Source organism: Capra hircus, chromosome 23 (assembly GCF_001704415.2).
Source record: "Capra hircus breed San Clemente chromosome 23, ASM170441v1, whole genome shotgun sequence".
Classification (NCBI taxonomy): domain Eukaryota; kingdom Metazoa; phylum Chordata; class Mammalia; order Artiodactyla; family Bovidae; genus Capra; species Capra hircus.
This window is the reverse complement of record NC_030830.1, coordinates 19,040,778-19,112,866: the sequence shown is the minus strand read 5'-3', so window position 1 is coordinate 19,112,866 and position 72,089 is coordinate 19,040,778. Positions and strand designations below refer to the sequence as shown.

The 72,089-nt window shown below is 37.7% G+C and overlaps 3 protein-coding genes across 3 annotated transcripts; all 3 read left to right on the top strand.

Annotated features, from left to right (window-relative positions):
- On the top strand, window positions 13,089-14,045 carry LOC102178028 (putative olfactory receptor 2W6). The gene has a single exon (XM_013974045.2). It carries the CDS (start codon window positions 13,089-13,091, stop codon window positions 14,043-14,045), a length of 957 nt encoding a protein of 318 aa, XP_013829499.2.
- On the top strand, window positions 26,381-27,322 carry LOC102173983 (olfactory receptor 2B6). The gene has a single exon (XM_005696713.2). The coding sequence runs from the start codon at window positions 26,381-26,383 to the stop codon at window positions 27,320-27,322; it is 942 nt and encodes a 313-aa protein (XP_005696770.1).
- LOC102181945 (putative olfactory receptor 2W6) lies at window positions 50,128-51,057 on the top strand. The gene has a single exon (XM_018038537.1). The coding sequence runs from the start codon at window positions 50,128-50,130 to the stop codon at window positions 51,055-51,057; it is 930 nt and encodes a 309-aa protein (XP_017894026.1).

The window sequence follows — 72,089 nt, the reverse complement described above, 5'->3', positions numbered from 1 at the left end:
ATACTATCTCCCTTGAGAAGGAACTAAAAGTCTTTGACTATGCTTAATGACTAAACCAAAATCATGACAGATGGTGATTGCAGCCATGAAATTTAAAGACACTTACTCCTTGGAAGGAAAGTTATGACCAACCTAGATAGCGTATTAAAAAGCAGAGATATTACTTTGTCAACAAAGGTCCGTCTAGTCAAGGCTATGGTTTTTCCAGTGGTGATGTATGGATGTGAGAATTGGACTGTGAAGAAAGCTGAGGGCTGAAGAATTGATGCTTTCGAACTGTGGTGTTGGAGAAGACTCTTGAGAGTCTCTTGGACTGCAAGGAGATACAACTAGTCCATCCTAAAAGAGATCAGTTCTGGGTATTCCTTGGAAGGACTGATGCTGAAGCTGAAACTCCAGTACTTTGGCCACCTCATTCGAAGAGCTGACTCATTGGAAAAGACCCTGATGCTCAGAGCGATTGGGGGCAGGAGGAGAAGGGGAAGACAGGATGAGATGGCTGGATGACATCACCAACTCGATGGACATGGGTTTGAGTGAACTCCGGGAGTTGGTGATGGACAGGGAGGCCTCTTGTGCTGTGATTCATGGGGTCACAAAGAGTCGGACATGACTGAGTGACTGAACTGAACTGAAATGAATGACTAAACCATTATTTGGTTTCCTTTGTTTTTCTTATTTCCTGTGTGTTCTCACTTCTCTGATTTAATTTATTCTTCGGCTAAAGCTTTTCCACAGACAAAAGTTAGACAGAGGATATGATAGACCAAGAGCATAGAGTCCTGCTCCGTTTTGTTACCACCAAGACTCATTTTTAAGAAATCGATTTAATTAGTGTAGCTCTCTTCCTTTGCTTGGAAAGAACCTCTAGAAGAAGCTCATTTGCTATGTTACTCTTTGACTATGTGACTTTTTAATATTGCATATTGGAACAACGGTGAGGTAGGCAGGGATTAAAAGTCTGCAGTAGCACGGTAAGCAAACCAGTTGTGTTTTCTGTAAAAGAAATGTTACAAAAGGCTGGAGATAATGGCTTATCTAGGAGGAAATGGGGGTAGAGATATATTCAAACTCTACTAAAGTTTAAAATATACTTTTAGGGACTTCGCTGGTGGTTCAGTGGTTAAAACTCTGTGCTTCCAATGCAAAGGGCAAAACTGTGATCCCTGGTCAGGGAACTAAGATCCCACATGCCACATGGCACGGCTAAAAGATAAATGAATAAAGTGAAATTTTAGCATTAGCGTCCCAAGAGAGTGGTCGTATTCCAAGAAATAAAAGGGAATGCTAAAGCTTGCCCCAAGGACAGACATCATAATGATTTCCTTGCCTAACTGCACTCTGCCGAAAGAATCACATATTTAGAATCACATCTTCTTTATCCATTCATTTGTTGATAAACACTTAGATTGGTTTCATTTCTTGGCTATTGTAAATAATGCTGCCATAAACACTGGAGTTCATGTATCTTTTCCAGTTAGTGTTTTGATTTTTTTCAGATATTAATATATATATATATACACACACATATATATAAAAGAATAAAATTCAACATAAAAAAGAATGAAATTCTGCTATTCACAACAATGTCAACAGACTTAGACAGTATTATGCTTCTGGATTAATCATAAACTCTAAACTTTAACTTCTCAGTATCAATTGACCTCTCAATCTTTTGAGAGATTTTGCCATAGTTTTAAATTTTCCCTCCTTATTTAAATGCTTGTCAAATACCTCTAGGGGAAAATTGCCTTGTAGTTCAGGCTTTCAATTCATTTTTGTCACTTTGCTTTACACGAAGGACAAATATCTGAGTTTCCCCCCCTTCTATTCTTTTCAAATAGTCCTTTACCAGCTAAAGGAATCAGCTTCTTATTTGCATACAGAATCAGTAAGTTTAGGGAAAAAGCAACATCAACTCACTTTTTCACAAGTTCTTCACTATGGAGCATTAATTGAATCTTAATATTTTTATCTTTGTTGTTCTCATGGCTCCCGGATATTTTAATAAGAATGATTTTATTTTTATGCCTCTTCTACTTCTTGAGGACTTCTGAAAGCAATTATATCTTTCCTGGAAAGAGAAGTCTTGTAGCAGATTTGAGCTAAGTCTGCAGTTAACAGCACAGATTTTGCTGATGTGGGTGGCTTCATGGGCAATGTCAGAGATGGATTTACCATGAAACTGATTGAGCTTAATCTTCAGACTATCATTTCCATGGGCCCTTTCCAAGAATCTGGGAAGGCAGGATTCTAGCAATGTGTTCACATAATCCCATGTATTCACAAAATTTGTAAAGACAAAAAACCAACCAAGGCAAAAAACTAATCCATAGTTAGTTAAAACCACTAACTCCAACTTTCTCCTGTCATATTCCCATGTAAACTGGTAATGAAGTAGTTGCAAGAATATTTGTCAACTACTAAGAGAAAGTTGTTTTAGAGATATTGTTATAAAGTTCACAGTCATTTTCTACATGTAGGTTAGTAGCTGTTAGCCCTTCTGGTATAGGAATGCTCTGATTCTAATGGCTTTTAGGAATGCTCTGATTTCTGACTCTGCTGACTTACCAGCACCATGATGTAAGGTACAGGGCCAGGATGTGGAGATGTCTGATGGTGCCAGTCACCTGAAGTATGTGGACTGATGCTACTGCTGCTGCTAAGTCGCTTCAGCCGTGTCCAACTCTGTGCGACCCCATAGATGGCAACCCACCAGGCTCCCCAGTCCCTGAGATTCTCCAGGCAAGAACACTGGAGTGGATTGCCATTTCCCTTTCCAATGCATGAAAGTGAAGTCGCTCAGTCGTGTCCGGCTCTTAGCGACCCCATGGACTGCAGCCTACCAGGCTCCTCTGTCCATGGGATTTTCCAGGCGAGAGTACTGGAGTGGGGTGCCATTGCCTTCTCCGAAGTATGTGGACTGTGGATAGTTATTATACAGCTGTTCAAGTCTTAAAATGCATATATAATTACTGGAAGGATTCTGACTAATGAAGGAATCTATTTTCAGGGAATTACAAGAGAATCCAGAACACAAATGAATACAAGCAACTTTTTCAAAAAGTTGACAATGCTCATGTGAAATTTGAAAGATTTTTGCAATGTTCAAATAAAATGAGTGACCTGGTGCACAAGTACAGTGCAATCTCTGGAGAGAGTGGCAGCCTAGAACTCAGGCCTACCTGCCATCCTTACTCAACCCCTCACCCTCACCACCCCCACCCCCACCCCTCAAGCCATGCACAGCCCTCCCTGTACCATCTTTGGAAAGGAATGACCAACTGAGGAAAACAGAAAACAGAACACCTTAAGTTAGTGCTTTAAAGGGTAACTAATATAAGTTGGGAAATGAGTACATCAAGGCTGTATATTGTCAGCTTGCTTATTGAACTTAAATGCAGGGTACATCAGGCAAAATGCCAGGCTCGATGAATCACAGCTGGAATCAGGATTGCCAGGAGAAACATCAACAACCTCAGATATGCAGACGGTACCACTTTAACAGCAGAAAATGAACACAAACTAAAGCGCCTCTTGATGAAGGTGAAAGAGGAGAATTAAAAAGCTGGCTTAAAACTCTACATTCAAAAAACTATGTTGGCATCTGGTCCTATCACTTCATGAAAAATAGATGGGGAAAATATGGCAACAGTGTCAGATTTCATTTTGTTGGGCTCCAAAATCACTGCAACAGTGACCGCAGCCACAAAATTAAAAGATTCTTTAGCTGCTTGGAAGAGTAGCTATGACAAAGTTAGATAGTGTATTAAATAGTAGAGACATCATTCACTGACAAAGATCCATATAGTCAAAGCTATGGTTTCTCCAGTAATCACATATGCATGTGACAACTACCATAAAGAAGGCTGAGTGCTGAAGAATTGATTCTTTTGAACTGTGGTGCTGGAGAAGACTCTTGAGAGTACCTTGGACAGCAAGAATATCTATTGAGTCAATCCTAAAGGAAACCACCTCTGAATATTCATTGGAAAGACTGGTGCTGAAGCCGAAGCTCCAATACTTTGGCCACCTGATACAAAGAGCTGATTCATTGGAAAAAAAACCCTGATGCTGGGAAAGACTGAAGGCAGGAGGAGAAGGAGGCGACAGAGGATGAGATAGCTGGATGGCATCACTGACTTAATGGACATGTGTTTGAGCAAGCTCCTTGAGATAGTGAAGGACAGGGAAGCCTGGTGTGGTGCAGTTCATGGGGTCACAAAGAGTTGGACACAACGTACTGACTGAAAAGCAACAAAAATAATACTAAAATAATAAAGGCTGAGTTTAAATATTCTTCCTGGAAAATTCTCTTATTCCTCATTGTTATATTTGGCTAACCTTCTGAAAGCTTACAGTGAACAATATCAGATTCATGATCTACGAAGCAGATTCAGCTTCGGGACCAAGGACCAGGCTTGATCACTCAAGAGCTTTTGTGTAGCAGAGTTTTATTAAAGTGAAAAAGGGACAGAGAAAGGTTCTGACATAGACATCATAATTAGTGCCCCACTCATTAGTCTTGTCAAGGCCTTATATACTTTTACCAGACTGATTCCCACAATATAAATCTTAAATTAACAAGATTAGAACTAACAACAGAAATGTCTCACCAGACCCACTTCCACAACATACATTTTAAGATGATAGGATTAGTCAGAAGGTTCTCAAGAAGGAGAACCATGTCTTCAAGCAGGATACATTGTTGTAACATAATCATTGGTACAGAGTTTAAGGGAAAGCATATCCTTGAGCAAGATGAGTTGTTTTGTTGCGCAATCATCAGCTCCGGGCTTAAAGAAAAAAAAATTGTCCTTTTCTCCTCCTTGAGAACTCCAGACACCTCTCTCTTCCTCCCAGACCCCGGATTTTTATCAACCTGCCTAGGAATTGGCCCTCTCACTTCCATTTGGGTTCCTGTGTATCTTGATTGTGGAGGTATGTATGGAACTACACACACAGACAAATGAGTACATGTGACACCAGTGAAATCTGAAAAAAAAAAAAAAATCTGTGAATTGTAGCAATGTCAATTTTCTTTTTTGACATGGTACTATATTTATGTTAAATGTTCCAGTGGCCCATTTGGTACACAGGACCTCTCTGTATTAATATTGCTGCAAATTCCTGCAAATAAATAATTTTTTTCAAAATAAAGATAATTTAAAGTAAGATAAAGATCTGTATGAACTATTGACTATTACAGGTTATATTGTTAACTAAAAAGCAAAATACAAAGACTATGTATTATATGTTACCTTTCATTTAAGAAAGAAGGGGATAAGAAAGGAGTGACCCTTTTCTGAATACAATGTTTTATATAATTCTTAACCTTATAACCATGATAATGTTTCACATATTCAAAATTTAAATAAATAATTGAAGTCAACTTGAACTTGAGGTACCCAAAAGTGATACAAATGGTAATAAATGAACCCACCAGTGTTACAGATAAACAGCATAACCATGCTAAAGAAAGTAAAGAAGAAAAGAATTAGCCTAAATTAACTTTCTGAAAGAGCATTTGATTCCCACCCCCAGTATAGACGACCCTAAGGTAAAAAAAAAAGAAAAAAAGAACTGTGCACAAGTCGTGTTCTCTAGTTAGTGAAGTTGTTATTGGCAGGAGTAGGGGTTAGAACTTCTGAAATTGCTTGTATATTAAAACTGACAAAATAAGTAAATAAATTACAGATCATGAGAGCCAACTTTCCACAGTCAAAGAAAAAGTTATAAATAAGGAAACGATGGAGGCTAGAACAAGCTCTGTGATATTTTACTGGAATTGGAGGCATCAGTATGAACTTGTGGTTGTACACACATGCAAACATACAAACATGAATAAATATAAAGAAATATAAATACATGTGTGAATGTATATGTGAGTATACATAGATATTTCTAAGTTCTGTTAGCTGAGAGAGCCTAGAAGGAATAATAAAACAGCAATGAGCATACTTAGCACCCAGATTTTGATTTCTGAATACATTCTCTAATACAGTAAAAGGAACCTGGGGTCCTTGGTAAAACAGTTGGCTTTAGGGCTTGGACTGCAAAAGCACAAGATGATCTTGGAATATCTGATGATGCCACAGAACTGAGAAGTGTTCAGCAACGTTGTTGTTCAGTCCCTAAGTCAGATCCTACTCTTTGCGATCCCATGGACTGCAGCATGCCCGGTTCCTTTGTCCTCCACTATCTCCCAGAGTTTGCTAAGATTCATGTCCATTGAGTCAGTAACGCTATCCAACTATCTTATCCTCTGTTGTCCCCTTCTCCTGCCTTCAATCTTTGCCAGAATCTGGGTCTTTTCCAATGAGTCAGCTCTTTGCATCAGGTGGCCAAAGTATTGGAACTTCAGCTTCAGTACCAGTCCGTCCAATGAATACTCAGGGTTAATTTCCTTTAGGAATGACTGATTAGATCTTCTTGCTGTCCAGGGACTCTCAAGAGTCTTCTTCAGTACCACAGTTCAAAAGCATCAATTCTTCGGTGCTCAGCCTTCTTTATGGTTCAATTCTTATGTCAGTTCATGACTACTGGAAAAAGCATTATTTTGGCAAAGTGACACGTCTGCTTTTTAATATGATGTCTAGGTTTGTGCATGGGCCGCAGTCACTGTCTGCAGTCATTTTGGAGCCCAGGAAGGTAAAATCTATCACCATTTCTACTTTTCCCTCTTCTTGTTGCCATGAAGTGATGGAACAAGAGGCCAGTAATGTTAAGGGCATATTAAAAGAACATGGGTATCAACTTGAAGGAGCTCCCAAAGGCCAAAGTTGGGACAATTTGAGCAGAAGTATAAATAGTGATATTAATTATAACAATAGGATAAACCACAGAGTAAACGGGGTATATCTTATAGTCCCAAGGAAATGCTCATGAAGTAACATAGCATGTTGAAAGGATGAGTCACCCTGAAGGAGCTTTAAAGCCAAATATAAGACAATTTCCACTGCAAAATAATGGTAGTATTGGACTATAACCTGTACAATAAAGTAAATATTCACAAGTCTGTACTGAAGGAAATGGCAACCCACTCCAGTATTCCTGCCTAGAGAATCCCATGGAGGGAGGAGCTTGGTGGGCTACAGTCCACGGGTCGCAAAGAATCAGACACGACTGAGTGACTTCACTTTCACTATGCTGATTAAATAATGACTTAATGAAAGATTAAACAGAAGAAGTAATAGCTCTTCTTTACAATAGAATTTCAATTATTAAGTGGAGAAAGAGTGATAGAAATAGAAAATAGATACAATAAAAATATTTGTTGCAGAGAACAATCACTGGTGAATGCCAAGATAAATGTAAAAACATGATCAGCTATAAATGTTTGCATAATTTCAACACATTCTTCCACAAGATAATCCTTAGTTACAAAAGGAAAATGGTAACTTCATGATGGAGAAACCTGGTAGAAATTACTTTAACCAAATGATCAAAGTTAACATCATGGTCACTTTATTACTCTTCATAAGTGTCCAGGTCATGAGAGACAAAGAAAGGACAAGCAACTGCCCCAAGTTAGAGGAGACTTAAGGAGATACGACAACTCCTTAATGCAATGTGGTTTCCTGGATTGGATCCTAGAGCAATAAAAGATTATTAGTGGGACAATTTGAAAAATTCTAATACTCTTTTATCAATGTTAATTTCACATTTTTGGGGAAATGATTATGCAAGATTCAACATTAGGGGAAGATAAGAGACTTCTCTGGTGGTCCCATGGTTAAGAATCTGCTTTCTAATACAGGGGAGGCAGGTTTGATCCCTCCTTAGGAAGCAAAGATTCCCACATGCTACAGGGCAACAGAGCCCACATGCCACAACTAGAGAAGACTTTGCACCACAAAGAAGACCCAGTGCACTGGGGGTGGGGGTGGGGGAACATTAAGGGAAGATAGTTGAAGGGTGTACAGAAACTGCCTGAACTATTTTTGCAGTTTTGTTGTAAGTCTAAGATTATTTCAAAATAAAAAGCTAAAAAAATCAAGAACATATTATCAGTTGTGTGTGCGTGTGCGTGTGTGTGTTAATGCAAAGGGGGCTTCCCTGGTGGCTCGGACAGTAAAGAATCTGCTTGCAATGCAGGAAACCCAGGTTTGATCTCAGGGTCAGGAAGATACCCTGGAGGAGGGCACAGCAACCCACTCCAGTGTTCTTGCCTAGATAATCCCATGAACAAAAGAGCCCGGCAGGTCCCCAGTCCATGGGGTCGAAAAGTGTTGGATGTGACTGAGCAACTAACACTTTAATTCACAGAAAAGACATGTGTTTATCTATTTACATGTATACTTAATCTGTATTTCTTGAGAAAATTAAGAGTGTAAAAATTTATATTCGTTGTTCGGTCATTAAGTGCGGGAAGGTGCTCCGCAGAAAGAAAGAGGCAGTGGAACTCCCCTTAGCAAAGCCGAGAGGTCCCGAGAAGAGGTGAGCCTGCTGTCCGCCAACCCAACCCCTCCCCGAGCGAGAGACAATCCGACGCAACAGGGGCTCCATATAAGCAGTTCCGCTTTGTTGCCACAAACTCTTGGTTTATATAGGCAAGCAAGGGGGTTTGCGAGGGTTGGACCAATCACATTAAAGGTCAAATTGTAATATGCCATAGTTGCACCAATCACGTTAAAGGTCAAATCTTAATATACCATAGTTGCACCAATCACTTTAAAGGTCAAGTCGTCAAGCGCTTCATTGTAACAGGAGTCTATGGTGATCACGCGCTGTCCACGTGCACGGAAATCAAGAGAGCCAATCAAAAGTTTTAACAAACAACTTAAACCACGCCCTCATCTCTTCCGCCAGGCACCATCTTAGCTCTAAACCGCAAAGCTAGCCCTTCTTTTTTCAAGGTTTCCCATTTAGGGCCCCACAGCTAAGTTCTGTCCAATTCTTTGCAACCTCATGAGCTGCAGCACACCAGGCTTCCCTGTCTTTCACTGTCTCCCAGAGTTTGCTCAAACTCATGTCCATTGCACCAGAGATGCCATCCAACCAAGTCATCCTCTGTCGTCCCCTTCTCCTCTTGCCCTCAAACTTTCCCAGCATCAGGATCTTTTCTGAGTCAGCTCTTTGCATCAGATGGCCAAAGCATTGGAGCTTCAGCCTAAGTATCGGTCCTTCCAGTGAATATTCGGGGTTGATTTCCTTTAGGATTGACTAGTTTGATCTCCTTGCTGTCCAAGAGACTCTCAAGAGTCTTCTCCAACACCACAGTTCTAAAGCATAAATTAATTAATCATTTGGAACCAGTCTGTCCTTCCATGTCCAGTTTCTAACTGTTGCTTCTTGTCCTGCATACAGGTTTCTCAGGAGGCAGGTAAGGTTGTCTGATACTGCCATCTCTTTAAGAATTTTCCAGTTTGTTGTGGTCTACACAGCCAAAGGCTTTAGCATAGTCCATGAAGCAGAAATAGATGTTTTTTGGAATTCCCTTTCTTTTTCTATGAGTATTATTTTTTTATAGAACAAACATCCTCATCAAAGAGAATGTGATAAGACATATAGTTAGAAAAAATCACAACTATTAAAGATCTACTATGTATTGTCAGGGACAGTGTTCAATATTTAATATTTCTTTAACTTTCACAAACATTCTTCAAAGTAATTTTTCTCCCCAGTGATAGTAAATGAAGCCTACTAGTTTTTAAGCCTGCACTGTTTTCTGATCTGGAGTTTGAGCCATTCTGTCTCTCAAGGTTATTGTCCTTCCCATTTATTCAAAATTATTTTCCATATATCATTCAATTTTTTATTGTTTAGGGGAATGTTGACTAGTTCAAAATATTTGGAATATAAAATAAACAGAATCCCTTTTAAAAAGAGCTGGAAATGTAAATTTGTCCAGAAGTAACATCAATATTAAGAAATAAGTGTTTATTTCTCTAGACAATGAGTCACTTTAGGACTTGAAGTACTGGCAGTATAACATTTATATTTTAGAAAGATTCCTTTTTTAGCAAAGAGAAATACAATAAGTCCCCTACATAAACAAGTTCCATTCCAAGAGCATGTTTGTGAGCCCAACAAAGTAATCCTAGGCACCCAGCTAACACAATCAGCTATGTAGTACTGTACTGTTTATAATACCTTTCACAAAATACATAAAAACAAACCAACTCAAAAAATAAAACATTTTTATTCTTACAGTATAGGACCTTGAAATGTACAGTGCAGTACAACAGCTGGCATATAGGGGCTGGCATCAGTGAACAGGCAAGAAAAGTTACTGACTGCAGGAAGGAGAAGAGGTGGGAGATAGTAGAGCTGAAGGATCATCAGCGATAGGAGATGGAGGGCAAGCTGGAATTTCACTCAAGCCTGACACTGATAGCACCAGCTCTGATTCTTGTGGTCATGTGCTTCAAAAACTAACAGTGCCTCCTCGAGTAAAGAAAATCCCTTTGCCATTTCCTGCATCATGAATCTCTTTGGTTCTTCAGTTACAGTACTTCTTCCTCGTTCTCTTCATGCTTTCTGTGGGCCTCCTATTCTATCTTTTCACCCTTTTTTTCTGATAACATTCTATGATGTCATATCACAACTGGGAAACATCTCTTGTAATCACTGTAATGCTTGGATTGTATTATTTTATTTCACAGAAAACAACTTTCTGTAACCATATTATTTCCATCGGTTACAAGTTTAAATGTATTTGTAATCGGTTAGGGTTAGGGATGGGCCAGGTGTGGCTAAAATGGAGAAGAATGAGGTGGCAAAAAAATTTAAAGACTGCTTCAAAATTTCCTTCTATGGCTAACAATTCTACATCCTTCATTAAGTGCTCCATGAGAATCTCATCTTCATTTCTCAGAAGGACTTATTATCTTGGAAAGGAAATTCTTGACAGCATCAAATTCTCTAGGTATTTCTCCCTACTTTTCATGAGAAAACATTAGGTTGAGATGGTATACAAGCTAACAACTTAGTGTAAGTAAAAGAAGCAATTCTCAGGGAAATAGGTCACCCCACTGTGTCAAGAAATTTGCTGGAATACAGAATAATTTTGATTCGCTTTGATTGCTCATCTATGTATTTCAGTGTTTTCTGACAGAAAACAATCATTGCATGCCATTTGTTTATAAATTAAAGGAGGTGATAATACTATCACTGTTTCTAGCTAGTATATTCCATCTCTACCAATATAACTAGTGGTATTAAGATTATACTCTATGTCATTAATATTTGTATGTTTAAAACATAGTATTTGACCTGATAATGATCAGATGTGTTCTGTTTTTACTTGAGAAAAATCTATGGAAATGGCTACTGAAGTTAGTCGGCCGTAGGATATTAATAATACTGGTTATCAAAATTTAACAATATTTTCAATGTATAAAGCACATTTATACATAGTATCTCATGTATACCAGCTGAAATCTCTGGCTGTCGAGGTGAAACATGATATTCATCTCCCTTAGAAGTCTTTGAAAGCTAAATATAGAAAATACTTTTAAGATGCAATAGTTTCCATATTATTCACCTTATGATTTTAACAGATAGTTTGTACCTTAATTTTGAATGTCTTTTTCAAGTTAAGCTTTATTATTATGGACCTTAAATTTGCATAGAAAATTAATCAACAAAATTTTAAAGGGCTATGAATAGTACTATTCTGCATTACATGCTCTAAAAATGCAATATAGATCCTTATGCATCTTTTCATTGATTCTAGGTTCTATTTTGAATTATGAGGTGACCAAGTTCCATGCCTTAATGCTTATCAGTAACTGCTGGTCTTGACGAAACCAGGAGGGAAGATTTGGTGCTCTCTCTCCATCTCTCTCTAGGATGAATCTGTAATGTGTGTGTGTGTGTGTGTGTGTGTGTGTGTGTGTGTGTGTGTTAGTAAAAGTGATATTTCCTCTGAGACCATATACTCTCCCATCGCTTGTTAGAGATAATTAGTTCAGGGAATTTTGAAAGGAAAGTTTTACTCCATAGGGTGAGGCAGAAAAGGAAGAATCGAATCTGATATCAACTCTGAAGCCAATATAAATTCTTCCTTTTCAAATGTGAATCCTCCAATCTTCAAGTGTTTCCTGTACAGAGCGTACATCAGAGTTACCCCCAGCCTGCTCCTTCTCTGACTCCTTATCTGAGTGGGAGGGGGCATGTGGATATTTGGGGGCTTCAGGTGGTATAACTATTATGTACTTATCAATATTCTCTCTTCATTCTGATTCACCTCTGCTGGGTACTGTTGCCTTCTTACCGTCTTTCCCTCTCATAGATTTCCTAAATGTCATCTTTCTTTTCTCTTTGTTTTCACTCTGGTCATATCACTTGGACTTCCAAGTGAAGTCCCAAGAAACAGAAGCAACTGTAGACATGGGATTTCTGAGGTTGCAATCAAATTTACTAAGTTAGTGATTCTGTGTAGGAAGAAATATAACCTAGGCCTCCTTCTTATCATTTATGGTTTTTTGCTTTGGGTTGGTTTTTTGTTTTGGTTTGGTTTTTATTTTGTTTGGGGCTGATATTTTTTTGAACTTTAGATCATAACTGTATTATGGGCAATTTGGTTTATTATGCCAATACTTCACAGCCTAAATGCTTATGTACTTTATTTACATAAGCTTGATCAAATCCTCATTCTATGAGGAAGCTGCAGAGAGATTTTGAACTTATCCATGGAGTTCTATTCATTAAACATACAGAATGAAATTTCACTTAATAGCAAAACTGGTTCTCTGATTCAAAGACATAATCCACTATTCCCATCTATACGTTTCATGCGACTAGAAGAATTCAACGCTTCCCTTTAAAATTTTTTAAAGGTGGATAATTTTGTGTTCATTCCCTTGTAAAATAATCAGCATTTGAAAGTAGCTTTTTACATCCTGCAGAACTAAAAAGAGTGATGCAAAATATTGGTAAAAAATTCACAGCCCAGAGCCTGAAAATTCGCAAATAGTATGCTTTCAGATCCAGTAATTACTTAACTAACACCTATTGAAATTCTGGGTCAAGCATTCAGCATTTCCAAAGAAGTTTCTGTTCTACCATTTTACCGGTCAGTCCATTTTGAGGGAGCGTATCTATGCCCTTCAGAGATACTCTTCTTTCTCCTACCAGGTAACATGTGGTCACAGGTGATGGAAAATGACAGCACAAGTGCTTTTGAAGGCTTCATCCTGGTGGGCTTCTCCGATCGTCCCCACCTAGAGCTGATCCTCTTTGTGGTTGTCCTGACTTTTTATCTGCTGACTCTTCTTGGCAACATGACCATCATCTTGCTTTCAGTTGTGGATTCCCGGCTGCACACACCCATGTATTTCTTTCTGGCCAACCTCTCATTCCTAGATGTGTGCTTCACCACAGGTTCCATCCCTCAGATGCTCTACAACCTTCAGGGTGCAGATAAGACTATCAGTTATCTGGGCTGTGCCATCCAGCTCTACTTCGTCCTGGCTCTGGGCGGGGTGGAGTGTGTGCTCCTGGCTGTCATGGCGTATGACCGCTACGCTGCAGTCTGCAGACCCCTGCACTACATGGTTATCATGCACCCTCGTCTCTGTGGGCAGCTGGCTTCAGTGGCATGGTTGGGTGGCTTTGGCAATTCTCTCATAATGGCACCCCAGACGTTGATGCTACCTCGCTGTGGGCACCGGCGAGTGGACCACTTTCTTTGTGAGATGCCAGCGCTAATTGGCATGGCCTGTGTAGATACCATGACCCTTGAGGCACTGGCATTTGCCTTGGCAATCTTTATCATCCTGGCACCACTCATCCTCATCCTCGTCTCTTATGGTTATATTGCACGAGCCGTGCTAAGAATCAAGTCAGCTACTGGACGAAAGAAAGCCTTTAACACCTGTAGCTCCCACCTCATTGTCGTTTCTCTCTTCTATGGTACGATCATATACATGTACCTCCAGCCAGCAAATACTTATTCCCAGGACCAGGGCAAGTTCCTTACTCTTTTCTACACAATAGTCACTCCCAGTGTTAACCCCCTAATCTACACACTGAGAAACAAAGATGTTAAAAAGGCCATGAAGAAGGCACTAGGGAAAGGGGAGGCAGAAATAGAGTAAAAAGTCATCAAATCTGGGAACTGTCTTTTGATCCACCTTCTATATATACTGTTGCTGCTAAGTCACTTCAGTTGTGCCTGACTCTGTGCGACCCCAGAGACAAGAGCCCACCAGGCTACCCCGTCCCTGGGATTCTCCAGGCAAGAACACTGGAGTGGGTTGCCATTTCCTTCTCCAATATATACTGTTAGACCTATCAGATAAAGGAGTGTTCTGACATTACAGACTGAGAAGGGACTTAATGAGACGCAGGAATTCAATGGTTTAGCTAGGTTGAGAAAGTGCAAATTCCTGGGCTGACCATCACTTGTATTCCTCTCAAGTCCTTCTAAGTCAAGGATTCATCACTAGGAGGTCTCCAATACAGGATCAGACAGTGACCTATGTTTGCAAAATACTATCCATGAATTTAGACACAAGGCATTTTTGTACCTATACCAGCTTCCGACACAGTGATCTGTACTGTTTAGGTCCTCAGTATGGGATTCCTTTGTGGCTCAGATGGTAAAGAGTCTGCCTGCAGTGTGGGAGACCTGAGTTTGATCTCTGGGTTGGAAAGATCCCCTGTAGAAGAAAATGGCAACCCACTCCAGTATTCTTGCCTCTTCCAAGAGGAGCCTGGCAGGCTACAGTCCATAGGGTCTTAAAGAGTCAAACAAGACTGAGTGACTTTATTTTCACTTTCAGGTCCTCAATATATGTGAAAAGAATGAACTTAGAATTAGTGAAGAAAAATTCCTAGAAAGTTCAAATGTGCTTTTATAGTGCCAAATGCCACATTAAGACGAACTGTGGGGAACTGTTGGGATATTTATGGTTGAGTGTTTTCTGTATGTTGAATGTTTCACAGTTACGTTAATAATTGCAGTATCTCACCAGTTGTAACGAAAATATACTTGACCCTTAAAGGCAAGCATGTTTCTTCAGACTTGAGATGTTGTCAATCAGATAAATCCCATTTCATAACTTAGGAAACCATATATGACGTTAAAGTTTCATGACAAGTGAAGGGTTCCAAAATTTGGGAGCCTGGCCAGTATTATCATTAGGAACTGAATAAAGCATGGGTTTAGCAAGTTCTCATTTAAACCTACTTAAAAATATTTAAGAAACCTTAGACTGATCTAGAGGCCCTAGAAAAAATACCAAATATCTAATAAATTTTTTTCAAAACATATTGTTTTTAGACATGAAGCGAAAAATTTCCTATTTTGAGCACTAAGTCTTGTACTTTGTCCAAATAGATTAGTTTTTATTTTAGATTAATTAGGGCTTATAAGAATGAGTTTTAGGTTTAGTTTTTATTATTCCCACAGAAGGTAGAAAATATGGAATATAATTGATTCTTCCTAATTTATAAACTAAGTGAAAGGGGATGCTAAGCCGTGATGTTTACCAAGGACATTATTAATGCTGCCCATGTACTGAATATAAATATTCCTGGTTTAGCACTTCTCATGTCTTTCACTAAAAACAACTTATAGTATGTGTCCTACTGCCATAAAAATATACTATATGTTGCGTGCATGCTATGTCGCTTCAGTCATGTCCAACTCTGTGCAACCCAATGTACTGCAGCCTGCCAGGCTCCTCTGTCCATGGGATTCTCCAGGCAAGATTACAAGAGTGGGTTGCCATTCCCTTCTCCAGGAGATCTTCATGACTCAGGGATATAGATGAAATGCCCTTTTAGAATCATTCCCTATTGAACAATGATAAAAATTAACTTTTACATCATCTCTACACTATCTAGATATGCATTACTCCAGAGTCAATAATATCTTGAAGTGGAGGCAAGAAATCAAGACACAGAGTATAAATCTCTATGAATATATCAATTTTGGAAGCTCCCTATGGAATTCTCACCTAATACTTTTCAAATTTTCCCTTTTTTCCCCTACAAGAAACAATTTTTATAGCACTCTTCTCAGGAAAATTTAGAGTCACTGTTATAGATTGTAACTATTGTGTCATATCTCAAAGGGAAAAGGTCACTGTGTCCTTAATTATATCACAATGGTCCAGAATCACCTTTTATTTAATTTATAATGTAATTTTAAAAGTTTATTTAGTTTACTTATTTACATATGAAATAGGAATAATCAGCTGTATTCTAACTGTTCTGCCATCTCCTACAAATAACAGACTATTCTCTGTAATAAAAATAGAAATGTTTCATTTTCATTCTCTATAGATTCTTCCTTTCACTAAACTGTGCTTCATCTTCATAGACTGATCTCTTACATAGAGCAAGTAGAAATAAACATCAGATTTCACTCACTGTGCACAATTGTTTATCTCTTAGCTACGGTGCTTAAAATTCCTCCAAGAGAAATAAATATTTACATATGCTTGTGTATGTGTGTGTATATATATGTGTATGTTTATTTTCACTGTGATTTTAAATTAAAAGCCATGAGAAGACAGCTCAATAAATGCTTATTAATCAGATTATCAGACCATTTTTCGTCTTGCTATTTTTGTATGCCCTGGGATTTTGTGGTTATTTCTTACACAGTTATTCTGAAAATAGATAACTGATACAATTTTATGACTCATTTTATAAGGTCACCATAATTTGAATAACAATGTATGTGACAAGGACATTACAAGAAAGGAATATATCTGTAGATAGATAGCTCATGAAAATACATACAAAAATCCTAAACAGTTATTAGCAAATTTAATCTAGTGTTACATAGAAAGCATAACATATTGTCAACATTTGGGGTTTATCACAGGAATAGAGTGGTATAACATTTGAAAACCAGTGCTGTGTGTGAATTTTTTTTAAATTGGAAAGAAAACCTATAAATTCAGCCAAAGCATTTGATAAAATTTGAATTTTATACCACTTCATAGTATATCTCCAGTTTTCTAAAATACGTGAATTTTAAAAAGTTTAACTTCTCTATGTTTTGGTTTCCATATCAACAAAAAGAAGATAAAAGTGTTGCTATTTTATAGGGTGGTGTTGAGGTTAGTGAGCACCAATGAGACATTATTGCTATTATTATTAAACTCTGCAGATTCTTTCCTATTTCCAGGTCCTTGTTAACTGGCATTATTTTTAATTTTTTACTTTAAGACTACTGAAATTTGGGGAGTTATTTATCTTCATCTATTCAGCAAACTAAAGACGTCTATATTCATATTTTCTAATTTGTTTGGTCTTCTATTTTCTTTTTAAACTACTATTTCCTTTAAATTACTCATTATAAGAACTTGTGAAAACAAAAAGGAATTTCCACATTAAAAGGAGCATTTTTCCCCTGACTAATTACACCTTCATGCCCACTCAGAGGTGAGCTCTGTTACTGGTTTGTGGAGTCCTGAGTTATTATACATTATTTTTTGTGGGTTAATCTTAATTTTTTTCCTTTTCTTGTTTTACTTGATGAGCTTTCCTTCTTCCACAGATATCAGCCTCTATTCCCTATGGATTGTCCATGTGAAGCATCTAATAAGTGTCCTTCCTTAGTTTCTTCATTCTCGTATAATCCTATAAAGACATGCAATACCTAAAATCATATTTAGAGCATTTCAGTCATTTTTATGCACTTAAGATTATGCTGAGGACTTCCCTGGAGGCTCAGTGGTAAAGAAATCACCTGCCAATGCAGGAGACATGGGTTGGATCCCTGATCCGGGAGGATCTCACATGCTGCAGAGCCACTAAGCCCATGCGCCACAACTACTGAGCCTCTGGAGCCTTGGAGCCGCAACTCCTGAGTCCACCCTACCATAGCTAGTGAGTCTGTGCTCTAGTACCCGTGCTCGACAACAAGAGAAGTCACCGTAGTGAGAAGCCCGCGCACCGCAAAAAATAGTAGCCCCTGTTCTCCCCAGCTAGAGAAAAGCTTGCGGCAGCAACAAAGACCCAGCACAGCCAAAATAATTTTTAGTTTTTAAAGATTATGTCATCCAATCTTTCTTGCATCTTTATTTTCTCACTCAGTAATACTGCTGGCAAATCACTGGTGCAGATTATTTATTATTCAGTCAATTCTTCTTCCAGGGAGTAAGTTTTTCTCCATCTTTGGCTGTTTCAAACATTGCTACAATAAAACTGCTTGTTCCTGTGTTTTTATACAGTGATAATTTAATCCATAGGATAAATTTCCATGAATGATATTGCTAGGCTGATGGATATTAACTGTCATATTTATTTCTAAAAATCTAGTGACACTTTGAATTTCTACCCAGAATTTCTGAGAGTAGCTGTTTTCCTTCAGCAAAGTTAGGACTGTGAGTTACTGCTGGTTATATTTTTATTTCAATCTAAGTGATTTTCATAATTAGTATATTTCTCTGATCATTTGGAAATATAAAATCTCATACAGATATGCTATTCTGAGTTGTATGTTCATATTATTTGACATTTTTCTACTGTGTTATTTGTATTTTTTCTTGCTGCTGCTGCTGCTAAGTCGCTTCAGTCATGTCCGACTCTGTGCGACCCCATAGACGGCAGCCCACCAGGCTCTGCCGTCCCTGGGATTCTCCAGGCAAGAACACTGGAGTGGGTTGCCATTTCCTTTTCCAATGCATGAAAGTGAAAAATTAAAGTGAAGTCACTCAGTCGTGTCCGACTCCCAGAGACCCCGTGGACTGCAGCCTACCAGGCTCCTCCGTCCATGGGATTTGCCAGGCAAGAGTACTGGAGTGGGTTGCCATTGCTTTCTCCGTATTTTTTCTTAGACTTTGTAAAAACTTTATTTTGTAGATACTAGCTTTTTTCATAATTATAGATATGTTTTTCTTGTGTCTACTCATATGAAAAATTGTTTTGGAATCTCATAAGCCATAAATCCTGGATAGAAGAGACTTTAGAAAAATATGAATCATTTTTAAAATCTTGACCCAACCCCAAATAGGAAACTAGATTAAACCAAAGGAGAGCTTCTTAACTAAGCCTAGAAATGCTGGACACTAAGCAAGAATCTATGAAAAAAATGATAGAAATGTTTGGATATAATCAATAAATCTGCTTTATGTAAATCAAGGTAATAAAAATATTTCTATGTTAAATTAAACAGAAGTCTATTTTACTATATAGAAACTGATCTCAGATAGAATTTCAGTTTTCTTTTCCATGTGGCTTCACTAACTTAGCTTACAAAAAACCCCCTAACTTCCAGTTTGATAGCTAAAAATCCAAACATTATTTGATAAAGTATTTTAATCTCTATCATCACTCTTTTTTGTCTTGGAAAAAGTTGAGACAGTCTCTAGAGAAAGGCTGTTGTGGAGTAAATCTAAAGCTAAAAACCAAATACCACTTCACTGAGAGCTAGCTCCTCCCTGTCTCTTCCCATTGGATATCATGGTCAATTACCATTAAACACGGGAGAATTGCTGCTTTCCCTTAAGCCAGAGCACACACCAACATCAACAGAGAAAGTTTCCTATCCTCATTTATTTTGCAAATCTGGTGAGGACAATTCTGAAAATAGCAGTTACTACCATAAGACTTTGCAATGAGATGCTGGAAAAATCTATTCTGATTGTCTGCAAGATTTTATTCCTATTCTTCCATTTTCTGAGTTAATCCAGAATGGAGAGCTCATAATTTGCCACTTAAAGACTGGAACAGAGGATTGAACAAACTTAATCATATCCATTTTATAACTGAATAGCTTATGAAGAGGCTGTTAACTCCACATGCTTCTAATTAGTGCTATTAGAATTCAGAGGTTCTTGGACACATACAGACACACAAATCATCCTATTGCCAGTGCTTAAAATGAAGGTATGTAGAACACTTTTCTAAAAATGATTCTGTAAAACATATTGAAATTTGGGTATACTGAGCGCTCAGCTTATGGACTGTTTTAGCATTATATTTTAGAAAAATTTAACTCAGCCTCTTAATTTCAAACACTACTTTGCATATATTTATTATCACTACTGAAAGTTAAAATTTCAGAGTAGAGCCTAATTCAAATTTCTGCCCAAATTAATTTCTTGTGAAATGCAAACAAAACTTCCCTCTCTCTATTCTAAGCTAACTTATAATGTTATGTGAAACATTCTTATGCTCCAGCAAGAAGTATTTAGAACTTTATACATTCACAGAGGCATGGTAATTTCTTGAGAAAACATAAATATAAGTGAAAAACAGAAAATTCCAATATTTAAGAAGATTAAATTGCTTTCCAAAGCTGTTATCTTGCCCAGCTGTGGCTTAGTGGCAAGATGGGAACTACAACTTTTGTCTTTCTTTCTTATCTGGAAACTCTTTCCATAGCAAAAGCTTGAAAAAGGTTTTTAAGACTTTGTTGGACCTGCTCATTATGAATTCTTCAATCTCTGTCATGAAGTAGTTGCAATGTCACTGATGTACAGGAATGCAGGTGATATATTTAACTGGGAGGTATAAATTGAAATATCCTTAGGTACACATTTGTCCTGCTTTTCAAAATTCTTATAATCAGTGGCAACTTTTTTTTTTTTTTGCCAACAGGTCCCCAATGCTCCCATACTCCAGCCTTTAGAAAATCTCCATATAGAGTTGTAATTCAGATCTTTAATCAAGGATCTACTGAGATAAAGACTATATTTATATCAGATTTATTTTCTTATGGTATTAAAGTCTAAAGCAATACTGATCCTTATGGTAAAATGCAGAGTACAAGTAAGACATTTAAAGTTACTATATAATATCCAATAATTTTTATTAAGATAGGTATTATAATACTTGTTTATTAAAAGTAGAATGAGCAGGAGTAAGGTTAAATACTAAAGTCTGATTTACACTCTCCCCTTTGCTACTCTGCAGTTACAACTTTAACGCCTCTGTGTACTTATAGGTAACTTTTGTACATGTGAGTACTGACAATGTACTATTGTATTGGAAGCATGCTAAATAAATGTTAAGAAACTTGTCTTTTCTCTTGAAGATTTGAGCATTTTTTCACATTTATATTTGTATCTATATCTCAGACCTCATTTTATTGACAGCTGTATAGCAACAGGCATAGCAAAACTTTCATTAATACTGTACTAAGAGCTGTAGAATAAGGGAGCTAAGTTAAAATACATATTGAATAATAATTCAAAACTTATATTCCTATAATGAAATTCACATCATTATATCAACAAAATAATAGTAAAAATACTTTAAAGTAGTGTTAACAAGGTAGACAATTTTGGGATGAATAAACTTTGTACTGATGGCTTTGGCTTATACAATTGCCCCCTTCTTATCTGTTGGTTCTGCATCTGAGGATGGAAAAAAAATCTAGAAAATTCCAAAAAGCAAAACTTAAATTTACTGTCCAACTATTTATATAGTATGTGCATTATATTAGGTTTTATAAGTAACCTGATGTGTGCGAGCTAAGTCACTTCAGTTGTGTCCGATTCTGTGTGACCCTGTGGGCTGCAGCCCACCAGACTTCCATGGTCCATGGTATTCTTCAGGCAAGAATACTGGAGTGGATTGCCATGCCCTTCTCCATGGGATTTTCCCAATCTAGGGATCGAAATTATGTCTCTTACATCTCCTGCATTGGCTGGCATGTTCTTTACCACTAGTTCCACCTGGGAAGATAGAGGTAACCTAGAGATGGTTTAAAGTATATGAGAGGGTATGTATATGTTATATGAAAACACTATGCCATTTTATATAAGGGATTTCAGCATCCTTTGAATTTGGCATCTACAGGGGACTTGGAATCAATCCCTTGTGGATTTGGAGGAACAACTGTATTAGTACCTCCAGCAAACTAAGGACTCTGAACAATTCAGTTCAGTTGCTCAGTCGTGTCCAACTCTTTGTGACCCTGTGGACTGCAGCATGACAAGCTTCCCTTTCCATCACCAAATCCCAGAGCTTGCTCAAACTCATGTCCATCAAGTCGGGGATGCCAACCAACCATCTCAACCTCTGTCATCCTCTTCTCCTCCTGCCTTCAGTATTTCCCAGCATCAGGGTTTTTTCCAATGTGTCAGTTCTTCGAATCAGGTGGCCAAAGTACTGGAGTTTCAGCTTCAGCATCAGTCCTTTCAATGAATATTCAGGACTGATTTCCTTTAGGATGGACTGGTTTGATCTCCTTGGAGTCCAAGGGACTCTCAAGAGTCTTCTCCAGCACCACAGTTCAAAAGCATCAGTTCTTTGGTGCTTAGCTTTCTTTATAGTCGAATTCTCACATCCATACATGACTACTGGAAAAACCATAGCTTTGACTAAATGAAAGAGATGGGACTACCAGGCCACCTGACCTATCTCATGAGAAACTTATATGCAGGTCAGGAAGCAACAGTTAGAACTGGATATGGAACAACAGAGTGGTTCCAATTAGAAAAAGGATTGCATCAAGGCTGTATATTGTCACCCTGCCTATTTAACTTCTCTGCAGAATACATCATGAAAAATGCTGGGCTGGAAAAAGCACAAGCTGGAATCAAAATTGTTGGGAGAAATATCAATAATCTCAGGATGCAGGTGACATCACCCTTATGGCAGAACGTGAAGAAGGACTAGAACGCCTCTTGATGAAAGTGAAAGAGGAGAGTCCCTCTTACACTGTTTGTGGGAATGCAAACTAGTACAGCCACTATGGAGAACAGTGTGGAGATTCCTTTAAAAATTGCAAATAGAACTGCCTTATGACCCAGCAATCCCACTGCTGGGCATACACACCGAGGAAACCAGAATTGAAAGTGACATGTGTACCCCAATGTTCATCTCAGCACTGTTTATAAGAGCCAGGACGTGGAAACAACCCAGATGTCCATCAGCAGATGAATGGATAAGAAAGCTGTGGTACATATACACAATGGAGTATTACTCAGCCATTGAAAAGAATATATTTGAATCAGTTCTAATGAGGTGGATGAAACTGGAGCCTATTATACAGAGTGAAGTAAGCCAGAAAGAAAAACACCAATACAGTATACTAACACATATATATGGAATTTAGAAAGATGGTAGTGATAACCCTCTATGCGAGACAGCAAAAGAGACACAGATGTATAGAACAGACTTTAGACTCTGTGGGAGAGGGAGAGGGTGGGATGATTTGAGAGAATGGCATTGAAACATGTATACTATCAGGTAAGAAATGAATTTCCAGTCTATGTTGGATACAGGATACAGGATGCTTGGGGCTGGTGCATGGGGATGATACAAAGAGATGATATGGGATGGGAGGTGGGAGAGGGGTTCAGGATTGGGAACTCATGTACACCCATGGCTGATTCATGTCAATGTATGGCAAAACCAATTCGGTATTGTTAAGCAAAATAAAGTAAAAATAAAAATTAAAAAAAAAGAAAGTGAAAGAGGAGAGTAAAAAGGTTGGCTTAAAGCTCAACATTTAGAAAACTAAGATCATGGCATCTGGTCCCATTACTTCATGGGAAATAGATGGGGAAACAGTGGAAACAGTGGCTGACTATTTTTTGGGCTCCAGAATCACTGCAGATGGTGATTGCAGCCATGAAATTAAAAGATGCTTACTACTTGGAAGGAAAGTTATGACCAAAATATTGAAAAGCAGAGACATTATTTTGTCAACAAAGGTCCATCTAGTCAAGGCTATGGTTTTTCCAGTAGTCATATATGGATGTGAGATTTGGAATTTAAAGCTGAGCACAGAAAAATTGATGCTTTTGAATTGTGTTGGAGAAGACTCTTGAGAGTCCCTTGGACTGCAAAGAGATCCAACCAGTCCATCCTAAAGGAGATCAGTCCTGGGTGTTCATTGGAAGGACTGATGTTGAGGCTGAAACTCCAACACTTTGGTCACCTGATGCAAAAAGCTGACTCATTTGAAAAGACCCTGATGCTGGGAAAGATTGAGGGCAGGAAGAGAAGCGGATAACAGAGGAGAGATGGTTGGATGGCATCACCAACTCAATGGACATGAGTTTGGGTAGACTCCAGGAGTTGGTGATGGACAGGGAGGCTTGGTGTGCTGTGGTTCATGGGACTGCAAAGAGTTGGACACGACTGAACGACTGAACTGAACTGAACTGACTAAATGAACCTTTGTCATCAAAGTAATGTCTGTGCTATTAATGTGCTGTCTAGGTTGGTCATTGCTTTTCTTCCAAATAGCAAGCATCTTTTAATTTTATGGCTGCAGTCACCATCTGCAGTGATTTTGGAGCCCAAGAGAATAAAGTATCTCACTGTTTCTATTGTTTCCCCATCTATTTGCCATCAAGTGATAGAACCAATGCCATGATCTTAGTTTTCTGAATGCTGAGTTTTAAGTCAGCTTTTTCACTCTCCTCTTTCACTTTCATCAAGAGGCTCTTTAGTTTCTCTTCATTTTCTGCCTTAAGGGTGGTATCATCTGCATATCTGAGGTTACTGATCTTTCTCCTGGAAATCTTAATTCCTGCTTGTGCTTCATCCAGCCCAGCATTTTGCATGATGTACTCTGCATATAAGTTAAATAAGCAGGGTGACAATATACAGCCTTGAGGTACTCCTTTTCCTATTTGGAACCAGTCTGTTGTTCTGTGTTCGGTCCTAACTGTTGCTTCTTGACCTACATACAAATTTCTCAGGAGGCAGGTAAGGTGATCTGGTATTCCCATCTTTGAAGAATTTCCCACAGTTGGTTGTGGTATAATCAATGAAGCATAAGTAGATGTTTTTCTGAAATTTGCTCGTTTTTTCTATGATCCAACAGATGATGGCAATTTGATCTCTGGTTCTTCTGCCTTTTCTAAATCCAGCTTGAACATCGGAGACTCACGGTTCATGTACTTTTGAAGCCTGGTTTGGGGAATTTTGAGCATTACTTTCTTAGTGTGTGAGATTAGTGCAATTGTGTGGTAGTTTGAACATTGTTTGGCATGCCCTTACTTGAGATTGGAATGAAAACTGACCATTTCCAGTCCTGTGGCCACTGCTGAGTTTTCCAAATTTGCTGGCATATTGAGTGCAGCACTTTAACAGCATCATCTCTGAACAGCCTCTGTGCCCAGAGTTCCTGTATCACTATGATAGCTCAGTTCACATTGCTGTGTGGCACTATGCCAGGCAATTTACACACAAGATCAGATTTTAAATTTACATCAGATAATCACTATTACCTCTATTGTTGAGGTTGATGGTTTTGGAGAAGTGGAGGGATTGAGAAGGCAACTTTTTAACTCAAAGAGTATCTTCCGTTGGTAACCCTAAGACACTTAAGAGAAAGAAAAACACCAATACAATATATTAACACATATATATATAGAATTTAGAAAGATGGTAATGATGACCCTATATGCAAGACAGCAAAAGAGACACAGATGTAAAGAACAGACTTTTGGACTCTGTGGGAGAAGGCAAGGGTGGGATGATTTGTGAGAATAGCAGTGAAACATGTATATTATCATATGTGAAATAGATCTCCAGTCCAGGTTCGATGCATGAGACAGGATGCTCAGGGCTGGATAACCCTGAGGGATGGGATGGGGAGGGGGGTGGGAGCGAGGGTCAGGATGGGGAACACATGCACACCCATGGCTGATTCATGTGAATGTATGGCAAAACCCACCACAATATTGTAAAGTAATTAGCCTCCAATTAAAATAAATAAAAGAAAAAAAAGAGTTCTAAAACTAATAAGCAGTTTTCCTTTCAGAACATTTCAGAGGTCTTGGATCACTATAGTTTCTTTCTCTCATGTTAACACCACCATACCAGAAAGACATTGCTAGATTCATTTTATTGATGGGGAACCTGAAGTTCACAGAACATAAGAAATATTGCCTGGACAATGTAATTCATGACTTAACACAGAAAAGCCTTGAATTCAGGCTTGTCTGGCTCCAAATTCTGTATCATTTTATTTTGATTCTATGATGTCCTAGAAGGCAAAAAGGAGCATGCTCCTTCGAAATGTGTCTGATAGCTTGCTAGAATCAATCTACAACATAGTTTTGGGGGTGGTCTAAATAATTTTGTTTCAGATGATACAGTGATCTCCTTGGCACTGAGGAGAAATTAAAAGGAAAAAGTAATACAGCAGGAATTGTAACTGAAATTTCTTAATTGCTCTCTAGGTGGCAAGTATTACAAACAAAAATTAACCAAATGACAGGAAAATAAAAATCAAAGAACAAATTTTATTGGAACTGTTTAAATCAGGTGTTTTCTTTTAAAATTTTGGCTTTTCTCTTTGAAGTGCTGATACAGAGATAGAAAGACTGAATTTTAGAAATATTTAGATAATTACATATTTTTCATGTTACAAGCAACATCAGTTCTGTTACTGTCTTCAAACAGGTATGAAAGTGATTACAAATAATTGAAATAGTCAATACATGTTCATTGACCTCCTGAATTTTTATGTTTCAGGAAATGAAGAATTGAAACACTGATCATGACTCCAGTAAATGAGAGTATCCCCCTGGAGTTCATCCTCTTAGGCTTCTCAGATCAACCTTGGCTAGAGTTTCTACTCTTTGTGGTCTTCTTCATTTCTTACATGGTGACTATCTTTGGGAATCTGACCATTATTCTAGTGTCACGCCTGGACTCCAGACTCCAGACTCCCATGTATTTCTTTCTTACCAATCTGTCACTCCTAGATCTTTGCTACACCACAAGTACAGTTCCACAGTTGCTGGTAAATCTGCACAGCACCAGGAAGGTAATTAGTTATGGTGGCTGTGTGGCCCAGCTGTTCATATTTCTGGCTTTGGGGGCCACTGAATGTGTTCTGCTGCCCGTCATGTCCTTTGATAGGTTTGTAGCTATTTGTCGGCCTCTCCATTACTCAGTCATCATGCGCCAAAGGCTCTGCCTCCAGTTGGCAGCTGCATCCTGGATTACTGGTTTCAGCAACGCAATGTGGTTGTCTATCCTGACTCTCCAACTGCCACTCTGTGGCCCCTTTGTACTAGATCACTTTCTCTGTGAAGTCCCTGCTCTGCTCAAATTGTCATGTGTTGACACCACAGCAAATGAAGCTGAACTCTTCTTTGTAAGTATGCTATTCCATCTAGTACCCTTTACACTTATTGTTATATCATATGCTTTTATTGCCCGAGCAGTGTTGAGGATCCAATCTGCTGAAGGCAGACAAAAAGCATTTGGAACTTGTGGCTCCCATCTACTTGTGGTGTCACTTTTTTATGGTACAGCCATCTCCATGTACCTGCAACCACCTTCACCCAGCTCCAAGGACCGGGGAAAGATGGTTTCCCTCTTTTATGGAATTGTTGCACCCATGCTGAATCCCTTGATATATACACTTAGAAACAAAGAGGTTAAGGAGGCCTTCAAAAGGTTAATGGCAAGAGTCTTCTTAATCAGGAAATAAATATTAAAAAGAAAAAATAGGCCCCAAATGGAGTCAGTTATACTAAGTCCATGTAACAGTACAAAGACTTGAATACCTAACCTAATTGCCATCTCAATCCCCCAAGAATGTAACTTTTACCAAACAACTTGGAATTATAGCACTAAGGGCAACCTTGTCCGAAACAATGCATTTTTTGCTAATAATTCCCTTTGGGTTTTGGGTGTTTCTTGTTGTCGTTTTGCCCCTTTCGTGCCTTAAAATTTTTTTTCTTTCTACAGCTAGGCAGAGGCATTTTTTATTTGCTTGGTGGGATGCTACCTGATTCATGAATCATTCACTAAAGCCAACTAGATCTTTAAAATTCATTTGATTGAATTTTGTTATTTAACATGAGGAATATACTGATAAGCTTTGTAAATGTTTAGTGTTTATGCAGCTTACTAACTTCTCTTCAACTTGACCTGTTTTCATCATTCCTCAGAGAACTATTTTGATTGTGAAGTGAAAGTCTCTCAGTCATGTCCAACTCTTTGCAACCCCATACACTATTAGAGTCCATGGAATTCTGTAGGCCAGAATACTGGAGTAGGTAGCCTTTCCCTTCTCCAGGGGATTTTCCCAACCCAGAAACTGAACCCAGGTCTCTCGCATTGCAGGCAGATTCTTTACCAGCCGAGCCACAACTATTTTGATTACCTCCCGCAAATAAAAGTTTATTGATAGGAAGTTACATTAGTCTTTTGTTGCCTAAACCTATTTATTGAACAAGTATCCAGAATTAGTCTTCCAGTTCACCAGAAACTGTATAATCTCAATATTTTCAACTTTATTTTATGTTTGTATAAGTTGGTGTAACTTAGACATGACTGATGTGACTTAGCAGCAGCAGCAGCAGACCTTTCTAAGAATATGACAAAAGCCAGCAATCATTTCTCTGGTAATACCATATGCACACACACACCTTTTTTAATATAATTGGAAGAAATTTACTAAAACCCTGAAATATAACAACTTTAAATTTGGATATGAAGTTCACAACCCTAGTTTAAAATTTTCAATACCACACTCATGTCAACATAATATTAAAAACCACAATGATTTATATTCTAGAATTAAACTCAGATTTTCTATTCTCTGTGCTTAGGCAGAGTCATGTCTGACTCTGTGACCCTATGGACTGCAGTCTGCCAGGCTCCTCTGCCCATGGGGATTCTCCAGGCAAGAATACTGGAGTGGGTTGCCATGCCCTCCTGCAGGACATCCCTTCCCAACCCAGGGATCGAACCCAGGTCTCCCACATCACAGGAGGATTCTTTACCATCTGAGCCACCAGGGAAGTCCTTCCATTCTCTACTCTCATGTTTTCCTCCTCATTAGAAACATTCTTTTTTATTTCCTTCATAGATCAAATCCTAGGCATTCATTAATTTTCCTTCCTTGAAATATTTTTCATATTCTCCCTATTTATTAATATTTTCAGTATTCTCATAAACTCCAAAAGACAGCCTAGAGATTAAAATAGCACATCTTTAATGATTTCCAATGATTTTTTGTTTCATACACGTTTCTTTCACAATAGCTTCTTTGCATTTTAGTCTTCTTGAGGGAACATAGTCTATACCATAAGTATTGGATTACCATACTGTACATCTTACCATATCACCTTTCAGTTCAGTTCAGTTCAGTTCAGTTGCTCAGTCCAGATGTTCAAGCTGGTTTTAGAAAAGGCAGAGGAACCAGAGATCAAATTGCCAACATCTGCTAGATCATCGAAAAAGCAAGAGAGTTCCAGAAAAACATCTATTTCTGCTTTATTGAATATGCAAAAGCCTTTGACTGTGTGGATCACAATAAACTGTGGAAAATTCTGAAAGAGATGGGTATACCAGACCACCTGACCTGCCTCTTGAGAAATTTGTATGCATGTCAGGAAGCAACAGTTAGAACTGGACATGGAACAACAGACTGGTTCCAAATAGGAAAAGGAGGACATCAAGGCTGTATATTGTCACCTTACTTATTTAACTTCTATGTAGAGTACATCATGAGAAACACCTGGGCTGGAAGAAGCACAAGCTGGAATTAAGATTGCCGGGAGAAATATTAATAACCTCAGATATGCAGATGACACCACCCTTATGGCAGAAAGTGAAGAGGAACTAAAAAGCCTCTTGAAAGTGAAAGAGGAGAGTGAAAAAGTTGTCCTAAAGCTCAACATTCAGAAAACGAAGATCATGGCATCTGGTCCCATCATTTCATGGCAAATAGATGGGGAAACAGTGGAAACAGTGTTAGACTTTATTTTGGGGGGCTCCAAAATCACTGCAGATGGTGATTGCAGCCATGAAATTAAAAGACACTTACTCCTTGGAAGGAAAGTTATGACCAACCTAGACAGTATATTGAAAAACAGAGATATTACTTTGCCAACAAAGGTCCATCTAGTCAAGACTATGGTTTTTCCAGTGGTCATGTATGGATCTGAGAGTTGGACTGTGAAGAAAGCTGAGCGCCAAAGAATTGATGCTTTTGAACTGTGGTGTTGGAGAAGACTCTCGAGAGTCCCTTGGACTGCAAGGAGATCCAACCAGTCCATCCTAAGATCAGTCCTGGGTGTTCTTTGTAAGGGCTGATGCTGAAGCTGAAACTCCAATACTTGGGCCACCTCATGGGAAGAGTTGACTCATTGGAAAAGACCCTGATGCTGGGAGGGATTGGGGGCAGGAGGAGAAGGGGACGACAGAGGATGAGATGGCTGATGGGATCACCGACTTGATGGACATGAGTTTGAGTGAACTCCGGGAGTTGGTGATAGACAGGGAGGCCTGGCATGCTGTGATTCATGGGGTCGCAAAGAGTCAGATATCACCTCTAGGAGTCATCAAAGTATTGAGGGTTGCATGTGCTTATGTATCAGTTGGTTCTTTGGATTATTGAGTGATTCATTCACATTATAGGTATTTAATTGTGCTTCTATCTCTTTTTCTCCCATGTTTTCTCCTATAATACATTACACATTTAGGAAATACAATTAAAACATACATTTATTATGTTTCTCCTTAAAACATCACAGTAATATCATGTACTTTTGCCACAGAATAATGCGAATATGAGAAATAAATTGGATATATCAAGTTCTAATTTCCATTCTCTTTCTTATGAGAAATAAGTATCATTAAATGAGTAAATGGAAGCAAAATGCTAATAGATTATATTGTAAACATAAGAGTACTTTCCTCATTGAAGATAAATTCACTGCTAAAGGTCCAAATAACTAATTTATCAAATATCCAGATGCAAATGTGCATTTCAGCATCAAAGTCAGTGAAAGTTGATGAATTCTGAGAATATAGAAGAAAAATAAAATTGAAATAGCTTTTAATTTTTCTTAATGAAGGATTAATTGATTCAGCAATTTCATATGTTAGGTTTGATTTTATACTGGTAGAAAATGATTTACAGGCAAATTCTATAACTAAGTTATTTTTAGTTACTTTGTGATTATTAAAAATATAACAAATATATTCATTTAGAATAAGGTCTAATTTTACTAATTGTAAATGTAAGCTAATTTTGTTTATTTATTTGCAATTCTGAGAACTTTATTTTCCTAATCCAAGTAATTTTTTTTGCCTACAATGCAGGAAAACTGAGTTCAATCCTTGGGTTTGGAAGTTCCCTGGAGGAGGGCATGGCAACCAATTCCAGTATTCCTGCCTAGAGAATTTCAATGGATAGAGGAGCCTGGCGGGCTGCAGTCCATGAAGTCGCAAAGAGTCAGACAGGACATAGCAACTAAGCATAGCAGCACATTCTGAATGTTGCTTTCTTTAAATTGCAGTGATGAATATATAACATTATATTTGTGATTTTAACCATATTTGAGTGTACAGTTCAGGGGCATTAAATACATCATATTTTTTGCAACCTTCATCACCACCCATCTCCAGAATAATTTTCATTTTTCTAAACTAAAACTCTGTGCCTATTAAACAATAAATACCGATTTTCCCTTCACCGTGGAAACCTCCATTCTACTTTTTGTCTCTATGATTTTGATTACTCTAGGTGCTTAATAGAAGTGGAATTATAAAGTATTTGTGTATTTTTGCGACTGACATTTCATTTAGCATAATGTCTTCAATATCCATCTATCTTGTAGCATGTAAGGAACCCCTTCCTTTTTAAAAAACTGAATATCATTTAATTGTATGAATATACCACATTTTGTTTGGTCATTCATCTTCCAAAAGGCACTTGTTTGCTTTCACCATTTGGCTATTGTGAATAATACTGCCTTGAACATGGGTGTACAAATATCTGTTTGAGACCCCACTTTCAGTTCAGTTTGGGTATACTTCTGGAAGTAGAATTAATGGATCATATGGAAATTCTACTTTTAAATTTTGAAGAACTGCCTGCTGGATCATGTGGAACTTCTATCTTTAATTTTTTGAAGAATTGCCTTACTGATTTCCATAGTGACTGCACCATTTTACATCCCATCAGCAGTGTACAAAGGTTCTAATTTCTCTACATGCTCACTTACGTATCTCATTTTTATAGAGATGTCAGATTGATATAGTAGAGAAATGTTTTGAATATAAATATAATCTTTCCTGCAGTCTAAAATTTGAGAAGGTTTTTCATTATATACTTTTATAACATTAGGAAAATTATAATAGAGTTCTATTTGTTCATGTCTAATTTAAGTTGGTTAATAGAACAACATTCCTCAAGAAGAGAAGTTTATCATAATAGGATATAAATATTAATTCTGTTAATATACAGTTATAACGAACCTGAGAAGAAGACAAAGAAGGCAGCCTTATTAGGTTCATAGATGACACAATGGGAAAGAAATTGCAAATGATATAGGAGACATCTATTTAAATTTAAATATAAATCTAATTATAAGAGTAATCAAAATGTTAAATCTACAGGATGAGATTGAACATTGATCAAAAGCCTTTACTGCATGTTATTAAAACATTCAACAGGATAGTAGAAATTATAGTTCTAGATGTGATTTCCCTAAGAATACAATTGAGGACATATATTCATTGTATCAAACATAAATAAATGAATTTAGTTCAATCCTTATAATAAATATGTGTACGCGCTCAGTCATGTCCGACTCTTTGTGACCCCATGGACTGGAGCCCGTCAGTCTTCTCTGTCCATTAGATTTTTCTGGCAAAAATGCTGGAGTGGGTTGCCATTTCCTTCTTCAGGGGATCTTCCCCACCCCTCGATGGAACCGGTATCTCCTGTGTCTTCTGCATTATAGCCCGACTGTTTATCTGTGAGCCACTGGGGAAGTATCATAAGTATATCTATCCTTATAATAAGGCTTCCCTGGTGGCTCAGGGGCAAAGCATCTGCCTGCAAAGCTGCCAGGGATCAAACCTGGGTTGGGAAGATCCCCTAGAGAAGGAAATGGCAGCCCACTCCAGTATTCTTGAGTAGGAAATCCCGTGGACAGAGGAGCCGGGTGGCCTGCAGTCCATGGGGTGGCAGAGTTGGATGTGATTTAGTGACTAAACAATAACATCCTTATAATTCTGTCTAAGGAGTTTTTGTAACAAAATTATATGCATGATAACCATTTCCACTGAGGATCAGAGGAACAAAATGAGGAATAGAAATGTGCAACCACATGGAATTCTCCAGGCTAGAATACTGGAGTGGGTAGTCTTTCCCTTCTCCAGAGGATCTTCCCAACCCAGGGATCGAAGCTAGGTCTCCCACATTGCAGGCAGATTCTTTACCAGCTGAGCCACAAGGGAAGCCCAACAGAAAGGGCAGATACATTTAATCGTATGGGAAAATATCACGTGGACGAGTTAGACTTGATTTGTATATTTGTTCTTTGATTTTTATCAAAGAACTGTAGCCTGCTCTTAGAGTTATCAAATACTAATTTATTTTTCTTTCTGCATACATGCATAGATAAGCTCAATGCCTTTAAAACAGAGACATCTCCAAAATTTATATCATTCCTGGCATTTAGCTAAAAGTCTAGGAACTCCATGTAACTGGGCAGCAATCTCTACATGGATCCTCTTGGTCTAGAGACGTACAATGAAAGACATCTTCTTCTTGCTCCCCCCCTCTCCTTCAACATACACTTAATATTTATTGATGGAAATAGTCAAGTGAAGAAAGTGTAATAAGGAAGATAAAGTGGCAAATTTGATCAAATGCTTTTGGTAGGAGAGATAAGATCAAGCTTGAAATTCACCATTGTATTTGGCAAATTGGAGGCAATTTGTGACACTAACAAAAGCTGTTTTTGTATAGTGGTGGAGTCAAATTCCAGACTAGTATAGGTTAAAAAAGAATAAAAGAAATAGAGTTACTTTATTTCCTTTATAAAGAACTAACTATTTTATTTATTTTTTGGCTGCACTGCATGGCATGTGGGATATTCCCCGACCAGGAATAGAATCTGTGGCCTCTGCAGTGGAAGGGAGTCTTAACCACTCGACTGCCAAGGAAGTCCAAAAGAATTTATTTCTGAGAAATTTTTCTGTGGAGGGGAATGATTACTAGAAATACACCTGGTGGGGTAGTGAGGCCCGGAAAGGTTTGAGGTTTTTTGTTTTGTTTTGTTTGTTCATTTAAGATGTTAGAATTAATGGTATATTTGTTTTCTCCTGGGAAGGATGAAATAAGAGAATTTGATGACATAATAAAAATATGGGTAAATTTCTGGAGTTACACCCTTGAATAGGTGAGGTAGAATGGAGTATAAAGAACAAATGAAAGGACTGGCTCTGTTAAGTAAAAAGTTAGTAAACAAAAACATCAGTTAAATAGAATCTGGACATCAGAAGAGGGAGTACTCACACCTTCCCACAGTTTGCATTGTTAGCAGAGCCCAGTAGAAGAAGAAAGATTCCTCTTCTTTACTGGCAAAGACTCAGCTAATAAAAGCCATGAACTCTTTTTATCTACCACCCTAATGTCCTTTTCCTCTCTAGAGTATTAGCTTTCCCATGCTGTATGGGGACTTGAACGTGGGTTGGTAGAATAGCAGACCCTGAACTGCAATTCTCCATTGATTTTGAATAAATCCAACTTTGTTGGAGAAATATCTAGCAGTCCATTTGCTTCAGGAAAATATCTTGTTGACCCAGACAGGGACCAGGAAAGATTCTGAAGGTTCCAGGACTGGTGGACAAACAGATGAGGTATGCACAATTAAGATCATTGTCACTCCCTGCTTTTTTCAGAGACCCCAGAGTTTGAAGTTATATTTTTCTTCTGGATTTGAAACTGGCCTTTCCTTTTTCTTTTTATTCCTTTCATTCTTTCTTTTTTCCTCTCTCTTTCTTGTTTGAAGCTTTCAGGCTATAATTGGGATCTATTTAAAGATTTTGTCTTTTTGGTTAAGGCCCTGTTCCTCATGCAAGTACTCTTTTGGCACTTTGGCCTGATTTTGGGATCAGACCTCTTCACTGACACTGGCTAGCCTTCAGCCTAGTCATTCAAGGACAGGGACTGCTTCTCCTGAGGCCAGCTAGCTTTCAACACATTCCTTCAGGAATAGGGGTTGTTTCTCTGAAATGGTGCTGTGTCTTTCAGCCTTCCACCTATTTTTTTTTTTTTTTGACCACTCATCATGTGAGATCAGAATCTTAACCACTGGACTTCCAGGGAAGTCCCCCACCTATCCTTTGGGTGGAGGGTGAAGCCTTATCCATGGTTCCTCTGGAACTCAGCTGTATTCTTAATTCTGGCTGTAATTGGCTTGCAAGCTGTTTGAATTGAGCCATTTGTGCTGTAAGCTGTTTAAGTTGTTTGAAAATTATTCTCCACTCTAGAGGAAATGAGATCCCAGTTAAGTTTCTTGAAAGTACATCCCCTACAGGCACTCAACAACACAGAGACAACTCTACACATGGACATCACCAGATGGTCAGCACTGAAATCAGATTGATTATATTCTTTGCAGCCAAAGATGGAGAAGCTCTATACAGTCAGCAAAAATAATACAGGGAGCTGACTGTGGCTCAGATCATGAACTCCTTATTGCCAAATTCAGACTTAAATTGAAGAAAGTAGGGAAAACCACTAGATCATTTAGGTATGACCTAAATCAAATCCCTTATGATTATACAGTGGAAGTGGCAAATAGATTCAAGGGATTAGATCGGATAGAGTGCCTGAATAACTATGGACAGAGGTTCCTGACATTGTACAGGAGACAGGGATCGAGACCATCCCCAAGAAAAAGAAATGCAAAAAGGCAAAATGGTTGTCTGAGAAGGTCTTACAAATAGCTGAGAAGAGAAGAGATGTTAAAGGTAAAGAAGAAAAGGAAAGATATATCCATCTGAATGTAGAGTTCCAAAGAATAGCAAGGAGAGATAAGAAAACCTTCCTCAGTGATCAATGCAAAGAAATAGAGGAAAACAATAGAATGGGAAAGACTAGCGATCTCTTCTAGAAAATTAGAGATACCAAGGGAATATTTCATGCAAAGATGTGCACAATAAAGGACAGAAACGGTATGGACCTAACACAAGCAGAAGATATTAAGAAGGAGTGGCAAAACTACACAGAAGGTCTATACAAAAAAGATCTTCATGACCCAGATAACCATGATTATGTGATCACTCACCTAGAGCAAGACATCCTGGAATGCAAAATCAAGTAGGCCTGAGAAGCATCACTATGAACAAAGCTAGTGGAGGTGACAGAATTCCAGTTGAGCTATGTCAAATCCTAAAAGATGATGTGTGAAAGTGCTGCATTCAATATGCCAACAAATCTGGAAAACTCAGCAGAGGCCACAGGACTGGAAAAGGTTAGTTTTCATTCCAATCCTAAAGAAAGGCAATGCCAAAGAATGTTCAAACTACCGCACAATTGCACTTGTCTCACACGCTAGCAAAGTAATGCTCAAAATTTTCCAAGCCAGGCTTCAACACTATGTGAACTGAGAACTTCCAGATATTCAAGCTGGATTTAGAAAAGGCAGAAGAACCAGAAATCAAATCGCCAACATCTGTTGGACCATCAAAAAAGCAAGAGAGTTCCAGAAATCCATCTACTTCTGCTTTATTGACTATGCCAAAGCCTTTGACTGTGTGGATCACAACAAACTGTGGAAAATTCTTCAGGAGATGGGAATACCAGACCACCCTACCTTCCTCCTGAGAAATCTGTATGCAGGTCAAGAAGCAACAGTTAGAACTGGACATGGAACAACAGACTGATTCCAAATTGGGAAGAGAGTACATCAAGGCTGTATATTGTCACCCTGCTTATTTAAATTTTATGCAGAGTACATTACACAAAATGCTGGGCTAGATGAAGCACAAGCTGGAATCAAGATTGCTGGGAGATATATCAATAACTTCAGATATGCAGGTGACACTACCCTTATGGCAGAAAGCAAAGAATAACTGAAGAGCCTCTTGATGAAAGTGAAAGAGGAAAATGAAAATGAAGTGAAGTGAAAATCACTCAGTCGTGTCCGCTCTTTGTAACCCCGTGGACTATACAGTCCATGAAATTCTCCAGGCCAGAATACTGGAGTGGGTAGCTTTTCTCTTCTCCAGGGGATCTTCCCAACCCAGGGATTGAACCCAGGACTCCCGCATTGAAGATAGATTCTTAAAAGCTGGCTTAAAATTCAACATTCAAAAAACTAATATCACGGCATCCAGTCCCATCACTTCATGGCAAATAGATGGGGAAACAAAGGAAACAGTGAGAAACTTCATTTTCTTGGGCTCCAAAATCACTGCAGCTGGTGACTGTAACCATGAAATTAAAAGACACCTGCTCCTTGGAAGAAAAGCTATGACAAATCTGGGCAGCATTTAAAAAGCAGAGACAATGCTTTGCTGACAAAGGTTTGTCTAGTCAAGGCTATGATTTTTCCAGTAGTCATACATGGATATTAGAGTTGGATTATAAAGGAAGCTAAGTGCCAAAGAATTGATGCTTTTGAACTGTGGTGTTGGAGAAGACTCTTGAGAGTCTCTTGGACTGCAAGGAAATCCGACCAGTCAATCCAAAAGGAAATCAGTTGTGCATATTCATGGGAAAGGCTGATGCTGAAGCTGAGACTCCAGTACTGTGGCCACCTTATTCGAAGAACTGACACATTGGAAAAGACACTGATGCTGGGAAAGATTGAAGGTGGGAGGAGAAGGGAGTGACAGAGGATGAGATGGTTGGATGGCATCACCAACTCGATGGATTTGAGTTTGACCAAGCTCTGGGAGTTAGTAATGGACAGAAAAGCCTGGCGTGCCTGTCCATGGGGTCACAGAGTCAGACACGACTGAGCGACTGAACTGAATGGAATAGACACTCTGACCTAACTGTGGTCTTTCCTTCTGTACATTTGTAACTAAATGGACAGACATGACCAAAGGCAATTTGAAATATCAGTGGTCATTATGGGGGACTTTTGAAATCCCTAAGCTTAATTTCCTCAAAACTGAATTGGCCTACGATACCACAGTAAATGAACTGAATGGAATAGTTATTTTAACTGATATTTTGAGGCTTCTCTCAAATCTGTAGTCTAAATTTGCCTCTTTGAAAAATAGGATTTTAAAATTAACGAAGGCAAAGAAATGATTAAGGAGAAGTAAAATGGCTCAGGCAGGCTCAGGCTCTCCTCGCTGGCTTCTTTGTCTCCAGCTCCACTTCTGGCATCATTATCTTCCTTCCCTTCTACGATACCTGTGCCTTCATTATAGCCTCAAGTCCCCCACAATAATTCTTTCACCAAAACTTCCCCCTTTTCTGAAACTCTCCCCACTCCCTTTTCCTCTGAATTATCAGAACCTGTCCCTTTAAACATAAGCCTTCTGAGGATCCAGAAGCTAAACAGTTTCCTATATTTCCAAGACTAAAGCTCAACTTTGAGCTGAAGTCAAGGATTTTCCCAAAGAAACCAAATATTCTCACAGATTTGCGGAGGAATTTAATAAAGTCGTTCAAATCCATCTATCTGAGTTCTCTGACTTAGTATCAGCTAATTTTTATGCAGTGAAGGCCAGGCCCAGCATTGAATGAAAACTCACTAATTGGGAAAATTCCAAAAGGTTTCTAGAATTACAACTGAGAGACCAGTCCACTAATTTATACACTCAGGCTTGGGCAAATGCTAGGCAGCTTCATCAAATGATTGGCTTTTTCAACTTTGTTGATGGGAGCAGCCTTGCACACAAAAATCTGATGAAACTGGTTCTGAATATTACAATGGACTTCATTTTGTTTTTAATGAAAATTCTGATATTCATTCAGATGTTCATTCTGCTCAGGTAGCTCTTAACTCTATGTTTATTAATAGGCTGAATTGGGACTTTCCCATCTTGTCAAAAGGGGACCAGGATAGAATAAGAAACTGTGTCCAATGCAGATTTAGTTAATCTGGCAAAGCAGCTTTTTCACACTCTACATGAGTCAACTATAAGGAAGATGAGCAAAATTCTTAACTACAGTAAATGACGCCTCCTAAGTGAAACTAAATCCTCCTAGTTTCTGTTATTCAATACTGTTGCAAACTTTAGATCTCTACCCACATTTCCAAAGTCCTCCCAATTCTCAAAGACAGTGTTCTGAGGAACTTTAGATGCTCTTCCCAATCCTTTAGTCACGAAGTTGTGTCCAACTCTTGTGACCCCATGGATTGTAGCCCACCAGGCTCGTCTGTCCATGGGATTTCCCAAGCAAGAATACTGGAATGGGTTGCCATTTCCTTCTCCATGGGACCTTCCTAATCAGGTATCGAACTCCTGTCTCCTGCATTGCAGGCAGAATCTTTACCGACTGAGCCACCAGGGAAGTCCCCTTCAACATTAGCTTAGAGAAACATTACTCCTGATTGAGGATGAATCTCTTCTAGTCCTAATTGATCTGGAGCCACACTCTGGGTGCTCAGCCTCACTACAATAAAACAGCCCCTGACTGAGAGAACTGAGTAATTTCACACAGTATGGATCGCCAATGAATGTCAAGAGATTCTTATCTCTGAACTTATTTCCTTTAGCTTAGGCCTATAGAGAGATACCGGAGAAGGCAATGGCACCCCACTCCAGTACTCTTGCCTGGAAAATCCCATGGACGGAGGAGCCTGGTAGGCTGCAGTCCATGGGGTCGTGAAGAGTCGAACACAACTGAGCGAATACACTTTCATGTTTCACTTTCATGCATTGGAGAAGGAAATGGCAAGCCACTCCAGTGTTCTTGCCTGGAGAATCCCAGGGACGGGGGAGCCTGGTGGGCTGCCATCTATGGGGTCGCACAGAGTCAGACACGACTGAAGTGACTTAGCAACAGCAGCATAGAGAGATACAGACTCTTACCTCCACTCTATCCATTTATTAGGCTGAGATTTCTAAGAGAAGTATCATGCCAAAATTTCTTTCTCTCAAAAGGGGAAAACAGTTGTAGAAATGGACACTTGTCATCAAAGTAATCAACCAGGTGAGTTAAATGCTTCTTAGACATCTTTTATTTGTCATTCTTTGACAGGATTGGAACTGATTTTGGAAGCACTGTTCATTTGTCCTGAATGAAATCAGCTACCACCTTCTTTATGGGAAAAATCTCCAACTGATGTTGGCAGAATTCATAGCACACCTCCCATCAAGATTCAAATAGATCCTTAATACCTCTTCCTAGAATTAGTCAATATCCTATAAGTTAAAAGGTCCTTCAAGTCATAAAGCCCATAACAGAAGATTACATGGTCAAGGCCTCATTCCTACACTAACTCATGTAACACTCCTATATCACTGGTGAGAAAACCTAGAACTAGAGGTATAGGTTTATCCTGGACCTCGCAGCAATAAACAACAGTGATACCCTTTGACACTCTGTTGTTCATAACCCTCATAGGCAACTAACATCCATTCCCACCAGAGGTAAATTCTTTAGTATAATGATTTATTCAGTGCATTGTTTATTGTTCTAATTGGTGAAGCAAGCCAATACCTTTTTGCCCTTAGAGCCTACTCCTTTAAAAATTACCTATACCTTTTTAATCTAAAGTGTTCATTGTAAAAGACAGTAAGTCTTCAGCATGTTATATATACTAGCACCTTATAGATTGACTGAAATAATTGACAATTACTGAGTAATGACCAAGTACTAACTTTGCTAGGCACTGGGAATACAGTAGTAAACACAATGCTTAATGAGATATAAACATATTTTAGAGTAGGAAAATTATGTGCGATCAACAAATATAATAGAATCAATAACACAGTGTTCACCTCTTTCTCTGTCTTACATAGGGTGGTACTTTTGGCACAGTGTTGTAACTTTTCTTTATCATCCTCCTTACTTTCCTTATGAAATCCTCAAAGACAGGTAACATAACATTTACTTATATATCAACTGTCTTTCACAAGTAAATACATTTGATAAATAAAAGTTTACTGAATCCCCAGAGTAATTCTGCACTGGGAGTTTTTATGGAAATTGCTGCTGAAGATTAAGCACAAAAGAACTACAAAAAGTCACTAATCAGAGAATAGGTCTCCTAGAAACTCCCACTAAATCCCTGCTCAACAAAATGCCATTTACAAGCAAAGGGATCGTTATTTTGGGAAAGCTGAGATCTGATGATGTGCATGATGTTGTTGGGTAAATCCTCAGGGCTGCTGAGTAGCTCTTAGAGGCAACTGTAAAGCAAAGGGAAACAACAGTGATGGGAGCTGAGTCACGTTAGCTTTCCACTGCAATCGGTCCTTAACTGACTGATTCTCCACTAAGACGTAACCCTAGAGATTGCTCCATTTTGTGAGTGATATGAAACTCATTTGAAACTTTTTAATAACTGCATGCAGCATGGGGAGAGCATGTTAATCAGCTCTCCTGTTCAAAGAGCTGAATCCCTGTGGACATAGAGAAAACAAGATCATGGTTATCAGCAGTCCAATTCTGTCTTTATAATGAGATCTCTAGGGTCTTGTTTTCCTTCCAACTTGTGCAAAGAGCAGCAGAAGTTGAAAATCGCTCTCCCTCTTGCTCCAGCTGTAAATAGTACTCATTGAACTCATCATGACCTTAAGAATCTCTTCAGATTTTCTGTAATCATCCAGAGGGAAACACATAAGTGAATGTGGCCATGTGTGAATATTACAAGAAAATAGAAATGGCCTAAGAGAAACTACTTTTGCAGTAGATCCAAACATTTCACATCCTTCAGTTTTTTCAATCTATAATTTCATCTCTTCTTTCTGATCTCCTTTAGAACATAACTGTTAAGACAAATAAGTCACTTGTTCAGTGAAATAATTGGCAGGTTATATTTTCTTTTCACTTAGAAGACAAGAAGAAAGCAAATGACTCAAACAAAAGCCTGCATTTCTTTTTGGTTGTTTGGATTTATCAATTTTATGTTCATATAAACAACTGCAAAATACTTAATCATAGAAAGCTATATACTATTACATCTAACCTTTTCCCAAACTTATTCACACTGTTACCTTGAAAAATACAAAGAAGGAAATAAAGCTAATGTGTTTTCTTTTTTAAAAAACCTACCCATCTGTGTAAAAATATTTTTTTGCTTACAAGTTCCATTTGAGCTTACAGAATCAAAGTGAAGTTTAATTTACAGGGAAATGAAAGTTTTTAGTGCAATAGATTTTTGGTCTCAGATCTACAAATCATTTTTCTGCTTTGATTTTGAAAATCATGTTTTCTCTATCTAAATGTCAAACTGAAAGAGCCAAAATTATTTATTTCCTACCAAATTCCTGGGTATTGTGAGGAAATAATGAGGTGATGAATTTAATTATGTGGTTACATTAATGTGGGTCAGAAAACTGGGCAGTGGTGGAGCTCTGGATCAATGAGATTCTGTTTTACAAAGCAAAATCATGGGCTCTATACCACATGTCTGCAACTGCTTGTAATAATTTTTATACTTTAGGGATGTGGTGCAAATGTTGATATTCTTTGGGAGGTTACAGTTGTTCTAGAGACTAACCTAAATATTCAACTTCAGTCAAATTACTTTTATTCATTTCCAAAATTTTATTTAACCCTTTTAAATATTAAGGTAACATGTACTCATGATTATATGTTACATTTCTATATGGTTATATTAACTTTTTTTAATTTAGAAGATTGAAAATCCACTTTCTTCAAACTCTCCAATTATCTTTACATATTTATGTAAACCATAGAAATGGGAATGCACTATATCTGAAATTTTGAAACTTTAAAAAGTTTATTTTATATATTTAAAATAATTATAGTTTAATACTTTTATTAATTTAAACATATTGTTTTAAATATAATTTAAATTTAATATAATTTTAGTATGTTCAATATAGTTAATACATAAATTTAAAATATTTAGTACAGAATATGCTTAAAATATACTTAAATATTGCCTTCCATATTAATAAAACACACCAGGGTTGTTTTTTTTTCATGTGTGATTTTTCTGTTACTTTACAACTCTGCAAATATTTATTTAACCACTAAACAGCCAACTGGTTCCAAATAGGAAAAGGAGGACATCAAGGCTGTATATTGTCACCCTGCTTATTTAACTTCTATGCAGAGTACATCATGAGAAACGCTGGATTGGAAGAAACACAAGCTGGAATCAAGATTGCCGGGAGAAATATCAATCACCTCAGATATGTAGATGACACCACCCTTATGGCAGAAAGTGAAGAGGAGCTAAAAAGCCTCTTGATGAAAGTGAAAGTGGAGAGTGAAAAAGTTGGCTTAAAGCTCAACATTCAGAAAATGAAGATCATGGCATCCAGTCCCATCACTTCATGGGAAATAGATGGGGAAACAGTGGAAACAGTGTCAGACTTTATTTTGGGGGGTTCCAAAATCACTGCAGATGGTGACTGCAGCCATGAAATTAAAAGACGCTTACTCCTTGGAAGAAAAGTTATGACCAACCTAGATAGTATATTGAAAAGCAGAGACATTACTTTGCCGACTAAGGCCCATCTAGTCAAGGCTATGATTTTTCCTGTGGTCATGTATGAATGCGAGAGTTGGACTGTGAAGAAGGCTGAGCGCTGAAGAATTGATGCTTTTGAACTGTGGTGTTGGAGAAGACTCTTGAGAGTCCCTTGGACTGCAAGGAGATCCAACCAGTCCATTCTGAAGGAGATCAGCCCTGAGATTTCTTTGGAAGGAATGATGCTAAAGCTGAAACCCCAGTACTTTGGCCACCTCATGCGAAGAGTTGACTCACTGGAAAAGACTCTGATGCTGGGAGGGATTCGGGGAAGGAGGAGAAAGGGACAACCGAGGAGGAGATGGCTGGATGGCATCACCGAGTCAATGGATATGAGTCTGAGTGAACTCCAGGAGTTGGTGATGGACAGGGAGGCCTGGTGTGCTGCGATTCATGGGGTCGCAAAGAGTCGGACATGACTGAGCGACTGAACTGAACTGAACTGAACAGCCAATAGTCTAGTGGTTTTCTCCACTTTCTTCAATTTCAGTCTGAATTTGCCAATAAGGAGTTCATGATCTGAGCCACAGTCAGCTCCCTGTATTATTTTTGCTGACTGTATAGAGCTTCTCCATCTTTGGCTGCAAAGAATATAATCAATCTGATTCAGGTGTTGACCATTTGGTGATGTCCATGTGTAGAGTCTTCTCTTGTGTTGTTAGAAGAGGGTATTGCTATGACCAGTGCGTTCTCTTGGCAGAACTCTATTAGCCTTTGCCCTGCTTTGTTCTGTACTCCAAAGCCAAATTTGCCTGTTACTCCAGGTGTTTCCTGACTTCCAACTTTTGCATTCCAGTCCCCCATAATGAAGAACATCTTTTTTGGGTGTTAGTTCTAGAAGGTCTTGTAGGTCTTCATAGAGCTGTTCAACTTCACCTTCTTCAGCTTACTGGTCAGGGCATAGACTTGGATTACTGTGCTATTGAATGGTTTGCCTTGGAAACAAACACAGATCATTCTGTCGTTTTTGAGATTGCATCCAAGTACTGTATTTTGGACTCTTTTGTTGACTATGATGGCTATTCCATTTCTTCTAAGGGATTCCTGCCCACAGTAGTAGATATAATGGTCATCTGAGTTAAATTCACCCATTCCAGTCCATTTTAGTTTGCTGATTCCTAGAATGTCGATGTTCACTCTTGTCATCTCCTGTTTGACCCCTTCCAATTTGCCTTGATTCATGGACCTAACATTCCAGGTTCCTATGCAATATTGCTCTTTACAGTATCAAACCTTGTTTCTATCACCAGTCCCTTCCACAACTGGGTATTGTTTTTTCTTTGGCTCCATCCATCCCTTCATTTTTTCTGGAGTTATTTCTCCACTGATCTCCAATAGCATATTGGGCACCTGCCAACCTGGAGAGTTCATCTTTCAGTTGTCCTATCTTTTTGCCTTTTCATACTGTCCATGGGGTTCTCAAGGTAAGAATGCTGAAGTGGTTTGACTTATGACTATACAGTGGAAGTGAGAAATAGATTTAAGGGACTACATATGATAGACAGAGTGCTAGTAAGAGGAGGTGGCAAGAATACACAGAAGAACTGTACAAAAAAGATTTTCATGACCAAGATAATCATGATGGTGTGATCACTCACCTAGAGCCAGACATCCTGGAATGTGAAGTCATGTGGGCCTTAGAAAGCACCACTACAAACAAAGCTAGTGCAGGTGATGGAATTACAGTTGGGTTATTTCAAATCCTGAAAGATGATGCTGTGAAAGTGCTGCATTCAATATGCCAGCAAATTTGGAAAACTCAGCAGTGGCCACAGGACTGGAAAAGGTCAGTTTTCACTCCAAACCCAAAGAAAGGCAATGCCAAAGAATGCTCAAACTGCAATTGCACTCATCTAACACGCTAGTAAAGTGATGCTCAAAACTCTCCAAGCCAGGCTTCAACACTATGGGAACCATGAACTTTCAGATGTTCAAGCTGGTTTTAGAAAAGGCAGAGGAACCAGAGATCAAATTGCCAACATCCACTGGATCATTGAAAAAGCAACAGAGTTCCAGAAAACCATCTGCTTCTGCTTTATTGACTATGCCAAAGCCTTTGACTGTGTGGATCACAAGAAACTGTGGAAAATTCTGAAAGAGATGGGAATTCCAGACCACCTGACCTGCCTCTTGAGAAACCTGTATGCAGGTCAGGAAGCAACAGTTAGAACTGGACATGGAACAACAGACTGGTTCCAAATAGGAAAAGGAGGACGTCAAGGCTGTATATTGTCACCCTGCTTATTTAACTTCTATGCAGAGTACATCATGAGAAATGCTGGACTGGAAGAAGCACAAGCTGGAATCAAGATTGCTGGGAGAAATATCAATAACCTGAGATATGCAGATGACATCACCCTTATGGCAGAAAGTGAAGAAGAACTAAAAAGCCTCTCGATGAAAGTGAAAGAGGAGAGTGAAAAAGTTGGCCTAAAGCTCAACATTCAGAAAACGAAGATCATGGCATCTAGTCCCATCACTTCATGGCAAATAGATAGGGAAATAGTGGAAACAGTAACTGACTTTTATTTTTCTGGGCTCGAAAATCACTGCAGATGGTGATCACAACCATGAAATTAAAAAACGCTTACTCCTTGGAAAGAAAGTTATGACCAACCTAGATAGTATGTTGAAAAGCAGAGACATTACTTTGTCAACAAAGGACCATCTAGTCAAGGCTATGGTTTTTCCAGTAGTCATGTATGGATGTGAAAGTTGGACTATAAAGACAGTTGAGCACCAAAGAATTGATGTTTTTGAACCTTGGTGTTGGAAAAGACTCTTGAGAGTCCTGTGGGCTGCAAGGAGATCGAACCAGTCCATCCTAAAGGAGATCAGTCCTGGGTGTTCATTGGAAGGACTGATACTGAAGTTGAAACTCCAATACTTTGGCCACCTGATGTGAAGTGCTGACTCATCTGAAAAGACACTGATGCTGGGAAAGATTGAGGGCAGGAGGAGAACTGGACGACAGAGGTTGAGATGGTTGGATGCCATCACTGACTCAATGGACATGGGTTTGGGTGGACTCCAGGAGTTGGTGATAAACAGGGAGTCCTGGAGTGCTGAGGTTCATGGGGTTGCAAATAGTCAGACACCACTGACCGACTGAACTGAACTGAACTGAACTGATTCAGCCAATGGACATTTAGTCTGTTCCCTTTTTTAGCTACAATGTAACTGTGCTACATAGAACTTTATGTACACTTAGGAAGGCAACCCCAATGGTTAATCCCATGAAGTGAAATTAATGAATCAAAGACCTGTAATTTGGCAAAATTATCCTCCAAAAATGTAAACCAAATGCAAGGTATGAGTGCCATTTTGTTATATCTTCACAAACTCTGAGTGTTACCAAGCTGAAAGGTATTTGCAATACAATCAGAATAAAGTAATATCTCATTGTTGTGATTGTAGTTATTTAAGTATAGAGGTTCCCCTTCATGTATCACTGTCTTGTTATGGCAAAGGGGCTTGGAGAACTCAATGAAGCTATGAGCCATGCTGTGACTAAACCACTACCACCACCACCAATGAGTTTTAAATAACTTCAGGTTGGGGAAAATATGTAAGCTCTAATGGGTCACATCAGTGACTACGATTAGTGCTTATTCTCAGGTTTTGCACCACCCTTAAGGGAATTGTTTAAGCTTTCATTTCACTGATTGTGGAAATGATGTTATCATTTTGGGGGTTTGGAGTGGGGGGAGCCACAATTTTATCTTCTCCAAAAGATAATCAATGTGGTTTCCATGTTTCCTTTGAATGCAATTTAAAGAACAACATTCAACCAAATCTCATATATTTATTCTATATTTACTGTATTCCAGTAAGTTTACCAATCTAAGTAAAAATAAAAGTTATAAGTCAAGTGACAAAAAGAAACATAATATGATTTTTGGATCATCTTTTTAAAAACTGATTAAAATAGAAAGAAATTAGACTTTCAAATTCTTTCCTTAGACAAAAGACTAAGTCTCATTTCAATTTAAGAATAAAAAGTTTACCAAAAGCTGTTCATATTTGTACTATATTCCAAGCTTGATTTTTTTGCCCCACCAAATACAAGGTAAACTTTTCTACAGAAATAAAGGCTCAAATTGTGAGGATATGGACAATTGTGGTCCTAGTCAGAAAGCAAGAAAAGAACCTAAGAGGTTTGATTCTCAATCATCTGCTATTATTGCAAGATTACCCCTAAGAATACACTCTATTCCCTTTGACAGCCCAGCTAATTACCCAAAGGAGTGTTCAGTCCCCATGATCTCAATAAGAAAGTATGTTATGCCTGCTTTCAGGCACCATTTTGGATGCTAAGAAATTAGTCCTCTGGTTGGTTTGTTTTTGTGTTTTTTTTTTGTTTGTTTGTTTTTTTTTTTTTTTTTTCAATCTGGGTCTACAAGAGTGTCCTCAGCTGCACTGCTTATTTTCTGGGGGCTTTAGCTGACAGCTCCTGAAGGCCTCCTGCAGGCTGGGTATTTGGCCCAAACGGCAGGCAGACGGAAGGAATACTAATGCTATTTTCTATTTCAATTGCCTCGTTTCTCCATAATTTAACTACCAAATGGCACTTATTCCACTTTGCCTTTTCTATGAGGTAGTGATACACCATTACTCCATCACTTTACTCAAATTATAAGAAAAGGAATTCTCACAGCCTTTACAACTCTTACCTTCAGGAAGAAACAAGACTCCAATGCATGGGAGACAATTCAGAGCTCAATTGTCATCCCCTTTCCTGACAAAGTTAAGATCTTTGTAACCATTTCTATATAATTTCTGGTGCATTAGTCTCATATCACCCTATTGTTACTTTCTAACTATATTAACTGCATAATCTCCATAAAATCCCTATAACAAATCCCAACCAGGGGGAAAAAGTATTAATATGTGGTTTCCCTAGATCACTTGGGAAAGCTGAAAACAGGTAAGCCTAAATAACTGAAAAATTAAGAAAAAAATTCTTTCTTGTACTTTGGTATACTGTATTTGGCTGTGGAAAATAAATTTGCTATAATAACTTTGAAGTTGAGAAGTTTTCACCAAAAATAAGCTTTTTATTAGAAAATCAAAATATGTGTGGCTATGATATGCACTACTCTGCTTTATTTTTTTCAAGCCTACTAATTAAATATATTATTATTAATTGTCTTGATCCCCTAAATCACACAGCAATCTAGATATTTTATAATATTCATTTAATAACTTTACTCTTGTTATTTATGCCTAAGTTATCAAAGAATCAACAGGACTAAGAGTTCGAGGTGTGTTTTCTTCTGTGCCCACTGTTCTATTTTTTTTTTTTTTACATTTGTCTCCTTTTCATGGAAATCCCTCAGTAATCACCCAACTAAAAATTAAAAAGAAAAAAATTCAACATTTCTAATTTCTTAGGTAAGCATGTGTTTGATGCCACAGAATAATTAAATTTCTCATTTTATTCTTCTGTGGATACAGTCTTTACAGGAGGAACTCTTTAGATAACATTTTAAAAAATTTTTTACCATACTTCCCTAACACAGGGTATATAGTTTTTATGACAATAACACTAGTTAATGGTATTATAAATTGTGGTAGAAAAAAAATTATGGTAGACATAGATTTTAAGTTTTCAGATAGCTGAATTTTAGGAACTCTTAAAATTTTACTTTTAACAGTTTTTTTTTTAAACAAAACAAAATTTTATTTTTCTTCATAATCATCAAGAAGAAAATGTGGGCATTTTCAACAAGAAATTAGAAGAAAGAAGTTACGTTCATACTTAAAGTAAATATACTCTAAATTTAAATTTTCTTTCAGTTGTAATTATTTAAAAAAATAATTGTGATATTTAGTTTCATTATTACCCTAATGCTCTTTATTCCAAATAAAAATCTGTCTTTTATGGATTCAAGACTCTCTTTATTCTTCTTAGCCATATTAGGGTCAATCTTTTTTTTTTTTTTTTACTTTTTAAAGTTACTTTTTATGTACTGCACTATCTTTTCTTTTTTCTCCATTCATCCTGATCACCATGCACTTCTCTTCTGCAAGATAATCATGTTGTTCTGATGTTTCTAAAAGCCCAAGAGATTATACCGAAAGTTGTCATTTTATTGCTGGATAGAATGTCCTCTCTGACCCTAGACATTTAGATTGCAGAATTCTATTTCTTTCAAAGAAATTAATGATAGAGATCTGAGTTGACAGCATTTCACGGGAAGAACTGGGATCTTTAGCAGATACAATAATAATCTAAGTGAAAATAATGACACTATGAAGTAAACAACATTAATAAGATTATAATAATCCAGGTAGGCAGTTTTTTTGTGATTTTCAAATCATGTCTTGGATACTGAGATTAGTCCTGGTTGTCAGATTTTCAGAAGGTCATTGTCAACATTTAGGATATTTGGAAAACATCTACTAAGATGATAATATACCTGATAACCTTGTTATAAGAATGGTTGAAGGAAACTGAATGCTTTGGTCTAAAGAAAATTTAGGTGTGGTAACTCGTTTAAAATATTTTAATGATGGTCATATTAAGAGATGTTAAGATATGATATATGCTCAATAAGATTAAAATACTTTAGTTTATGAATAAGGGGAAATTTACTACTTAATAAAAAGTTATTGATTCTCGTTCTGAATTTTCCAACAATGAAATAATCTGCCTATGTGTTTGAACAAATGATAAACAAATTATGTGCCTGGGCAGAAGCTATTCAAATATTGAATGGGCTGTGAGACTTGATGTCTTACATGTTCCTTAAAAATCCTGATTTTCAATGGTTTTCAGAAAATAAAGATTAAGTATTCTTTATTTCATTCTTACCAGTTATACGGATGATACAAAAAGAAGGCAATGGAAAAATCCAATGACAGCTCAGAGTACGGTTTTATCTTAGTGGGCTTCTCTGATCGTCCCAAGCTGGAGATGGTGCTCTTCATAGTAAATTTTACTCTGTATTCAGTGGCTGTCCTGGGAAATTCAGCCATAATCCTTGTGTGTATATTAGACTCTCGACTTCATACGCCAATGTACTTCTTTCTGGCAAATCTTTCCTTTTTAGATCTCTGCTTTAGTACTAGCTGTGTCCCCCAGATGCTGGTTAACCTCTGGGGCCCTGATAAGACCATCAGCTATGCAGGCTGTGTTGTCCAGCTCTTCTCTTTCCTTTCTGTTGGAGGAGTCGAGTGCCTCCTTCTAGCTGTCATGGCCTATGACCGCTATGCTGCAGTCTGCAAGCCCTTGCATTACACGGTCATTATGCACCCCCAGCTGTGCTTACGACTGGTGGCTGTGGCCTGGGGAAGCGGACTGGTCAATGCCATCGTCATGTCCCCACTGACAATGACTCTCTCCAGATGTGGTCAGCGACGAGTTAACCATTTCCTCTGTGAAATGCCGGCCCTGATCAAGATGGCTTGTGTGGACGCTCGTGCAGTGGAAATGCTGGCCTTCACCTTTGCCGTTCTCATTGTCCTACTGCCCCTCACTCTTATTCTTGTCTCCTACGGCTACATCGCAGCAGCTGTGCTGAGGATCAAATCAGCTGCTGGGCGCCGGAAGGCCTTCAATACCTGTAGCTCCCACCTCACTGTGGTCTCCTTGTTCTATGGGAGCATCATCTATATGTACATGCAGCCAGGAAACAGCTCTTCCCAAGACCAAGGCAAGTTTCTCACCCTCTTCTACAACCTGGTGACTCCCATGTTGAATCCACTCATCTACACCTTAAGGAATAAGGAGGTGAAAGGGGCGCTGAAAAAGGTTTTGGGGAGGCAACAGTGAAATACAGAGGTATGCTAAGTTATAATGTCCTAGGAAATTTTTTCCCAAACATTACTGTTTATTTTGTGCTTAAGATAACTTTAGCCAATGTATCAAACATTCTTGGATTTGTTTTTTTAATGTGGATAAATACACTGAGGTGTATCCAGAGTCAAGGTGAATCAACCCAAAACCTTAGGTACACACAATATGGATGTAACTTGACCGTGTGAGGCACCAGGGAAGCCCACTATATATCCTAAGTTATAAAACTGAGTGGATAGTTTCAAGCCTCTTAATAAAAACTTTGTAGCTATTTTCATCCTGATTTTTTAAATGGCAGAACTATTCCCTGGTGGCTCAGATAGTAAAGATTCTGCCTGCAATGTGGGAGACCTGGTTGGATTCCTGGGTCGGGAAGATCCCCTAGAGTAGGAAATGGCAACCTGCTCCAGTATTCTTGCCTGGGAAATCCCATGGACGGAGGAGCCTGGCGGACTACAGTCCCAGAGGTCGCCAAGAGTCAGACATGACTGAGAGACTAACACTACTACTACTATGGTCTATAGCTCCTATGTAAGTGAGCCTAAGTCACAGAGAAGATAACTGGAATTCAGAAGTGTGTATACATATCTGAACCTTTTCCATTATCCACTAACAGTGCCTTTGTTAGAGTGGTGCGTGTAGGGGTGAACTAATAACCAGCTCCAGCCTGTATCCTTTGTTTGTACATTCTTTCATCATGCTGATATGCCCTAGACTCCATGTGAGCATTCTCACCATTCTCCGTAATGTTTCTTTATTATTAATACGATGACATCATCCCTTCCCACATTGCCCTGTGTAAATGCCTGGCCAAATCCTTCCCGTGCTTCAGTGGTCAACTCTAATATGATGTGTGTATGTGTGCTTCTTGGCTCAATCATATCTGAGTCTTTGTGACCCCATGGACTGTAGCCCACCAGGCTCCTCTGTCCATGGAATTCTCCAGGCAAGCACACTGGAATGGGTTGTCATGCCTTCCTCCAGGGGATCTTCCCAACCCACGGATCAAACCCAGGTCTCCCGCATTGCAGGCAGATTCTTTAATATTTTTAAAATTATCTGGGACTCTTTGATTTTAAAATGCTCTGTCACTTCTTCTAAACTATTGTATTTTTATACAATGAAATGACCATTCTTCTAGTTAATTTTTTTATATTTAGGTTTCTTATGTTTCCTATTAGATTGTAAGTTCCTCAATGATAGGGCTATTTATTTTATTCTTTCTTAGCACCATTCCAAGTATTGAGTTGCTAATAAAAATCATAATTTTGGTGAAAACTTCAAAGTTCTTTCCAGTTTCTTTCCACTGGAGTATTTTATTGTGTTAGGAGATCATTTTTAAAAAATTGTTATTCAAAGAAATGACTCTATAATATGAATCTATCTGTCATCATTATGAGGCTTATTGAAAATAATATTTATCAACTTGAGAAGGAGGGCACAAAATTCCATAGACATAGCTATTCATATCCATTCTGTGTGAAATTAAATATCACAATTAAAATTGATAAGAAAATTTAAATTAAAAGTATGTTTACTTTTTAAACATAAAAAGTAACTTCTTTTTTCTGGTGTCTTGTTTAAAATGCTATTTTTTTCAAGAGGGAGGGGATATATGTATACTTATAGCTGATTGATGTCTTTGTACAGCAGAAACCAACACAACATTGTAAGCAATTATCCTCCAATTTAAAATAAAATTTAAGAAGATAAAATTTTAAAATGCTATTTTTTTCTTGATGATTATGAAGAAAAATAAAAATTTTATTTTGCTTTGTGTAATTAATAGTTTCTAAAATTCCAGAATTGATTGACTACCTGAAAAACAAGAATATTTATCTACCATACTTTTTCCCATCATAATTTTAATGCTATTAACTGCTGTTATTACCATTCAAACTATGTCCCATATTAGAGAAGTATGGCAGCCTTTAAAAATATTATCTAATGAGCTCCTGTAACAGACTATAGTCACAGAAGGGTAATTTATTCTTCTAAGACATCAAACACATGCTTACCTGAGGAAACAAAAATGTTGAATTCTTTTTAAAAGTTCTAGTCAGATGATTTCTTAGGAGCTTCACATGGGCATTTTCGTGAAAGTGCTGGATGGTCACCATCCGCCAGAGAATGCACCCACTGAGGTCTGCCATTTCCAACAGCCGAAGGAAAGGAGAGTGTTTAATTTGTAAGTTTGAAGGTGCCATAGGGCAAAGTTCCTTCTTAGTCCCCCAGATTGATGCCTGCTATAACTTTTAGTGGTGAAAACAAATTGAACTTTTGCTCTGGGGACAGTTTTCTAACAAACATTGCAATGTCAGTATCAATTAAACCAGTGTAATTGATAGGGCTGTTCAGAACATCTGTGGCTTTACTAATATTTTTCATCTAGCTCTATAAATTGCTGAGAAAGCAACTGACATATATTAAAATCTATTCAGCCATGGCTGTGGACTTGTCCATGTCTCTCTTTAATTTTGTCAAATTTTGCTAAAAAGAAAAAATGAGACCTGTGATATGTTTATTCTCGTGCATGTGAATAAAATCATTATGACATATTTTGGCAAAATAATTTGTAAATTTATTAATTCAATTGCCAGTGAATGTTGGTTATGATTGCAAATTATATATGTTTAAAACGCATTGTGTATTGGTAGGATCCTGAATCTTATGTAAAAAATTACCTCTAACCCTAGTTCTTTTCAGATTGACCAAATTTATTGCATCAAAGGAGTGATTAGCTATCTATTTGGATACACATATGGAAATCTGGTCATGGTGGGGCAGAACCCCCTTAAGACTGTGAATAAACAATATAAAGATTTCATATTGATAACATTTTCTGACTTAGAAGTCACATTTTGCCCAAAACTTACTTTTAAATCACTGCAAATGATCAGTCCAGATAGTATTAACGTTATGTTTGATTCAAACATATTAAGATTAAACTATCTAATCCTTAAACATCTCAATTCAATTCTTCATTTATATGCTGTGATATCCTTTTCATAAGGTGGATGCAGGTTTTCACAAAATTATAAGATACCTCAGATATTATGAAAGCTTTTCTATTTATGGATAGATTCTTGTCATTAATTTCTTATGGTGTATATAATAACTGTTAGCATCTAGATTTAGCCCAGATAATACCCCAGGAGTGGGAAGTGATGGAAGAGTGAAAGGATAAACTTCAAGGACTTCTGGTTTTCCTTCTTAAATGCAAAAATGATTCCACTGCACTAATTGGTGTAAGAATCTGAATTGATAAAGGTAGATAATTATAGGTTATATTTAATATCTTACATGAACACATTGCCATATTATTTAATGTCAAAATGATTTAAAAATTTTCCAAGTTTCAATCAATTATCTTGTATTCAATCTATGACTTCTTCTTTCTCAAAATCCTCTTTCTTTTTATCCTTAAGGGCACAGAATTGGGCTAAAGGATAACTTTTTGTGTGACACAAACACACATGAATAACTTTCCTGATTTATTTTTTAATATGGATAAATAAATTGTGGTGTATTTAAGAGGAATACCATGCAGTGGTATTCATTCAGAACATGAATAATCTTCAGCTATACATGCCATCTTGGGAAAAATCCAGTCCTGTTTTTCTCCTTTATTTATATTCACAATACTTCTGACAACAGATTGTAGGGGGGAGGTTTCCACACATCAAGCAATTCTCCAATACCAGCTGGGTCTCCTGCATTTTAATTTATTTCTGAAATTATCTACCTGGAGTTTGCATCAGATTTCACGAGCTCAGCTACATGAGATTGCGCACTTCAGATGCTGACCACAAGTCCCAGATTGTCACCTGTACTTCCGACCAGATTACTGTACTTCTGACCAACTAGCTATAAATCTGGGTTCCCACAACCCCCTCCTTGAGTTCAACTATTTGTTAGGATGGCTTGCAAGACTCAGGGAAAAACTAACTATGCTTATGAGTTTATTGTAAAGGATATACAAAAAGCTATAAATGAACAGTAGAAGAGATGGAAATCAGGTTATTGCTTAACTAACTTATCAGACCCAATAAAGCTGAAAATTAATCTAGTTGGGGAGTGAGGACAGAGGAACACAAGCAAGTTGATCTATTTTAGAAAGCATTCATATGGTTTGGATTGTGAAACACTAGTTATTTCTGAATGTGAGCGTCCAAATAAGTCTCTGGGGAAAGTTTTTTTAAAGAATGTACAAGACCCAAATAGACTTTCATTTCTCCTTTCACTCCACCAGCCACATGATCATCCTGAACCCAACTTTGGCAAAACAACAACGAAACAGTGGTTTACTCCACTGAGAGGCTTATCAAAAAGAAAACCATACTCAAATACCAAAGTCAGTATAGTTAGTTAATGTACTGAAAATAGGACGAATAGATGAAAGTCTACATACTGAATTGTAAGATTACCCTATCCATGTTCTCCTACTGATTCTGGGATCACTGTCAGGCTTGTGTATCAATCTACCAGAGATTACTGAATATTCATCCTTGTGTAAATCGTCCAACCCAAAACAAAAATCCTACTGATACTGAAATTTATGGGCTGCTAAAGGTGATGGCCAAATCAGAAAGATCTCCAATAAAACCCAACAAACCACCAGCCCTGTCCACACAACAAAGTGTACCATTGCCACATTATTACATTAGTGCTTCACTCCTTGAAAGGAGTCGATAGTCACAGATTAATGGGCATTCGAGGAAAACCTCTAGCATAAAAGAAGTGATTTCCTATTTGGACACACATATAGAAATTCCTGGCTACACTGGGGCAGAAACTCTGTAAGATGGTAAACAAAGAATATGAAAATTTCAGTTGTATAAAATTTTCTGACTTAATGATGTAATCAACATGTTGTGCCCAAACTTACTTTCAAATCTATTGCAAAATTAGGTCCAGATGATGTTAACTTTGTACTTTTTGATCATAATGACTTTTCATCATAACATTTTATGATCAAGCTGTCTAATTCTAAAATACACCAGTTCAATTCCTCATTTGCATGCTGTGAGCTCCTTTTATTTTTTAGGGTAGTTTATCTGTTACTTTTATATTATTTATTTATTGGCTCTGCTGGATCTTTATTGCTGTGTGGGCTTTTCTGTAGTTGCAGAGAGCGAGGGCTACTCTCCAGTTGTGGTGTGCAGGCTTCTCATTGCAGAGGCTTCTCTTGTTGCTGAGCACGGGCTCTAGGGGGTCCAGGCTTCAGTAGCTGTGGCATGAGAGCTGAGTGGTTGTAGTCCCTAGGCTCTAAACCATAGGGTCCATAGTTGTGGACAGCAAGGAGATCAAATCAGTCAATTCTAAAGGAAATCAACCCTGAGTATTCATTGGAAGGACTGATGCTGAAGCTGAAACTCCAGTACTTTGGCTATCTGATGAGAAGAGCTGACTTTTGGGAAGAGACCCTGATGCTGGGAAAGATTGAAGGCAGGAGGAGAAGGGGGCAACAAAGAATGAGATGGTTGGATGGCATCACCAACTCAATGGACATGAGTTTGAGCAAACTTTGGGAGATGGTAAAGGATAGGGAAGCCTGGTGTGCTGCAGCACATGGGGTTGCAAAGAGTCAGACTCAACCTAGGACATGGGCTTAGTTGCACCTCGACATGTGGGATCTTCTCGGACCCCCAGATCGAACATGTGTCTCTTGCATTGGTGGGCAGATTCTCTACCACTGGGCAACCTAGGGAAGCCCTAGGGTAGCTTTTATTTTTAGTAATGTAAATTTTGTTTAACATACAGGTAAAGATCTGAAAAACTTCTATACTGAAAACGGATAAATATTTACAAGAAAAATTGAAGAAAATCTAAATAAAAGTAGAGATGCATTTATTGATTGGAAGAATCAGTATTTTAAGATGCTCATTTTTTCTCCCTATGATCAATAAATATAGTCCCAAACAAAAATCCAAGCCCAATTTTCCATAGATATTGGCGATATTATCCAAATATTTATATGAAATGCAAAAAATTGGAAGAGTCAAAATAATCTTGAGGAAGAACATACTTTATAGGAAAGACAAACAAGTTACTAGGACAGAATAGAGCCTAGCAATTGATCCTCACATAAATATTCACTTTATTTTTGAATGTCACTAGGACAGTTTAATGGAAAAAATTCTTTTGAATAGAGCTGGTGTAATTGAATATCCATGTAGGAAAAAATGACACTTGACTATACTTCTTACCAGAATTAAATGTAAAAATAAAATTTGTTTTTTTTCTTGTTATTTTACACTACATAACAAATAGCCTTAAATTCTAGAGGCTTAAAAACAGCAACTTATTATGCTCATTATTGTGTAGATGAGGAATTTGGACTCATTTCTGCTGCATAATGTCTGGGACCTCAACTACAATGGCTTAAAAGGCCTAAAACAGCTGTTACACCTCGTACGGGGCCTCATTTCTTCTCCACGTTACATCTTTCAGGAATAAAATATGTAGTATGGTTTTAAACTCACAGGTCTGGTGTTTCATCTGAGATAGCTGAAATATCTGGGTGCTTACATGAACCACTTCTCTGCCAGAGTGGTCTCAGGGTAGTTAGATTTCTAACCTACTTGCTGGCTTCCCCTAGCCTGAGTGTTGCAAGAAACTATGATGGAAGGTTTAAAGCTTTTTATGACTCAACTTCCAAAGTTCCAGAATGTTACTTTCACCACATCCTGTTAGTCAAGTGAATCACTAAGGGCAGCCAACATAGAAAGGAAGAATACATTCTTTCTGTTAAGGAAATTGCATTATGTGTTCAGAGGAAAGAAATTGGTGGTGAACATCTTAGATACAATTTACTTCAAGCTTGGGAAAAATAACATAGAAAAATGTCTTTATGGCAAATAAAGACTTCTTAAACAGGGCACAAAGTATTGACGATATACAACAAAATTTAAGTTAAAATTCATTAAAATTTTAAATTTCTGACCATCAAAAGATACTGTTGATTATCAAAAGGCAAGTCACTGAGTAATAGAGAAAATACTTACAACCCGTATACCTGATAAGAAAAACTCATATTTTGAATCTGTAAAGAATTCAAGCATCAGTACTAAAGAAGACTAAAAGGAATATTCTTACAATGTTGGTGGGAATGTAAATTGACACAGTCACTGTGGAGAACAGTACAGAAGTTCCTTAAAAACTAAAAATAGAACTACTATATGACCAAGCAATCCCACTATTGGGCATATACCCTGAGAAAACTATAATTCAAAAAGACACATGTACCCCTATGTTCATTGCAGCACTGTTTACAAAAGTCAGGACATGGAAGCAACCTAAATGTTCATCAACAAATGAATGGATAAAGAATATATGGTATGTATAAACAATGAAATATTACTCAGCCATTAAAAAGAACAAAATTGGGTTATTAGTAGAGATGTGAATGGGGAGATGTGAATGGACCTAGAGCCTGTCATACAGAATGAAGTAAGTCAGAAAAAGAAAAACAAATATCATATATTAATGCATATATGTAGGATATAGAAAAATGGTACAGACAAACCTAGTTTCAGGGCAGGAATAGAGACCCACATGTAGAGAATGGATATGTGGATACAGTGGGGGAAGGGGAGGGTGAGATGAATTGGGAGATTAGGTCTGATATAAATACACTACCATGTATAATAGATAACTGATGAGAATCTCTGGTATAGCACAGGGAGCTCAGCTCAGTGCTTTGTGATGATCTAGCTGGATCGGATGGGTTGCAGGGGGGAAGGAGGCTCATGAGGGAGGGAATATATGTATACTATAGATGATTCACTTTATTGTACAGCAGAAACTAACACAACATTGTGAAGCAATTATATTTCAATCAAAAAACCTTATAGAATGCTGTATAACATAAACAAACAGAAAAGAAAAGATATACTGAGTTGGATGATGCTGAAGTAAAGAAAACTAGAAAGAATTCAACATGGCCCCAAAGAAAACTAAGGCAAGTCATGAAAACATGGGAACACCTTTTTAGTTATATCTTAAATCCAGTTGCTTTAAAATTTTTTTCAATATTATGTAAGCTTATTTTCCCTAATCCATGTCATTCGGCAGAGACAGATCAAAAAGTAAATGGTAGAAAAATGTTCTACTTCTCATGCCATAGGCATATATATGGTTCCTGTCACATTTGAGACACACATCTGCACACTTGCACAAATCCAGGATATCTAGAATACTTTGGCATTTGGATTCTTGTAGAAACAGGAGCTTACTCATCTATGGCTGTCCTTATTTCTTGGACTTCAGAAATATGCTATTATTTAAAGAATAAATAAAACTAAATGTTCTTATTTAAGGCATATAGTATTAAAATGCAAGAAAGTTCCATTTCATTAGCCCTGAAAACTTACTGCTGGGGAAAGCAGAAAGGAAAATGGGATAGTTAAGGAAGCCTTACGGCTTCCCTGGTGGCTTAGATGGTAAAGAACTTGACTATATTGCAGGAGACCTGGGTTCTATTCCTGGGTCAGGACAATCTCCTGGAGAAGGGAATAGCTACCCACTCCAGTATTCTTGCCTGGAGAATTGCATGGACAGAGGAGCCTGATTGGCTATAGTCCATGTGGTTGCAAAGAGTCAGATAGGACTGAGCAACTAACACTTATGTCACCAGTCATTTCTGGAGAAGGCTATGATGCATGGCTGAAGCTGTCCACATGCCTTTTTGTGAAGCAGAAGAAGAAGAAGAAGAAGAAGAAGAAAAGAAGTCCTTCCATAATTTATAGACTTCCTATTTACAGACTAAATGAGTATCTTTGAAGTGATTCATCTCAATCAGTTAAAGGCAGTTAGACTGTGATAAGTTAAAGATATATATGTAGGAGTAAAATGTAAGACAAAAGTAATGTAATGGATAGATGAAGTGGTAAAATATTATTTGAAGCCAGATTGTGATAAAGATGTATTCATGCTCATGTCCAGCTCTTGCAACCCATGCATGGTAACCTGCCAGGCTCCTCTGTCCATGGGATTTCCCAGGGAAGAATACTAGAGTGGGTTGTTATTTACTACATTAATAATGAACAGATGACATGATCCTCTACACAGAAAACCCTAAAGACACCACCAGAAAATTAATAGAGCTAATCAATGAGTATAGTAAAGTTGCAGAATACAAAATTAACACACAGAAATCCTTTGCATTCCTATACACTAACAATGAGAAAACAGAAAGAGAAATTATTCCATTCACCATTGCAATGAAAAGAATAAGATACTTAGGAATAAATCTACCTAAAGAAACAAAAGACCTATTTATAAAAAAAACTGTAAAACACTGGTTGAAAGAAATCAAAAATAACACAAATAGATGGAGAAATATACCATGTTCATGGATCGGAAGAGTCAATATAGTGAAAATGAATATACTAACTAAAGGAATCTATAGATTCAGTGCAATCCTTTTCAAGCTACCAATGGTATTTTTCAGAGAACTAGAACAAATAATTTCACAACTTGTATGCAAATACAAAAAAAAACTCAGATAGCCAAAGCAATCTTGAGAAAGAAGAATGGAACTGAAGGAATCAACCTGCCTGACTTCAGACTATACTACAAAGCTACAGTCATCCAGACAGTGTGGTACTGGCACAAAGACAGAAATATAGATCAATGGAACAAAATAGAAAGCCCAGAGATAAGTCCACACACCTATGGACACCTCATCTTTGACAAAGGAGGCAAGAATGAATATACAATGGAGAAAAGACAATCTCTTTAACAAGTGGTGCTGGGAAAACTGGTCAACCACTTGTAAAAAAATGAAACTGGAAAACTTTCTAACACCATACACAAAAATAAACTCAAAATGGATTAAAGATATAAATGTAAGACCAGAAACTATAAAACTCCTACAAGAAAACATAGGAAAAACACTCTCTGACATAAATCACAGCAGGGTCCTCTATGACCCATCTCCCAGAGTAATGGAAATAAAAGCAAAAATAAACAAATGGAACCTAATTAAAATCAAAAGCTTTTGCACAATGAAGGAAACTATAAACAAGGTGAAAATACAACCTTCAGAATGGGAGAAAATAATAGCAAATGAAGCAACTGACAGTTAATCTCAAAAATATACAAGCAGCTCATGCAGCTCAATTCTGGAAAAATAAACAACCCAATCAAAAAATGGGCCAAAGAACTAAACAGACATTTCTCCAAAGAAGACATACAGATGGCTAACAAACACATAAAAAGATGCTTAACATCACTCATTATCAGAGAAATGCAAATCAAAACCACAATGAGGTACCATCTCATGCCGGTCAGAAAAAGTCTACAAACAATAAATGCTGGAGAGGGTGTGGAGAAAAGGGAACCCTCTTACACTGTTGGTGGGAATGCAAACTAGTACAGCCACTATGGAGAACAGTGTGGAGATTCCTTAAAAAACTGGAAATAGAACTGCCATACGACCCAGTAATCCCACTGCTGGGCATACACACTGAGGAAACCAGAATTGAAAGAGACACATGTACCCCAGTGTTCATCACAGCACTGTTTACAATAGCTAGGACATGGAAGCAACCTAGATGTCCATTGGCAGATGAATGGAAAAGAAAGCTGTGGTACATATACACAATGGAATATTACTCAGCTATTAAAAAGATTGCATTTGAATCAGTTCTAATGAGGTGGATGAAACTGGAGCCTATTATACAGAGTGAAGTAAGTCAGAAAGAAAAGCACCAATACAGTATATTAATGCATATATATGGAATTTAGAAAGAGGGTAATTATGACTATATATGTGAGACAGCAAAAGAGACACAGATGTAAAGAACAGACATTTGGACTCTGTGGGAGAAGGCGAGGGTGGGATGATCTGAGAGAATAGCATTGACACATGTATATTACCATATGTGAAATAGATTGCCAGTCCAGGTTCGATGCACAAGACAGCACACTCAGGACCAGTGCACTGGGACAACACTGAGGGATGGGATTGGTGGGGGTAGAGGAGAAGGGGGTTCAGGATGGGGAACATATGTACATCCATGGCTGATTCATGTAAATATATGGCAAAAACCACCACAATATTATAAAGTAATTAGCCTCCAATTAAAACAAATAGATTTATTTACCAAAAAAAAGGAGAGATACAGCTAGTAACACAAGATAGAATATAAAATGTAATTATAAACATTCATTAATAAAAAGAAAGCAGGAAAAGAGGGTAAAAGAAAAAACAGATGAATAAAATAGGAAACAATAAGTATGACAGATGACAGATTTAAATGCAAGCATATTGATAATCACATTAAATGTAATTGAAGAAAGAATACAAAAAAAATCCTCAACTTTCACTTTGAAGAACTAGGAAATAAGAACAAATGGAAACTCAATATTAGCAGAGGTAAAGGAAATAACAAAATATCAAATTTCAGTAGAAGTGAAATCAATAAAATAGAAAACAAAAAATGTTTTAAAAACTATGAAACCAAAAGTATGCTTTTTTGGGTTTATCAATTGATAAACCTCTTACCCAGAATGACTGGGGGGAGGGAGACACAATTACCAATATTGAGTAGGTGCCCAATATGCTATTGGAGATCAGTGGAGAAATAACTCCAGAAAGAATGAAGGGAGGGATGGATGGAGCCAAAGCAAAAACAATACCCAGTTGTGGAAGAGACTGGTGATAGAAGCAAGGTTCGATACTGTAAAGAGCAATATTGCATAGGAACCTGAAATGTTAGGTCCATGAATCAAGGCAAATTGGAAGTGGTTCAACAGGAGATGACAAGAGTGAACATCGACATTCTAGAAATCGGTGAACTAAGATGGACTGGAATGGGTGTATTTAACTCAGATGACCATTATATCTACTACTGTGGGCAGGAATCCCTTAGAAGAAATGGAATAGCCATCATAGTCAACAAAAGAGTCTGAAATGCAGTACTTGGATGCAATCTCAAAAACGACAGAATGATCTGTGTTTGTTTCCAAGGCAAACCATTAAGTATCACAGTAATTCAAGTCTATGCTCCAACCAGTAACGCTGAAGAAGCTGAAGTTGAACAGTTCTATGAAGACCTAGAAGACCTTCTGGAACTAACACCCCAAAAAGATGTCCTCTTCATTATGGGGGACTGGAATGCAAAAGTAGGAAGTCAAGAAACACCTGGAGTAACAGGCAAATTTGGCTTGGAGTACAGAACAAAGCAGGGCAAAGGCTAATAGAGTTCTGCCAAGAGAACGCACTGGTCATAGCAAATACCCTCTTCCAACAACACAAGAGAAGACTCTACACATAGACATCACCAGATGGTCAACACCTGAATCAGATTGATTATATTCTTTGCAGCCAAAGATGGAGAAGCTCTATACAGTCAGCAAAAACAAGACTGGGAGCCGACTGTGGCTCAGATCATGAACTCCTTATTGGCAAATTCAGACTGAAATTGAAGAAAGTGGAGAAAACCACTAACTATTCGCTGTACAGTGGTTAAATAAATGTTTGCAGAGTTGTAAAGTAACAGAAAAATCACACGTGAAAAAAAAAACCCTTGTGTGTTTTATTGATATGGAAGGCAATATATAAGTATATTTTAAGCATATTCTGTACTAAATATTTTAAACATATGTATTAACCATATTGAACATACTAAAATTATATTAAATTTAAATTATATTTAAAACAATATGTTTAAATTAATAAAAGTATTAAACTATAATTACTTTAAGTATATAAAATAAACTTTTTAAAGTTTCAAAATTTCAGATATAGTACATTTCCATTTCTATGGTTTACATAAATATGCAAAGATAATTGGAGAGTTTGAAGAAAGTGGATTTTCAATCTTCTAAATTAAAAAAAGTTAATATAACCATATAAAAATGTAACATACAACCATGAGTATATGTTACCTTAACATTTAAAAGGGTTAAATAAAATTTTGGAAATGAATAAAAGTAATTTGACTGAAGTTGAATATTTAGGTTAGTCTCTAGAACAATTGTAACCTCCCAAAGAATACAAACGTTTGCATCACATCCCTAAAATATAAAAATTATTACAAGCAGTTGCAGACATGTGGTATAAAGCCCATGATTTTGCTTTGTAAAACAGAATCTCATTGATCCAGAGCTCCACCGCTGCCCAGTTTTCTGACCCACATTAATGTAACCACATAATTAAATTCATCACCTCATTATTTCCTCACAATACCCAGGAATTTGGCAGGAAATAAATAATTTTGGCTCTTTCAGTTTGACATTTAGATAGAGAAAACATATGATTTTCAAAATCAAAGCAGAAAAATGATTTGTAGATCTGAGACCAAAAATCTATTACACTAAAAACTTTCATTTCCCTGTAAATTAAACTTCACTTTGATTCTGTAAGCTCAAATGGAACTTGTAAGCAAAAAATATTTTTACACAGATGGGTAGGTTTTTAAAAAAAGAAAACACATTAGCTTTATTTCCTTCTTGGTATTTTTCAAGGTAACAGTGTGAATAAGTTTGGGAAAATGTTAGATGTAATAGTACATTGCTTTCTATGATTAAATATTTTGCAGTTGTTTATATGAACATAAAATTGATAAATCCAAACAACCAAAAAGAAATGCAGGCTTTTGTTTGAGTCATTTGCTTTCTTCTTGTCTTCTAAGTGAAAAGAAAATATAACCTGCCAATTATTTCACTGAACAAGTGACTTATTTGTCTTAACAGTTATGTTCTAAAGGAGATCAGAAAGAAGAGATGAAATTATAGATTGAAAAAACTGAAGGATGTGAAATGTTTGGATCTATTGTGAAAAGTAGTTTCTCTTAGGCCATTTCTGTTTTCTTGTAATATTCACACATGGCCACATTCACTTATGTGTTTCCCTCTGGATTATTACAGAAAATCTGAAGGGATTCTTAAGGTCATGGTGAGTTCAATGAGTACTATTTACAGCTAGAGCAAGAGGGAGAGCGATTTTCAACTTCTGCTGCTCTTTACACAAGCTGGAAGGAAAACAAGACCCTAGAGATCTCATTATAAAGACAGAATTGAACTACTGATAACCATGATCTTGTTTTCTCTATGTCCACAGGGATTCAGCTCTTTGAACAGGAGAGCTGATTAACGTGCTCTCCCCATGCTGCATGCAGTTATTAAAAAGTTTCAAATGAGTTTCATGATCACTCACAAAATGGAGCAATCTCTAGGGTTACGTCTTAGTGGAGAATCAGTCAGTTAAGGACCGATTGCAGTGGAAAGCTAACGTGACTCAGCTCCCATCACTGTTGTTTCCCTTTGCTTTACAGTTGCCTCTAAGAGCTACTCAGCAGCCCTGAGGATTTACCCAGCAACATCATGCACACCATCAAATCTCAATCTCAACTTTCCCAACATAACTAGAATAACGATCCCTTTGCTTGTAAATGGCATTTTGTTGAACAGAAATTTAGTAGGAGTTTCTAGGAGACCTATACTCTGATCAGTGACTTTTTGTAGTTCTTTTTTGCTTAATCTTCAGCAGCAATCCCCATAAAAACTCCTAAAGTAGAATTACTCTGGGGATTCAGTAAACTTTTATTTATCAAATATATTTACAGGCATTGTGAAAGACAATTGGTATATAAATAAACATCATGTTATCTGTCTTTGAGGATTTCATAAGGAAAGTAAGGAGGATGATAAAGAGAAGTTACAACATTGTGCCAAAAGTACCACTCTATGTAAGACAGAGAAAAAGATGAACATTGTGTTATTGACTCTATCGTATTTTTTAATTGCACATTATTTCAAACCTCCACCCCTAGTCTTAGGTTTTCTCATCAGTGAAATAGGAGTGTTACCTGGGTTAGTGTAGGAATGAGGCTTGACCTTGTAATCTTCTTTTTTGGGCTTTATGACTTGAAGGACCTTTTAACTTATAGAGTATTGACTAATTCTAGGAAGATGTATGAAGGTATGAATCTTGATGGGAGGTGTGCTATGAATTCTACCAACATCAGTTGGAGATTTTTCCCATAAAGAAGGTGGTAGCTGATTTCATTCAGGACAAATGAACAGTGCTTCCAAAATCAGTTCCAATCCTGTCAGAGACCGACAAATAAAAGATGTCTAAGAAGCATTTAATTCACCTGATTGATTACTTTGATGACAAGTATTCATTTCTAGAACTGCTTTCCCCTTTTGAGAAAAAGAAATTTTGGCATGATACTTCTCTTAGAAATCTCAGCCTAATAAACGGATAGGGTGGAGATAAGAGTCTATCTCTCTATAGGCCTAAGCTAAAGGAAATAAGTTCAGAGATAAGAATCTCTTGACGTTCATTGGAGATCCCTACTGTGTGAAATTACTCAGTTCTCTCAGTCAGAGGCTGTTTTATTGTAGTGAGGCTGAGCACCCAGAGTGTGGCTCCAGATCAATTAGGACTAGAAGAGATTCATCCTCAATCAGGAATAATGTTTCTCTAAGCTAATGTTGAAGGGGTCTTCCCTGGTGGCTCAGTCGGTAAAGATTCTGCGTGCAATGCAGGAGACAGGAGTTCGATACCTGATTAGGAAGGTCCCATGGAGACGGAAATGGCAACCCACTCCAGTATTCTTGCTTGGGAAAGCCCATGGACAGACGAGCCTGGTGGGCTACAATCCATGGGGTCACAAGAGTTGGACACGACTTCGTGACTGATTGGGAAGAGCATCTAAAGTTCCTCAGAACACTGTCTTTGAGAACTGGGAGGACTTTGGAAAGATGGGTAGAGGTCTAAAATTTGCAACAATATTGAATAGCAGAAACTAGGAGGATTTAGTTTCACTTAGGAGGTGTCATTTACTGTAATTAAGAATTTTGCTCATCTTCCTTATAGTTGACTCATCTAAAGTGTGAAAAAGCAGTTTGCCAGATTAACTAAATCTGCATTGGACACAGTTTCTTATTCTATCCTGGTCCCCTTTTAACAAGACAGGAGAGTCTCCATTCAGCCTATTAATAAACATAGATTTAAGAGCTACCTGAGCAGAATGAATATCTGAAGGAATATCGGAATTTTCAATAAAAATGATTTGAAGACCATTGTAATATTCATGAACAGGTTCATCAGATTTTTGTGTGCAAGCCAGTTCCCATCAACAAAATTGAAAAAGCCAATCATTTGATGAAGCTACCTAGCATTTGCCCAAGCCTGAGTATATAAATTAGTGGACTGGTCTCCCAGTTGTAATTCTAGAAACCTTTTGGAATTTTCCCAATTAGTGAGTTTTCATTCAATGCTAGGCCTGGCCTTCACTGCATAAAAACTAGCTGATACTAAGTCAGAGAACTCAGATTGATTGATTTGAATGACTGCATTAAATTCCTCCGCAAATCTGTGAGAATATTTGGTTTCTTTGGGAAAATCCTTGACTTCAGCTCAAATTTGAGGTCTAGTCCTTGGAATATAGGAAACTGTTTAGCTTCTGCATCCTCAGAAGGCTTACATTTAAGAAGACAGGTACTGATAATTCAGAGGAAAAGGGAGTGGGGATAATTTCCAAGAGAAGGGGAAGTTTTGGTGAGAGAATTATTGTGGGGAACTTGAGGATATAGTAAAGGAACAGGTGTCATAGAAGGAAAATAAGAAAATGATGTCAAAAGTGCTTGAGACAAAGAAGCCAAGCTAGAAAAGCCTGAGCCTTCAGGAGCCATTTTATCTTTCCTTAATCATTTCTTTGCCTTGGTTAATTTTAAAATCTTATTTTGCAAAGGGAAAATTTTAGACTGCAGATTTGAGGGAAGCCTCAAAATATCAATTAAAATAACTATTTCATTCAGTTCTGGAAATTTACTGTGCTGTCATAGCCCAATTCAGTTTTGAGGAAACTAAGTTTAGGGATTTCAAAAGTCCCCCATAATGACCATTGATATTCCAAATTGCGTTTTGTCATGTCTGTCCATTTAGTTACAAATGTGCAGAAGGAAAGGCCACAGTTGGGCCAGGGTCCCTGTTCAGTTGAGTTCCGTCACTCAGTCATGTCTGACTCTGTGACCACACCAGGCTTTCCTGTCCATCACCAACTCCCAGAGCTTGCTCAAACTCATGTACATTTGTGGTGATGCCATCCAACGATCTCATCCTCTGTTTCTTTCTTCTCCTCCCAACATCAATCTTTCCCAGTATCAAGGTCTTTTCAAATGAGTCTGTTCTTCACATCAGGTGACCAAAGTATTGGAGTTTCAGCTTCAGTATCAGTCCTTCCAATGAGTATTCAGAACTGATTTTCTTTAGGATGGATTGGTTGATCTCCTTGCAGTCCAAGGGACTCTCAAGAGTCTTTTCCAACACCATAGTTCAAAAGCATCAATTCTTTGCCACTCAGCCTTCCTTATAGTCCACCTCTCACATCAATAATGACTACTGGAAAAACTGTAACTTTGACTAGGTGAACGTTTGTCAGCAAAGTAATGTCTCTGCTTTTTAATATGCTGCCTAGGTTTGTCATAGGTTTCTTCCAAGGAGCAGGCATCTTTTAATTTCATGGCTGCAGTCATCATCTGCAGTGATTTTGGAGCCCAAGAAAATAGTCTCTACTATTTCCGTTGTTTCCCCATCTACTTGCCATGAAGTGATAGGACTGGATGCCTTGATCTTAGTTTTTTGAATGTAGAGTTTTAAGCCAGGTTTTCATTTTCCTCTTTCACTTTCATAAAGGGGCTCTTTAGTTCTTCTTTGCTTACTGCCATAAGGGTGGTGTCATCTGCCTATCAGAGATTACTGATATTTCTCAAGGCAATCTTGATTCCAGCTTGTGCTTCATCCAGCCCAGCATTTCGCATAATATACTCTGCATAGAAGTTAAATACACAAGGTAACAATATGCTGCCTTGACATACTCCTTTCCGAATTTGGAACCAGTTCATTTTTTCATGTCCAGTTGCTTCTTGACCTGCATATAGATTTCTCAGGAGGCAGGTCAGGAGGTCTGGTATTCCCATCTTTTTCAGAATTTTCCAGTTTGTTGTCATCCACATAGTCAAAGGCTTTGGCATAGTCAATAAAGCAGAAATAGATGTTTTTCCTGGAACTCTCTTGCTTTTTCCATGATCCAGCAGATGTTGGCAATTTGATCTCTGGTTCCTCTGCCTTTTCTAAATCCAGCTTGAACATCTGGAAGTTCATGGTTCACATACTGTTGAAGCCTGGCTTGGAGAATTTTGAAGATTATTTTACTAGTATGTGAGATGAGTGCAATTGTGCGGTAGTTTGAGCATTCTTTGGCATTGTCTTTCTTTGGGATTGGAATGAAAACTAACCTTTTCCAGTCCTGTGGCCACTGCTGAGTTTTCCAAATTTGTTGGCATATTGAGTGCAGCACTTTCACAGCACCATCTTTTAGGATTTGAAATAACTCAACTGGAATTCCATCACCTCCACTAACTTTGTTCATAGTGATGCTTCCTAAGGCCCACTTGACTTCGCATTCCAGGATGTCTGGCTCCAGGTGAGTGAGTGATCATATCATCATGATTATCTGGGTTGTGAAGATCTTTTTTGTATAGTTCTTCTGTGTATTATTGCCACCTCTTCTTAATATCTTCTGCTTCTGTTAGGTCCTTACTGTTTCTGTCCTATATTGAGCCTTTTTTTGCATGAAATGTTCCCTTAGTGTCTCTAATTTTCCTGAAGAGATCTCTAGTCTTTCCCATTGTGTTGTTTTCCTCTATTTCTTTGCACTGATTGCTGAGGAAGTCTTTCTTATCTCTCCTTGCTCTTCTTTGGAACTCTGCATTCAAATAGGTATATCTTTCCTTTTCTCCTTTGCCTTTCACTTCTCTTCTTTTCTCAGCTATTTGTAAGGGCTCCTCAGACAGCCATTTTGCTTTTTTGCATTTCTTTTTCTTGGGGATGATCTTGATCCCTGTTTCCTGTACAATGTCATGAACCTCCATCCATAGTTCTTCAGGCACTCTGTCTATCAGATCTAATCCCTTAAATCTATCTGTCACTTCCACTGTATAATTGTAGGGGATTTGATTTAGGTCGTATATGAATGGTCTAGTGGTTTTCCCTACTTTCTTCAATTTAAATCTGAATTTGGCAATAAGGAGTTCATGATCTGAGACACAGTCAGTTCCTGGTCTTGTTTTTCTGACTGTATAGAGCTTCTCCATCTTTGGCTGTGAAGAATACAATCAATCTGATTTCAGTATTGACCATCTGGTGATGTCCATGTGTAGAGTCTTCTCTTGTGTTCTTGAAAGAGGGTGTTTGCTATGACCAGTGCGTTCTCTTGGCAGAACTCTATTAGCCTTTGCCGTGTTTCATTCTGTAGTCCAAGACCAAATTTGCCTGTTACTCCAGGTGTTTCTTGACTTCCTGCTTTTGCATTTCGGTCCCCTATAATGAAAAGGACATCTTTTGAGGGTGTTAGTTTGGATGTTAGTTTGGATGTTAGTAACTCATCTCTAGCCTACTTCTATCTTCCCAGGTGGTGCTAGTAAACAACATGCCTGCCAGTGCAGGAGATGTAAGAGATGCACTTTCAATCCCTGGGTCAGGAAAATCCCCTGGAAAAGGACATGGCAACCCACTCCAATATTCTTGCCTGGAGAATCCCATGGACCCAGGGAAGTCTGGTGTGCTGCAGCCCACAGGGTCACAGAGTCAGACACAACTGAACTGACTTAGCTCACATGCATTAGGTTACTTATAAGACCTAATACAATACACATACTATATAAATAGTTGGGCAGCAAATTTAAGTTTGCTTCTTGGAATTTTATATAATTTTTTTCCCAAATATTTTCCATCCTCAGATGCAGAACCAACAGATAAGAAGGAGCAATTGTATAAGTCAATGTCACCAATACAAATTTTATTCATCCCAAAATTGTCTACCTTGTTAACACTACCTTAAATTATTTTACTACTATTTTGTTGACACAATGATGTGAATTTAATGATGGGAATGTAAGTTTTGAATTATTATTCAATATGTATTTTAACTTTGCTCACTTATTCTACAGCTCTCAGGACAGTGTTAATGAAAGGTTTTGCTATGCCTGTTGCTATATAATTGTCAGTAAAATGAGGTCTGAGATATAGATATAAATATCAATGTGAAAAAAATGCTCAAATCTTCAAGAGAAAAGACAAGTTTCTTAACATCTATTTAGCATGCTTCCATGTGTTTACATAATGCAATATAATAGTCCATTGTCAGTATTCACGTGTACAAAAATTACCTAGAAGAATACAGAGGCATTAAGGTTGTAACTCTGCGAAATAGGAAAGGGGACAGTGTAAATCAGACTTTAATATTTAACTTTACTCCTGCTTATTGTATTTTAATAAAGTATTATAATACCTATCTTAATAAAATTTATTTTGAAAAAAAAGCAGAATAAAAAAGCAGAGTACAAGTGAGACGTTTAAAGGTAAACGTCTCACTTGTACTCTGCTTTTTTACTCTGCTTTTTACTATAAGGATCAGTATTTCTTTAGACTTTAATACCATAAGAAAACAAACCTGATATAAGTATAGTCTTTATCTCTTAGTAGATCCTTGATTAATGATCTGGATTACGATTCTACACAGAGATTTTCTAAAGGCTGGAGTATGGGAGTGTTGGGCACCTGTTCGCAAAATTTTTAAAAGTTGCCTGATTATAAGAATTTTGAAAGGCAAGACCAATGTGTGCCTAAGGATATTTCAATTTATGCTGCTGCTGCTGCTAAGTCGCTTCAGTCGTGTCCGACTCTGCACGACCCCATAGATGGCAGCCCACCAGGCTCCCCCAACCCTGGGATTCTCCAGGCAAGAACACTGGAGTGGGTTGCCATTTCCTTCTCCAATGCATGAAAGTGAAAAGTGAAGGTGAAGTCGTTCAATCGAGTCTGACTCTTCGCGACCCCATGGACTGTAGCCTACCAGGCTCTTCCATTCAAGGAATTTCTCAGGCAAGAGTACTGGAGTGGGGTGCCATTGCCTTCTCCATTTCAATTTATTCTGCTTAAGCTAAATATAAACCGTTATCATCTGCTTTCCTGTACACCAGTGACA

What these genes read in the sequence shown, in the direction of transcription:
- LOC102178028 (XM_013974045.2), top strand. Translation starts at nt 13,089, where the DNA reads ATGTGGTCACAGGTGATGGAAAATGACAGCACAAGTGCTTTTGAAGGC.
- LOC102173983 (XM_005696713.2), top strand. Translation starts at nt 26,381, where the DNA reads ATGACTCCAGTAAATGAGAGTATCCCCCTGGAGTTCATCCTCTTAGGC.
- LOC102181945 (XM_018038537.1), top strand. Translation starts at nt 50,128, where the DNA reads ATGGAAAAATCCAATGACAGCTCAGAGTACGGTTTTATCTTAGTGGGC.